General features: G+C 36.3%; 1 long non-coding RNA gene across 1 annotated transcript; it reads left to right on the top strand.

Moving 5' to 3' along the window:
- The first annotated feature begins 20,766 nt into the window (after nt 1-20,766).
- On the top strand, nt 20,767-44,242 carry LOC121494862. Its single transcript, XR_005988891.1, has 3 exons — nt 20,767-20,797; nt 22,752-22,918; nt 43,960-44,242. It is a non-coding gene; the product is annotated as an uncharacterized LOC121494862 (long non-coding RNA).
- The last annotated feature ends 27,847 nt before the right edge of the window (nt 44,243-72,089 follow it).

The raw sequence follows: 72,089 nt of genomic DNA, 5'->3' as shown, positions 1-72,089 counted from the left end.
CCTCCTCCTCCCATTCCTCTCTCCTGTGCTATAGAGATATTCTCTATTTGACAGCTATCAGCCATATGACAACACTGTTTTTCATAGCAATGTACAGACTTTGTTTCCACTGGAGAGGCCCACTAGGCACAATTTTGGACTTGTTATTAAAGGCAAACTAATGTCCCCCAAAGATTTTTCAAAACACTTCACACCAGAATGTGGTATTTTAAAGCATTCCCATTTCCCATAATTGAATGCATTCAGCATAGAAAGAAGAAGAACATTTAGCAATACAAGAATTAATAAGAATTAATACAATCTATTCTAGAGGGTCTCATAGGATATGTATGGATTTTATGCATAATTTTATAAAAGGTAGGCTGTGCTAACTATTCAGAACTCAGCTTAAAGACCACTGACCCAAGAAAGAAAGTAAAACAGGTGAGATATTTGAAAGGGAACAAAGCATCCTATTAATATTCATTTTGTATTTAAATTGAGTACAATTTTCATCATTGGGAATATGTGCCCTGTTATAGTTTCTTGGGATGCTTGATCAAGTCATTAGTAAAACTCTGTCAGATTTCTGCATAAAATAGAAATAACCCTCTCTTCAAAATAATTTCTCAAATACTGAATGCACATTGCAAATATATTATTAACAGTGCATGAGGTCTTCAAATGATTATGATTATCACATAAAAATGGCAGAAGACAGGGTCCCTATTAATTATCATGTTAATCATATAGAGAATCACTCTCTCTAATCATTTAAATTTGGATTTATCACACAGCAATATTTTAAAGTTAGAACTTTTAAAGCTTTTAAAACAGAAAATCAGTAAACATCCAATCTTGATATAACTAATGTTCATAAGTAGATTCAGAAGTCCACCTGTTTAAAATAGGACTTAGATTTAAAGGGAGCTTTCATTATAATGGTCCTTTTTCATTGACCCTGTACATCAAAATTGCTAGTTTCTGCTCGTGTGTCCTCAACATGAACATCAGTAGCACGTGCCACATGCCACAAAGCTAAGAATAAAGAAAACAATAATAGCATTTTAAAGCTAATAAAACTTTTGGTGTATTTTAGAGCAAAACAATGCTTTCTATGCTTTTTATCTCATCTCATCTTTTCACATGAACCTGTAACCCACTGTGGTTATGAGAGCTTCTTTAGGATTGAAACTATGGGGCTATGAGCCAAACCTTCCAACTTAGAACTCTGTTAAGAAGAAATAATTATGGGGGCACCTGAGTGGCTTAGAGTTAAGCAGTTAAGTGTCTGACTCTCCATCTCGGCTCAGGTCTTGATCTCATGGTTATGAGTTCAAGCCTGGCATTGGGCTCCATGCTGGGCATAGAGAGTACTAAAGAAAAGAAAAGAAAAAAGAAAGAAAGAAAAGAAAAGAAAGTAAAGAAAAGAAGAAAGGAAAGGAAAGGAAAAGAAAAGAAAAAGAAGAAAAGAAAAGAAAAGAAAAGAGAAAGAAAGAAAGAAAAGAAAAAAGAAAAGAAAAGAAAAGAAAAAAAAGAAAAGAAAAGAAAAAAAGAAAAGAAAAGAAAAGAAAAGAAAAGAAAAGAAAAGAAAAGAAAAGAAAAGAAAAGAAAAGAAAAGACGAGAAGAGATATGAACTACATGTTTCTGGGAGTGGAGGTCTGAGTAGAGACATAGGAAAAAGATTCTGTTGTTAACCATTCCCTTTCTCTTCCTTAGATCAACTAGCCTAACTTATCTTTGATGGCAAAAGGAACAGGAAAATCTGTTTACATCAGCAGGGTGCTAAAGTCACTACTGGCCCAATTGAACTTACACGGGCTATTCTTTGTGAACAACACTTAAAAGTGGAAAAAAACAAAGAAACAAATCTGCTTACAATGTATTTTAAAAGAAACAAAACAAAACAAAATAAAAAAAAGCATTGACCTGTCAGCAGGAAAAATAAGAGTTCTGTAGAATCTTACAAGTTGGGCACCTGGGTGGCTTGGCTCGGTGGTTGAGCATCTGCCTTTGGCTCCGGGCATGATCCTGGGGTCCTGGGATCGAGTCCTGCATCCGATTCCTTGCGGAGATCCTGCTGCTCCCCCTGCCTGCCTCCCTATGTCTCTGCCTCTCTCTCTGTATCTCTCATGAATAAATAAAATCTTTTTTAAAAAAAAATTAAAATAGACACTTTTTATTTTTTTATTTTTTTTAAACTTTTTTTTTTTAATTTAATTATGATAGTCACACAGAGAGAGAGAGAGGCAGAGACACAGGCAGAGGGAGAAGCAGGCTCCATGCACCGGGAGCCTGACGTGGGATTCGATCTTGGGTCTCCAGGATCGCGCCCTGGGCCAAAGGCAGGCGCCAAACCGCTGCGCCACCCAGGGATCCCAAAATAGACACTTTTTAAAAAAAGAATCCCACAAGTTGTCAAATATATGAGTTTAAATTCACATATTTGTAAAAAAAAAAATTCCCTTTTTTATTTTATTCTAACTGTACTACCATCCCCAGTATCACCCCATCCCCCTAGTTCTACAGAGATGCCTACTTCAAGGACCAAATTCTGCTTGGCAAATTGCTTCTTTACACAGAGGAACTTATAACCTGTGAAGTCTTTTGGAGTCCTGGACCACCCTTATTGCCTGAGCTTCTTGACTCTAGTTACCTTTGTTACATGTTTACAAACCTTCTTCTGCTTCTGTACAAAATTTGATACAAATCACTCATATATTTTTATCTTACAGACCAGTTCACATTTTGAAAATTTGTTGTTTGTTATTGTAGGTTTTTTTTTTTTACTTTTTCTTTATTTGATTGGTTAATTATATATTTTCATTGACTAATCTGTTTTTCATGTAAGTCTATTTCTTAAGATGGTTGTCTGTCTATTTATTTCTGAAACACCATTTGAATGTGATCATAGTAATGTATTTTAGCATCAGTTTTATTACCAATTTTTCACTCCCTAAATACATATAGAAGCAGAAGGGAGAAACCTGGAAAGAAGGAAATCAAGAACCATTCTCATTGAATCCCAAATCACTTAATCACTTTTACCTCGAGACACTCACTAACTACATGTAGTTCAGATGCAGATGACAGTAGAGGCTTCTAGCCCTTGATAGAGCAAGATTGTCTTCTATTCTCATATAGAAAGATAGAGTGTACCACACAAACACTTTTGAGAAAAGAAGAATTTTGTAGGAATTTTGTACAACTTTTCATTGTAGTTACCAAATTTAATTTTTGTTACAATTTTTCAGTTATTTCTCTTTCTGTAATACTGTTTTGAGTGTAAAGTATTAAGTTAGTATAGGCTGGGAAATTCCTGACTACTAAGTATGATATATTTATTGTTCTCAAATTAGTTGAGTGTGAGTTAATACTAATACTAATAGATATGGGATATTGACACTGGGGTTCCTATCTTCATGGCAAATTCTATAGCCTGATAGACAAAATAGTGTGGTATAAGGGTGTAAACTCATGTGTCAAACTACATATGTTTCAATACTAATTCTGTCAGTTACCAAATGTGGGATCTCACACAAGCTATTACTTTTTCTCAGTTCAAATTTCTTCATTTGTAAAATGGAAATAATAATACCTATGCCGTAAAATCGTTCAGATGATGAAATGAGATAATACATATAAATATTTAATCCTGGACATAGTAAGTCCCCAATTAATGAGGTATCCATGAGAATATACATCAAGATTTTTTTTCCTGCAGGATGTGTAATTGACGGACAGCCCCAGCTGCTGCCTTCTACAGCCATTGAGTATGCACCAATGTTGTGCTTCCAGACAGCTGCTCCAACGACTGAACCCTGCAATGCTGCTAATGAAGGCCATTCTCACAAAACATGAAGCTTCTTTAGTGGTTGAATTTGGTTTGAGTACTCTCCAACAGCCTAACTCATAATTTCCTGGAGTTGTGCTTTGGTTTGAGATGCTTCCTACCTGATCCTTCTTCCTGTCCTAACTCCTTTGTAGATCTGACCTATGATCTGAAGACCTTCCTTTTCTCCTTTCTTCTACCACTCCCTCTTCTTGATCTTTCACAGCTCCTTCTCCCAGTAAATACCTTTCACGTTTCATCCTATCTTGGCAGTAGCTTATCCCAAACTTAACCCAGCACAACTAGTTATTACTCTCCATTTTCATCACATCTGATTCTATGTGGTTTTATTTTTAGAAAAAGAAAATGTCATCTTCTCTAAGCCAAAAAACTCAACTTCCTTCTTTCTTCTTTCTATACAAATGAAAATCAGGAAATATTGGTTCTAGTGTCAGTAGTCCCATTAACTTCTTTGATCTTGAGAAAACCACTTATTTGCTGGGGGCTCCAGATTCCTCAACTACAGAAGAGGACCATATGATTTCTAATATCTTTGGAGATCTAAAATACAGCTTTTCTATGAGCTTTTATGGACTATTCGCTCAGACAATACAAAGAAGAGCCAAGTGCTATTTCTAGGTGTCAGAAGCTCACCATCTACCAACAAAGATATATCAGATATACATAAATAACTAGATTACTTTTTTATTGTGGATCTTTAAATATGAATAAATAGTCACCCAAAGACATGGCGGGCTCTATGTTTATTCCATCACCCTTTTGGGTAGCCCTGAGAAGGTTTGTAGAAAATGACAAATGCATTACTTCTCTAAGAGACAAATGCATAAATATTTGTGACATTGTGGTTATTCGTCACCTTTTTGGTTGGAAAATGATAAAAAACGGTTGTCCAAGAGAGGATAAGAAACAAGAGATAAGTTCCTTGTAATATTTTAGAGAAAATAATCCTAGAGAGCATAAAAGAACTCTGGATGTGTAGTCATTTTCCTAAGGGATATATTCTGCTAGGTAAGTTAATGAATCTCAGCTTCTATCTGCATAAACACAAGCATCACAGGAAAATCTGCCTCATGGGCAATTTTATAAACATTTCTTTCATCTGATTTTAAATTTTTGATTTTTCAAATCAATCGCTCTTTATTTCTATTTCATAAAATATCACTATTATAAATGTAAAATAGACTAAGATGAAATTTAAAAAAACAAATATAGGAAAGGGGAAATAGAGATCACCACATCTCACCATTGGGTAATTGTTCAACAGTGTAGTGTATTTTACCCCAGTGTTTTTATTCTATGGTTATATATTCTGAAACTGACACTACTAAGTATAGTTTTGAATATTTTTTCACTTTAAATTGTATCTAGACACTCTCCCTTAATCACAGTGTCATCAAAACATGTCTAATAATTGTACAATGTTTTCATTTGTATGTGTGGTATGTGTGCTAATTCCCCTATTTTTGAATAGCTAAATTATTTCCCACTTGGGCCTTTACTAGTGATACTGTGTCTCAAGTAGAAATTTGTTTTCTTGGGATGCCTGGGTGGCTCAGCAGTTGAGTGTCTGCCTTTGGCTCAGAGCATGATCCCAGAGTCCCAGGATCAAGTCCCACATCAGGCTCTCTTCATGGACCCTGCTTCTCCCTCACCTGTGTCTCTGCTTCTTTCTCTCTCTTTCTGTGTCTTTCATAAATAAATAAAATGTTAAAAAAAAAAAAAACAAAAGAAAGTTGTCTTCCTCCAAGTACAGGTACACTCACAATCCATTCTACAGAAACCAACTACTGTGGCCCCCTCTGGAAATGACACATGTTTGGGGCAGTACTGGGAAGCACACAAAAGAGAACCAGTCTATGGACTGGACAATAGTCAATGAGATTTCTGCCAGAAGCTCATTCATATTTATTTATGAATGAATGAGGGTATACTAAAGGCATTCAAAGAGGTCAGAGTCTCCTTGTAAAGGCAGAAAACAAAATATAGAGAGAAAGCTGTTAAGCTGAATCTAGCAGGAACATCCATGAAGTAGTGAGAAGAGATTCAGGCAAGAGTCAGGAGCATCAAAAAACAAAGATAAAGAACAACTTAACTGAAGTGACAATTTATAAGAAGAAAAAGCAATGGGCACATGCTACTAAGGATGGGATGAGATGATCCTCCTAGAGAAATTTCAGCATGCCCTGAATGACTCCCTCTCCCTGCCCTTTATTCCAAATTGTATGCCACTCTGACTTAAGCCTGGCTGAACATGTTTTTCTGTTTTCCTTACCTACCCGTGTAGCTTTACAACAAACTTTATACAACCTGAGGGCCAATTTGCACATTACTTATAAATTAAGAGTCTGTTATATACATCACTAAAATAAAACTTGAGTATATACTCTTGTCACATCTGTGATTATCCTTAAGATGGTTTTGGAAATACAATATATTGGTCAAAACACAAGAATATGCTTAAGGCTTTTCCATAATATCAAATTACTCTCCGGGAATAAGTTGCTAATGTGAACCGCCACAGACAGTGCATGAAAAGAAGATTCCAGCCTCCCGCATCACCACTGCATATAATTTTTAAAATATTTGTCAATTTAAAAATCTAAAATAGTGTCTCAGAATATTACCGTTAAGTTCCTTTGATCATCACATAGGCTAAACCTTTAATGTTTATTGTCTATTTGCATTTCTTTTGTTGTGAAATATTGTCTGCTATGGGTCCAGATTCAACCATTAGTTATTCTTAATAGTGATAAGATTCTTTCTCTGTGACAGAATCAACCAGATCATACTTGAAACTTCAAGTGTTTGTTCTTGAGGATTGTCATATATATGATAGATTTATTTCCCCCCTTTGCTTTTATCTGAATAGTTTTGGGGATAGAGAAAAGCATGAATAAGTCTGTTATCATGAATTTGATCCCCAAGTGAACTAATTAGTGTCTTTATGTTCTATGGCCACTTAATGCACTTATTTTCAGGTCAGTTCATTATAATGGTACCAGGGGAGGGAGTGAGGATGGTTTAATGCAAATCCTCCTTCACAGATAAAAGAAGCAAAGCGTTCCTAGTTGGTGTAAAGGTGAGAGTCCTAGAGCCCTGCTTGGTCTCCCCTACCTTTCCCTCCACATTTTACTTTATGGTGCCTCTGTAAAATCCTGAGTTCCCATGAAGCACAATATGAAAATCAATGGAGTTACAATATTAATGAAAAATACAACAATTTTATATGTGAGTATTTGAGGCTCAGAAATATAATCACTTCTTGGCCTTTTAGCTAAGATCAAGTGCAAAAATATAAAGCAAGGTAGTAATAACTGCTTAATTCCCACTATCTTATTGCTGTTCGGGTCACAGAATAATATATAAGAAAATTTTTTGTAAACTGAAAGGGAGAACCACATATACAAAGGACACTATGGTCAGAAAAAATAAAAGTAATATTCATAATGATCCCCTAATTCTGGGGCAGCCTGGATAAAAAGAAAAGGCAATGATAATCAATAACCATTATTTACACAGCCTAATATGAAATACAGCAACTTTCACATTTGACTATGTTCACTTGTTCTGTGCTCTTTTACATCATAGGAAAGAAGATCAAGCATTCTCAAAAGAATATCAATTTTCCTCTGTCATTAGAATATACCTTTATTGACTAAGTAATTTATTTAGACTGATAGAAAAGCTGTCTACCTATGCCCATTAAGCAAAATGACTCCCAAACTTAAGAGATCATGGGTTTAAAATAGGATGTGATCAAGGACTCTCTTTTAGGAAGCAGGCCAGCCCTAGGCAAAATAACAGTGTTGTCTATTCAACAACTCCCTATTCCCCTCTGTTTCTATCTCTTCTCTCCTCAAGCTCCTCTTCTCTTGTGTTTTTGAGCCCCTGCTAGCCCAGGCTCACAATCAAGGGGCCAGGCCTCAAGACACACTTCTCTCCTAAGCTCTGCACTCATATCTAAACATATTTTTTTTTCTGTGACTCCTTCTCTCGGGAATATAGGAAATAGAATTTAGCTAGTTAAACTCAACAATTGAATCATTTCTAATGAAGACCCTGACAAAAATTATCATATCATCTCATCAAGATACTATTCTTTTAATCATTCATTCAATAAGCATCTCTTGAATGCCTTTCATGTTCTAGATGACACTGATGTAACGATTACCAAGACAATAGTCTCTGCCCTCCCAGAGCATACAAACAGAGGATGCAGGCAAGTAAACAGGTGGTTTTAATATAGAATGACAAGTTTAATTTTGGAAAGTTTATGTGCTATGGCAACATATCTAAAAAACAAAATTATGTAGAATTTAAGGATCAGCAAATCATTCCAGAATAAAGTATAGCTAGGAAAGAAGGTACAGAGTGATGGTTAGGAGTTCCAAGGCATAAAGCCAGGCTAGCTGAGCTCAAATACACACCTGCCACGTATGAGTCATGTGACTTCCAACTAGGGACTCCATGTCTTTGGGCCTCATTTCCTCTCCATAAAATGAAGGTAATAGTGGCAGCACTAAACTCACAGGACTGTTGTGAAAATTTAAATGAAATGCTACACACAACAGCTTAGAAGAAAATGAAATAAAACAGTACACACAATTGGCATACGGCATATGCAGAAATACAAATTACTATCATTAAATTAAGACCATAAAAATGAGTAGGAGTCAAGTGAGCTAAGGAAAATGAGGTAAGAGAGAGACAAAGAGAACAGTATGTGTCAACGTTAGAAATAGAAAGCAAGATTTGCTGGGACACCTGGGTGGCTCTGTAGTTGAGCATCTGCCTTTGGCTCAGGTCATGATCCTGGGGTCCTGGGATAGAGTCCCACATCCAGCTCTTCACAGGGAACCTGCTTCTCCCTCTGCCTATGTCTCTGCCTCTCTCTGTGTGTCTTTCATGAATGAGTAAATAAAATCTTTTTTTAAAAGCAGTATTTGCTGACAAATTAGAGAAGGTCAGGGTAGTGATTTCTGCTTTTAGCATGTTGGAATAATGAGGACTTACCTTCTCAGTTTAGACAATTAATACTGGAAAAATACATGAAACAATATTTTCTAGTCATTAGACAGTAGGCAACACTGGACAGTGACCCTGAGAGAAGGGAAACAAATAAGGTGAAGTCAGCCCTGCAAGTGCCTCACCTCCATGCATTGTGGGATTTTCCAGATCACAGCACCTGGTGAGGCAAGCCAAATGGATTACCAGAGTTTCCCTGAATGGAGGAGGCAAAATATGGAATTCCAGGAGGCCAAGATGGCTAGAACTTGCAGAGCAGAGTATCACAGGACAGAAAGCTGCACAGACAAAACCTGTCAACCTTCACTGGGGCCTCCAGGTACTTAATGGCATATATATATATGAGCAAACTACTGAGACTGGAGAAAGAATCATCAGAGAGAAGCAGGTGAAACTGTCACCGAAGTTCATACAGGGCAAGGAAGAATTCATGTGTCCACCAGCCGGCATGGTGAGCGCTCCTCACATACAGAGAATCGTGTGCAGAATGCAGAAGGGCACTGCCTCATTAGTGACACTAAAGAAGCCCTAGACTACAAGCTGTCTTGTCCTTCCTAACAAAGTTCACAAACAAGCCTCAAAAAGATTAAACTTAGCTGCAGCCCAGAACAAAGCCCTAAATATTATAAGAATTGGAAAAAAAATCCAGCAATAACAATATAAGATTCACAATGTCTGGTGACCAATCAGAAATTAATAGGCAGATTAAAAGAAACAGAAAAATATTACTCATTAACAGGAGACAACCAGATAATAGAAACACATGAGAAATAAGATACTCTAAAATTAAACAAAGACTTTAAAAGAACTATCATAAATGTATGCCACACATTCCAGAAGGTAAAGGACAGTATAAGTATGATGAGGCCAGAAATGAAAGATATTTTTTTAAAAGTGAATTCCTAGACATGAAAAACACAATACTTAGATAAGAATATCAATGGATGAAAATAACAGCAGATTAGACACTACAGAAAACAGAAAACAATGATCTTTAAAACCTAGCAATAGAAATTACCCAGCATGAAACACACAGAGGAGAAAAGATCAAAGTAGTTCGGTGTAGGTTTGGCAGAGACATCAAGGAAAAGTAGCAATGGAGAAGAGGTAGAGAAGGAATAGAAGCCAACTCATACAGGAATGAATAAGCTCCATTAATCAGGTTATAGTTAATGTGTTAGCTAAAAGGAATATTTCAACAAACTGAATATTTTCAACAAGGGAATATTTCAATTTCACCATGTAGGTTCTGAGTAAAGGTATATTTGGGCAGAGGGATTCCTTTGTAGCCCTTCAAAAATTGCCATTTCAAAATTCCAAAATGTCCACCAAGAGTTGCAAAAATGAGTAAACTGTGGTATACTCACATACTGGAATACAGCAGAAAAAATGAAAAATCTACAACCACATATGGCAAAATGGGTGAATATACTAACATAATGTTTGACAAAGGAAGCCAAATTCAAAAGAGCACAAACTGTATAATTCTATACTGAACAAAAACAGGCAGATTAATCAATGGTGTTCAAACTGAGAATGGGCGTACGCTTGGAGGTAGTGACATGAAGCAGGTGCAGGGGGGCTTCTGGGGTCCCAGTAAAGTTATGTTGCTCAATCTAAATTGCCATTACGTGGAGAAAATTCAGTTTATGAAAACTCACTGGCTGACATTTTTATGATACATGACTCTCCTGTGTGCACATTTCTCTGCAGGAACCTGTTTTTGAAGTGTGCCACTAAGAAGGTTGACTGAGTCGTATCTGATGAGAAGCAGCTAGGAGAGGGACAGGTACAAATGGATAATTCAGTGTTTAGACTGATGTAGCAATATTGATAGAGGTGGTAGTGGTGTTTTGCTTTGTTTTGTTTTGTTTTTCCCAATCAGAATCTGCAGATTCCAGAAACCTGAGCTGGAGAATTTGCATTAGGGTTACCTCATTCAGTCCCTAATGCCACAGGTCAGGCAGTTCCCCGAGGCACTCTCTCAGCGGCTCTGGTGGGTTCTGTTTTCACTCACTCTGTTGATAAAATTCTCAGAGCCCAGGACACAAAGGAGCTTCAAGTGCATGATAACTTCAGCAAATGCTTCATCTCTTATTCCTTCTTTTCCCATTTTGCTTACAGTCAGGCATATCCTAAAGGTATGTGAACTTTCTTTTACAGAGCGTTTATTGTGTGTCATAGAGCACAGTCCCTTGATATGAGAAGAGAATAACTAACTTATTTATTAGCATTTGAAGGAAACTTTTGACAGTTATTTGAAACTTGATTGTAAATGCTACTGAATTATGACTATTTTGCCCTCTTTTTCAAACATCAGGCTTCATCCTACTAATTTTTCTTTTTAGTTAAATAGTAGCAATGTAACAACTGAAATGTCTCTTCTATTAGCAAGGATACAGTTTTTTTTTCCCTCTACATTCCCTCTCTCTCTCTCTCTCTCTCTCTCTCACTGTACTGTTGTTCTCCTCAGATGCACAGATAATTTTTACGATCATCCAATAGAACCATTAGCCAAAAATAGAAAAATAGAAACTTATCTATAAATGACTTGGGTAAGAAGATGATTAAGATGGTTAAGTAGTTAGTAGATGATAGATATAGGTAGATAATGGTGATAGATGATGATGATGATAGATAGGTGATGATTATGATGATGATGATAGATGATAGATAGATAGATAGATAGATAGATAGATAGATAGATAGAAAGTTAACCTCTATTTAACCAAGTATCTGGGCACAGACAGCAGCTCTTTAGGTATGGCCTTGTAAAGAATGCTACATTTATTGTTCTTTAGAAGAAATATTATACAACTCTTTTAAAATAAATCTTGTAACCAAATGTTCATTTTCTTTAAAATGTTAGTCTTTACCCAAACTCATACAAACATCTCTGATAAAAGTCTGATTCTGTTCACACATAACAATGTCCACAAATGAAACAAAATTGTTAGAATTCTATCACTGGCTATAACCTTTTACATAATTTGAAAGGTTTGAACAGGGCAGCCCAGGTGGCTCGGTGGTTTAATGCTGCCTTCAGCCCGAGGTGTGATCCTGGAGACCCAGGATCGAGTCCCAAGTCGGAATTCCCTGCATGGAGCCTCCTTCTCCTTCTGCCTGTGTCTCTGTCTCTCTCTGTGTCTCTCATGAATAAATAAATAAAATATATTTTTTTAAAAAGGTTCGAACATTCACCTGTGTGTGTGTGTTTGAAATTACCCATCTTAAAAGTAATAGTAAAGGACACAGTTTCACTTTGCTGTATAGTTAATTTTTTTGCAAAGGACAAGCACATAGGGAGTCACACAAGACTACATGCCTCTCCAGGTACCTATTGGCACAGGCTGTGTGAGCCACCAAAACTTTGTAAAAAAACTGTGCTCCGATCCCCTTTAAGATGTTTCTCCTAGACATGGAAGGCAGCTTCTAGACCCATAGCCCCATATCCTATAGCATGCCACACTCATCAGTCAAGGCATTTTTCTTCTGGCGCTAAGAAGCATTCCTTAGCCTACAGATCTAAGCCTACAAATATTAATCATTTCTCTGAAATCACAGTCCCCTCAACTTTTAGAGCAAGAAAAAATTAAGATGATAGGAATCTAATAAAATGCTTGATGTAAAGTAAGTATTCATTGTGTGGCTGTCAATTATTAATTAAATTAACTCATTCAGTCTCTTAATTCCACAACTGAGAATCAGGTTTATTAATTGACTTCCTGTGACTATGAGTCATTTCTACCTCTAAAGAGATTTTGCCTTCTCCATCACTTTGGTCACTTAGCATATGTCTTAAATGTGTGCTGTCAGATTTCATAATCTCATTTACTATTCCTAATAGGCTATAACCTTCCAGAGGGAGAAACTGTATCTACACACCTGTGTTATAGTCAGAACATTCATGGTTATTGTTGGTGTGTGTGTGTGTGTGTGTCTGTGTGTGTGTATGTGCTTACATGCACACACATGTATAGTCATTATAGGCAAATCTAAATTTATAGTAGGGAACATGTGAACCTCTCTCCCAAACAAAGAACCTTTTTTAGTTGGAGCCCAGAAAAATCTTCCTCAGGAGCCAGGAAGTTTAGTGATTTTTTTACCCATTCTTAAAAAAACTAGCAAGAAGCAGAAAATTACCAAGGCTGATATAAAATATGAAAATAAGGAATGTGTATTTATAAAGTTTGCATAATCCAAAATTACAGTTACTCTATGTAAGCCATGCTCTATGATTGACAAGGAAAAATGGAAGAAGGTACATTTAGCTTGATCACAAAAATATATAAAACTTTGTAATACGTTCATGCTACATTATTAGGCGTGGTAATGTCTGATTGGATATCTGGGTCCCTCCTTAATGTCCCCTATATTTTATCATATAATGTCCCCTTTTTCATAGCAAAGGTGTTGTGAGAAGCTTTCCCGACACTACAATTAAATATTTATTTGCTTTGCCCAAAACACAGTTCTGCAAAGAAATACAGCCAATAGCTCCAGAATCCTCAATTTTTCTGGACTATTACTATACCATTTGTATACAAAAAGAGAATAACAAGGATGCTGTGAGGTCTAATCTCCTCACCTGTGGTTTAGACATTTCAGATTTGGATAATATGGGAGACAAGAAAACAGTATGCACCAAGCACTCTGCTTGCTTCTTCTTTCTTTCTCAGAAATCAAAACAATAACAAGCCAAAAGGTTATTAAAAATATAAATCTTTCAAAGTACTGTGAAGTTAAAAAGAGCATTTTTGCTTTGCTCTTGGGCAAGTAGAATGCATTCCTGCTGGCACAGGGCTACCCTCAAGACTTTCCACCTGGGAATATTTGACAATCTGAGCACAATTAGAGGCTGAGAATCCATTCTTGTCCCCAGGAAGAGAGATGTTAAGCTTCCAGCTGTACTTTTGAGCATTGCACAGATCTGGAATGACAAAATTGTACACTTTGAGGAGCCTTGATCATCAAGGTGGTCTACCCCATAAGATATCTGCCAAACTGTAAACCAGTGCATGGTGTGATACTAAAAGACTGATATAAAGTCTCTTAAAAGCAGGGAGAAATTCCCAGATTTCTATTAAGAGTGCTTGACAACCTCACCCTAGGAACTTGAATGAACAATTGGCTACATCTCACTAACCTACAACTCAAGACTTAACCCAGGCAGTCCTTAATTGGATAAAAGCGATCAGATTCCCATTCTAACTGGCTGGCAAAGGAGAGGGAAAATCCTCTCTGAAGGAAGATAACGTTATCTGAAACTTTTTTAACACAATGTCCAGATGCAATAAAACCTACAGGCATAGGGGCTATCTGGCCGATAACCAAAATAATAATAGATAAGAAAACAGATCCACAAATTGATCTACTATTGGAATTTGTAAAGAACCTTTATAAATATGATTAATTTGTTCATGAAAATAGAGAAAATGATGGGCAAAAATAGACTAAAGTTATAAAATTTCTCTTAGAATTATAACCTCTGAAAAGAATCAAGTGGACATGCCAGAAGAAAAAAATGTAATATCTGATCTGAATGAAAATCTGTAACAGCAGATTAGACACAACAGAATTAGAAAACTGAGAGAATGGGCAACAGAAAACACATACTAGAACACAACAGAGTATATTAGACTTGTAGGACACACAAAGATAGTGTAACGTATGTTTAATGAGTTTAATAGGAAGAAAAGAAAAAAACCAATATTTAATAAGTAATGGTCAAGTGTTTTACAATACTGATTTTTTTTAAGATTTTATGTATTTATTCATGAGAGACATACAGAGAGAGGCAGAGACATAGGCAGAGGGAGAAGCGAGGAGCCTGATGTGGGATTTGATCCCAGGACCCTGGGATCATGACCTGAGCTGAAGGCAGACGCTCAATCACTGAGCTACACAGGTGCCCCTGCAATACTGATTTTAAAAAATCAATTTCCACCTTCAGGAAGGTCCATAAATTCCAAAAAGAATAAATTCAAAGAAAACCAAGCCTAAATAAATCCCACACTGCTGAAAACTAAGTAAAATCTTAAAAGCGGCCAGAATAAAGATATAGTATCTTCAAAGGAGCAGCAAGATTGACAACCGACTTTTCTTTTGTTTGTTTGTTTGTTTTCAAGAATGTTTTTTTAATAATAAATTTATTTTTTATTGGTGTTCAATTTGCCAACATACAGAATAACACCCAGTGCTTTTCCCGTCAGGTGCCCCCCTCAGTGCCCGTCACCCAGTCACCCCCACCCCCCGCCCTCCTCCCCTTCCACCACCCCTAGTTCGTTTCCCAGAGTTAGGAGTCTTCATGTTCTGTCTCCCTTTCTGATATTTCCTACCCATTTCTTCTCCCTTCCCTTCTATTCCTTTTCACTATTATTTATATTCCCCAAATGAATGAGACCATATAATGTTTGTCCTTCTCCGATTGACTTATTTCACTCAGCATAATACCCTCCAGTTCCATCCATGTTGAAGCAAATGGTGGGTATTTGACGTTTCTAATTGCTGAGTAATATTCCATTGTATACATAAACCACATCTTCTTTATCCATTCATCTTTCGATGGACACCGAGGCTCCTTCCACAGTTTGGCTATTGTGGACATTGCTGCTAGAAACATCGGGGTGCAGGTGTCCCGGCGTTTCATTGCATCTGTATCTTTGGGGTCAATCCCCAGCAGTGCAGGGGCAAGATGGCGGAAGAGTAGGGTCCCCAAGGACAACTGACTTTTCAGTAGAAATCAGGAAATCTAGAAGACAACTAAGGAGCATCTTTAAAAACGCTGAAAGGAAATAGTATGATGGTGTTTAGGGAAAAAGAGTTATTAAGAATATGTTTTACTCATAATAGTCTTCAATGAGATGTACACCAAATATTTTGGAAAGACATACGAAATCTATAGGTTAGTGGCTCCTAGCAGGGATATGTGGAATACCCATGGGCATAATAAATACTTTCCTAAACATAGAGTTCCCTAGACTTCTTGAGGGAAGCTAGAGAGCAAAAATCAGAAAACTTGAAAAGAGATAAAGTAATAAGATGCCAAACTCACCCTAGCCCTGAGACGGAGCTATGAGTATGGATGTTCCTTTTCCAAGATGAAGTAGACGTGATCTCTCTATAAATTATTCAGTTGTTCATAAATGGCACAGTTCTGTGTGCCAGGTCCCTCAGCTCCAAACCTTCCTTTTCGCACTCTATGCACAGTGCTAGGGCTGAGATATTGTAAACCACATTTTGGTTTTGCCAGATGGCTTTCTCTTAAGGTCTTCTCATGGGGGCCACTGAATGCAGGTTGCAAGGCTGGAGGAGGAAGAGGAGGCTCTTCAATTCTCTTTTGGATGCTGATACTGCCAGCGTTGCATCAGCAACAGGGCCCTACTCTGGCAGTGGCAGTGCTTTCCAGCTTCTGGCTTCTTCAGACTCTCCCTGGGTAAATCTTATTGTGCCCATCAGCAGGGCATAACTTCCTTAGAGGTGAGTGTCAGCTCTGCAGAACCACTTGTTCAAGCTTCTAAATTCCAATAAGCCCAACCTCTTCCCATACACACACTACAAATACACAGATGCACACATGTGCAAACACCTCTTGCTTAATTCACACAAATATTTCGGTGACAATAATTGCTCAAAGTACCTATCTAGTCACTTCAGTTTCATGTGTTTTTAAAACAAAGATTATCTATCTACATGTTTTGTTTTATTTTTTTTAGTGTATAGTCATAAACAATAATGCCTCTAATGTTAAAGGAAATGTAAAAATATCTGTTTAAGGAAAAAAATTCAAGATACAAATGTGTAATTGGTCATCATCTTTGGAAGACAGAACTGTAGGTAACCTTTTTCCCCCACATATTCTAAATTTTTAAAAATGCTATAGTATGAAAGCAGTGCCCATTTGAAACTACTTTAATTGTATTATTAATGTGATACCAATCAATCTTTGAGCAGCTTAAAATCTAATGAATTGCCTAGATATACTCACTATTTTTACTGCCTTTATCCTTATTTGCTTTCTAGGAAATAAATGCAATTTGGTTTCTCAGAAGCCTGATAAAAAGACCTGCATTTGCTACTGTGCGCCTGCATGCCCAAACTGGTAGTTTACAGCCTGTGTCCATCTGTTTGGTTCAATATTTTTATGTCATTACTTTTCAGCAATTTAGGCCTCTGTTCCTCTCATTGCCCTGACTGGTAGAAACCACAGATGTGATTGTCAGAAGCTTTTTGCCTAATCACTATTAAGATCTGATGTTAGGCTTTTCTAGCAAACTATCTCCTTTATCATTTGTGACTATAAATTACTATTAGTAATAACTATCATAATTTCTGTTATCATCTTACTAATATAGCATTAATTATAATAAAAACTGGGACTCTGGATAAAATATCCTCAAGGGGGAAAAGGAGAACAGTGAAGTCCTGACTGCTTTGGTCAGCAGCCTTCTGTTATTTCTCCTATACCAATGTTTACCCCTTCAACCCATTTAATTTATTCTTTAAAAAAGATCCAGGAGAATCACTCACATTAAGATATGCATCACTGCTACAACCCAAATCATTCTTTAAAAAAAAAAAAAACAGGGTTACAAATTTCCCCACAAATAGTTTTGCTAGAAACTTTGGAATTTGTGTGTATATTGCTTGTATTGACCTTTTATCATACTCTAGTTTTCAAAAGTCTTATACAACAATTTATAATAATTGACTAATGCATGATTAAATAAAGATATTTACGTATCATTTAGACTTTTAAGATTTTTGGGGGGGCTTTACTGTCCTGTTTCCACCATGATTTTCCCTGGTTCCTCTCCACCATGAGGTCTGGGTATAGGAAAAAGATATTATATTTTAACCTCATGGCATTGGAGGAAGGAGCTGGTTCCCTCATATATACAAAGTGGTGATCTTTGAAGGATAGCTGGTCTGATTCTGGGGCATCTTCCAGTGTGGGTTGCCATTATTTGTAGATAAGAACATTCATAGTCATGTCTCTGGGCTTTGCCATTTTCCAGTGCTAAAGATTTCCACCTTGTAGTCCATCTTGTCTTCTGTCCTAAAATAGCCTATCTCAGCCTTGTGAAAACTGGAATATGTCTAAGTAAGGCATTAATAATAATCTTTTCCTTTATGAAAAAGTTTTTCATGAATCTTTTCCTTCTTTTATCCAGCTGTAGTAAACCCACTATCCAGCTGTGTAAACCCACATTTACACAGATGTGTAAAACCCACAGATGGACATTTCCTGAAACTTTCTTCTAGCATCCAACAAAGCAAAGTTAAATTAAGAGAGAGATAATTCCTTTGTATGATCCAATTTTCTGCTCCCAGGGTGTAGGAATAAGAATAATGCTATTGACTCATTAGTAAATAAATAATCAAGCAGTTCACTTGGCTCTTTGGTGAAAAATGCTGATATAAATTATCTTTATAAAGAAGAGACAGATTAGTGAAACTGGCATTCTTTTTGCAGTTTTGACTGTCTATGGCTTCTCTTTCCTTATTCTTCCTGGTTCTTCTAGTCTTTGTTCCCACACTAGCTATCTTTCACGTTGTTTCTCCCAGCAGTTTTTCTCTCAGCTTTATAGAGACCCAATAAACTTGTGAAAATAAGAGAAAACTAGCAAGCTTTAGCAATGCTGAAGGACTATAATGAATAGTTCCAGCGAAGACTCTAAAATGGCATGATATGCCACTAAGTATAATGAAATCCCAGAAGCAAGTAGAATGGTTATATACAAACATATCCATAACCTCTCCTCTCACATTTGCAGCAGTAGAACTCCAGGGTGAGCTGAATGTGGAACACATCGGGTTAGCCCCGAAGACCTTAGTGAATTCTCCGGTGGTACAGCACCTTCAGTTGATGTGCAGTGAACTGCAGGGCAAAGATGATAGCATCTGTTTGTCTGTGGTTTTCTAAGGTGGCCCTACAAAGTGTTACTGAGGTATCCACTGCCCCCGAGCCATCAAGGCAAACAACTGACAGTTTCTGAACGTCTCAGCCCTAACAAGCTCTGGGAAGGTACTTTAAACAAAATTCACAAAAAGAAGTAGACTTAGAAGTGATTTCTGAATGTTTTCTTGGGAAAACACACAGGGCATTGGTAGGAGAGGTGTGATAATTGAAATGTGATGGATTTATAGTTTTTGCAATATGACTTATCTCTATTGTACATGGATCTGATATCTACAAGTTTATGTCCCTTGAAAGAGAGCCAAATACACAGCCAAATTAATCAGAACCTGATATTGAACTGGCAGCAAAAATATAAGTTCTGCTTCTTTCCCTTCATTCATCTCATCTATGTGTGTGTTTCAAAAATGAAGCATTAAAATTCACCCTTGTTCTAACAAGGAATGAATCAAAAGCTAATAAGTTTAGCAATTCAAACAGTCCCTGCCTTAGCCCCTGGTCTAGAGCTGTCCTCCAATAACCATTCTGAAGTAGGTAGTAGGAGATCAGTCAGACCTGAGTTTATACCCCTACTCATCAATCTACTGCATGAGGACTTCCAGTTTTGCTTTCTCATCTTGAAACTGAGGAACATATTCCCTATTTCTAAAGGCCACTGTGAGTATAAAAGCAAATAGACACACTGTCCTAGCATAGGTATTATTGGCCCTCAGTAAGAGAGATGTTATCACTTTAGCTTATGTCCTCCTCCAAGATTAAAAAAACAAGCCACTTAATTTATTCTGTAGACTTTAAAATAATTAATACCATCTCACACTTAATCCTGAGGGCACACAACAAAAGAACAGAGGAAATTGTTCAAAATATACACAATAAGTTAACATAATAAAATCGGTCTTATTGCACATAGATCTGATTTCTGCTCTACATTTCAAGAGCCCTCCCCCAGAAAAATTCTTATCAAAATTGGGTCATATCTATTCAGTGATGTTCCGTGGGTACTTAGACTACGTGGTTTTGCAGCCAAAGGGCTTTGGAACTGAATTCCTACCCATATTCTCCACAGTTAATCCCAGTGGGAAATGCAACTGCAAACTTTGCTCAGCTCAAGTTAGAGTTAAAATGAGATCCGCGTGGGAGGCAGCGCAGTTTGGAACATTCACATACAATACAGGATGCATCTTTAATGCAAGAAAAGGGCTCATTGGGAGCAGAAGGCATGAAAGCTTGAAATACCAGAACTGATGTTGGGAGCAAAGCTTCCCAGTGAAAGGAGAGCTGATTTACTTTTGCAGAAAGATACCAAGGGAAGAGTACATCCCAATTTGCCCTTGAATTGGAAAGCTCGTTGATTGCTTATACACCACTGCCAGGTCTTAAATTCATTACCAGGTAGATTTTAGATTACCTTCGGAAGAATCTCTGACACACTGTAACAATTGGATCAATCATTGTTTTATTAAACCGATATTAATTAAACATTTTCACCTTTTAGTGGGACTTGTTAGATCCTGATTAGCCATGACAGATCATTATTTTCAGCAGAACATGGTCAAGATCCAGCAACGAGCACTGAGATGTAATCAGGCACCAATGTATGCTGGAATTAATAATTATACTAAATTGGCTGTAATGAATAATTTATGGTGTAAATTCTTATGCAATTTGCTATGGTAACACACAAGAAGATATCTGCTGTATTTTAACAAAGCACAAGTTTCCAGGAATAAAATAATGAATAAAATAATAGGGAACCCACTTCAGGAGGAAAGGGCTTAGAGATGGGTAAAGTGCAAAAAACAGAAAACATGGAATGCTATTGTCATTGTCATTATTAATTAACATTCATTATTCATCCAGAGGTACAAAGGCCACAAATGAAGCATTTACAGGTTGTAGAGAATTAACTCCTTGCCCTTCAAATATTAACAGGGACACAATAAGTAGGCAAAGGCTGTTCCTTATTGTACAGGGTACTGCAGAGTGCGCTGATTACTTTGGTTTGTTGGTTGTTTTATGGGTGAGTAAAAACACACTCAAACCTTTATTTACTCTATTCTATCTTAACAGTAAACATAAAATTAAAGAGGCACTTTACAGAAGGAAAGTGTTGCTAAGCAGGTTGTCACCAAATGTGGGTTCTTTGAAGAAATTGCACCTTATACCTAGTAAGTGCCCAATTCTAATCACCGGGTACTGATTATTTCCCTGTATCTAGCCTCTTATGAATATGTTCTTTTTAATTCTAATATCAATCTGATGCACAGGGTAGATGAGGGAACTTTGACTCTAAACAGTCAGGCATGTTCAGTAAGCTAAAAAATTACCAAAACCATGATGCCAGAGCATCATAAAGTCCACAGAGTTGGCAAAGTATTTCAGTGCCTCAATAGATTGAACAATTATGCTGCATAATCAAAATTTCTATCCCTACTATTTCAAAAATCAGATTATTAAGGGGTGCCTGGGTAGTGCAGTTGGTCAAACATCAGAGTCTTGTTTTGGGCTCAGCTTGTGATCTCAAGGTTGTGAGATCAAGCCCCTTCCCCTACCTCCTTCTGCTTGAGATACTCTATCTCCCTCTGCCCCTCCCCAACTCATGCTTGTGCTCTCTCTCTCTAAAAGAAAGAAAGAAAGATTTTTTTAAAAAAAAATCAGATTATTAAAAGCCAGCTGTTCACATTTTTTGTTTCTGTCTTGAATTCTGACCTGAAAAGTTTGATATAAATATAAGGGATCACCCTTATATTTAATAAAATGGGATCAAATTATTATATGTTTGTGATCATTGTGTTTTTAAGTGCATGTTCAACTAGCTTATCTGGTAGATAATCTCTTATTACTTATTTATACATTTATTTTTAATGCTTCCTTTTGTGTTCATTGTTCAATACCTAAACCTAACCAGAAGAAAAAGAAATATTTCATTTTAGTGAGAAGAGCTCAAATCAGTGGAGTCTGCAGTTTCAGTTAATGGAATCATTCATTACTATCTTTACACAAAGGCATGCTATCATCTATCTTATATAAATAACAACAAGCACAAGCTTGTGGCCAGACAGTAGCTTGTATTTTATATGCATTGTACTATCCAATATGTGTTATACCTCTTAGAATGTGTTAACTACTATTATCCCTATTTTAATGGAAACTGGCTCTTAGAAAAATTGACAAATTTGCCCAATTTAGCACAGTGAGTGTGTGATGAAGCTGAATTTAAATTCAGGTCAATCTATCATCAGGATTCACAATGTTGATAATTATACTCCCTTTCCAAGCTAGCATCAGAAGACCCTGCCTCATCTTTACTGACTTTCTTCACACAAACAAAATCACTTCCCACTGGATGAGTAACGTCCTCAATTCAGAACTGTATTTATTTGACAGACAGTTTATATTTAATTAAGAGCAATTATTTCTGGGAGCAGTTATCACTCACTCACTTTTACCTTAATGTGAATAGGGAGGTGAAGGCAGCATTTGGTACAGTGAAGATAGAGCACAAAGAAAAAGAAAATTAAAATATTTTTGGTGGTTGATGGTGTGTGTGCATGTGTGTGTATCCTGGGATGCAGGATACAATTTATTTTTCAAACCAGAGTCAAGCTTCCTGCTTGCTTTTGCCCACATTCCGGTTTTCACCTAGGGATCAATCTAGGTTACAGGTGAGTGTGCAGACCCCAAGTACTTTTTGCCTAGTAGCTGCCCCAAGACCCTTAGCCTCTTCCCAATTGACCATTGCAACATCTGAGTTTCAATGCAATGGCCCAACCCATCATTTATTGCAGTCCAAGCACTGTTGAGCTGTCCTTGTTTTGCTAATACTCTGCCAGAGGACAGAAAAAGAAGATGAAATGATGGTGAGAACTCTCTTCCTAGAACCTCCCCTCTTTGAAGGGAAGAATCGGCTTGTGTTTTTATGTAGGGTCTCTATTTTCCAATTTCCCTCTTTTTTTCTTAAAAACTGCCCACAGAGACTCTCCGATAAGTCTCATCCGCAGTGCTGATGACGACAGTGGTGGTAATGATGATATAATCCCCTGGAATACTGGGTCCTATGAACATGAAAGCAGCAGGGCAAACCTCATCTGAATAATATAATCCTAAAGTAGATGCCACTCCTTACTTCTTACTTAATTACGTAAGTACACGTCCTCTTTCAAAATGTTTTCTCAAGCAGCCATAAGAAATCCCAGGGAAACAAACAACAGAAAATGAACCTGTTTTTCCCCTCTTCAAATATGTTTGACTTAGCAGCACTAGGACTTTCAAAGAAGATTAGTATTACCAATAAATCACTGTGCTCACAGATGCGGAGCAAGACAGAACACAGGGCTGCCGAGGCATATATTACGACAATAGATGCCTTAGCAACAGTTTTAACTGTTCTGCAACAGATTGTGCCCTAAAGCAGTAAATACCCTGCACACAGGAGGTTATTTAGCATTTGCTTTTTTTAAGTAAATAAGGAGGTAGACAGACAGACACATCCACAGAACTTCATCCCCAACATTTTATGTTGTGTTCAGATCTGTGAAAAACTGAATTGGTAAAGATTAGGTAAAAGAAAGCTCCTAAGATTGATACAAATCCAAAAGTTCTCATATTTCCCTTATAATTTAGAATATACTGAACAAAAGGCATTCTTAGCAAAACTCAAGCTGGGGCTGGGAGCACCAGAATTAACACTTGCTCAATCTGCAGAGACCTGAGAACCTGAGTCTTTCTTTTCTTTTCTTGAACTTAATCTTCCATCTATCTCATATTCTGACATTAGATGAATTCCAACTACCAAACATGCTTCTGGTATTTCTACCTAGAAGCTAAGAGAAATGTAGGTGAATTGAAACAGTAAACAGCCCCAGGTGGAACCATCGCAAACTGAAATAAAAGGCCCAAGAAACCAGGTGGTGGGATCACTCACTAACATCCTAGTAATATGTTTTTGGTACATGGTTTCTCTACATCCCTAAATGCAGACCTTGAGGAGTCCACTCCACTTCTTCCTGCCTAGTCCTTCAGGGGTGACCTGTCTCACCTAGGGCTACGACTTCAGAAGCATTTCCTTGGCATTTTGCACTTCTCACTGACTGCTCTTTACCAATCACCAAGACACCACCCCCTCAATATAAGAAGAATCAATCTCTCTCTCTCTCGCTCGCTCGCTCTCTCTCTTTCATTGTAAGATAAGCTAAAATCTATGTGCCTCAACTTTCCAAAGAAAATAGTAATGGTAGCCATGCCACAGTTTTGCTGTGATAATTAGCTGATGTAACTTGAAAGACTGATAGTTGTCTCTTATCCTTTTTCTCAGAATACTTTTCCCAAGAAAAGATGGTTTATTGTTCCATCTGAAATGCCAAGACATCTCAGCATAATCAACAGGAGTCATTCTCCTATCCATAGATTCTCCTACTCTTGCCTTTGCTTCTTCTCTGAACTAATCCTTTACTCACCATCATGGACGTAATTTCTGAAATTTGAATGTGAGCTAAAGAAAAAAGATAATTCAGCCCTGCATTCCAGGTCTCAAGCCTGGTTCTGACCCAGGTACAGGCAATGTTCCCCATAAACAGAATGGTGCACCAGAAGGCTGCTTTAGGAACCCAGTCCAAGTGATAGGTTTTCTAGGCTTTTCTCTGTATAGTTCCCTTAAGAACCTCAGCCAGTAACATGTGGTCAGAATAGGGGCAAATCCCATGTTCAGGTGACCCTCCATCTTAGCTATTTATCCAGATGACAATCTTTTCCATCTTTAATATCTGTCGTTATTTTGGTGGCCTGACAATGCATGCAGGGGGGCTTGCTTTGTAATAGGACATCAAGGGATAAAGCTCCACATGAAGAAATAAAAGCTCTGAGGTTGAGAGAGTTTAAGAAAGGGCTTCAGTGTTCAAAATTCACACCTATGGTTTTACTGAGAAGAACAGACAAGCTTATGTGGGGTTGTGGACTCTTGGAGGCAATGGTAACCTGCCTTTGCCTTCGGGAAAGAGGACATGTTTGTCTCTAAAAAGAATAAAATAAAATCAGAGGATGACAGAGAGCTGTCAGAGTTGCTAGAGACAAGAACAAATGAGGTGAAAATAAAAAAGAAATGTGGCTAGGGGTGGATAAGACGAGGTAGAGTCCATGTCACATATTCAGGAATTCTAACAGATTTTATGGGCAGGATTATTCACTCTGGTGTACTCAAGGGATGCAAAATATTTGGGATGTACCATGAACAGGTGTCACTTCAGTTCAACAAATTAATGGCAAGTGGCCAGAGGGGCCCATGGTGTTTCTTCCACAGAGAAGAGACCCTGACCACACTCCTTGAATCTCAGGACTTGTTGCTTCTAATTCATTTTGTCATACAAATGAGTAGATGAATCTGGAGCTTATTTGCTATTAATATAGGTAATTAGAAATCTCTTAAGAAAGAGAAAGAATAAAGTCTACTTTATCTTTTAAAGTCTAAAGGTCAACTCTTTAGCCATTTGCTGAATACTACGCCAAGTTTGGCTTATTAAAACTGAAAAACCAGCAAGTTTGAGGAAGGACTTGCAAAGTATTCACAGTAAAAATCATTGCCTTAAGTTGCCGTGATTTTTAATAATTGAGACTGTCATTATGTTTGACCTATAAAGAGTAACCTTGATGGTTATTTGTTATGTATTCAGTTTTGTCTGACTTAGCTTAAGCTTAAATATTAATGGAAAAAAAGAAAACCTACAAAATCCCTCAAGCTGCACTGTAGGACTCCAACGTTTTTAGCTGGTGGCAATGAATATAAACATCACTTCTGTGCTAATTTTTAAAGACAGCAACAAACACTGAAGCAAATCATTTAAAAATGCTGGATAGAACATTTGACAATTTGCATATGCAAAACATATTGCTTAGATTCTGGGAGTCTCCTTTTTAGGATAAACATATTTAAGAATGTGGGAGATAACCTATAAAATATAGGAAGGAATTTCTCGGTTGTGTTGAAGAAATGTGTGGTATTAATGGTGACTGGCTACAAAGCTGTTGAGAGCTCTCCTTATTCAGGTTACTATAGCCTGCTTGCCTTAGTGGCAATATAACACAGTGGCTAAGAGTACAGTCTGCACCGGAATTTTTCTAAGTTTAAATCTTAGTGCTATCAATTACTGTGTGACTTTGAGCAATTTAAAGTTTATATGCCTTCACTATTCAATGAGAATGAAAATAGCAGCTACATTATAGGTTTGTTGTGAAAATTAAATGGTATAAGCCTTGACAAAGTGCTTGGAATATGATAAATGTTTAATCTCTGTTAACTGTTTTTATTTGGTCATAACAAGGATAGCTGAAGAGCATCCCATTAGACATCCCTGACTCCACATATAAAGGCCTATGCTTCTGGAAATATTAAGTTTAAAATAGAAAATCTTGTTTTAAAAAATCAAGTTACTCCAAACATTTAACAAATGGTTATTAAGCAACTATTCTAAGAGTATAATAGGGAAATCTGTGATATTGGTAATATCAAGGAACTTTCAAAGCATTTGAGGATATACAGTTGACCTTTGAATGATTCAGGATAAGGGGCACTAACTCTCTGTGTCTGTGAAATCTGCGTATAGCTTTTGACTCCCTAAAAACTTAACTACTAATAGCTCGCTGTTGACTGGAAGCCTTACTGACAACACAACACATTAACACATATTTCGATGTAATCTTTATTATATAGTGTTTTATTACAATGAAGAAAGCAAGAGAAAAGAAAATGTTAAGAACATCATAAGGAAGAGGAGTGACTGGGTGGCTCAGTGGTTGAGCATCTGCCTTTGGCTCAGGTCGTGATCCAAGGGTCCTAGGGATCAAGTCCCACGTTGGGCTCCCTGCAGGGAGCCTGCTTCTCCCTTTACCTATGTCTTTGCCTCTCTCTCTGTGTCTCTTATGAATAAATAAATAAAATCTTTTTAAAAATCATAAGAGAAAATTTATTTACAGTACTATATAGTATTTATGAAAACCATCTGCATATAAGCACTCTCACAGTTCAAACCCAACTTGTTCAAAGGTCAACTCTGTACTTAAGTCATCAAACATTTATTGAGTGCCAATTAATGAAAAGCAGATATCAATTGACTTGTGGGCATTTTTCATTTAACATTTCTCCCCTCTTAACCCTTACAACTCAAGTTCTTTATGGATGCCATATCATAGTAAATAAATAAGCTAACATGTAGTTGCAAGATGCTATGATTAATGCAATAATGGGGCTCTATAAAAGGCCTAGTGGTGATAAGAAATGAGGAGTAACAACTTATTTCATTTCATTGGATTAGATAAGGCTTTTAGCAAAAAAGCAGAATCCTTGAAAGATCCAAGGAACTGCCAAGTTGATTAAAAAGCAACATGTGTAAATACCTACCATAAAACCATCATGGTTTAATGAAGTACTGGACACAAGAATATGTGGGAGCAAGGGAGGGAGAGAGGCCTAAAAAAGGAGGCTGGAGGATCTTTTGAACTCAAGTGTACATCACAGTCTGCTCAGATTATTGAGCAGCAGATAATCTTCTCATAACTGATTTTCAGAAAGATTACAAAGAGGACAACATATTCAAATTAAAATTCCAGAGCCAGAAACAACATTGGATTCATTTATGTAATTTCAAAAATTAAAAATGTGCCCAAAATGACTTATGGAAGGTCACAAGCCAAAAGAGGGCAGGTAATTCAGTTACTGACAGAACCTGACTTGATCAGGGAAAGAGAAAAAGAGTGATGAAACCAAGGAGTAACTTCATGCAGGAACTCTGACTTACTACTAAAGGATTCATTATATTTCTCATCATTTGTACCTCTTCTTTTTACCAGCCTTTTTTTGCACCAATTTCCCAATCTGCCTTTATTTTTGCCTGCACAAGTAAAGGTTAGTTGTAACAATAATAAGTTCCTATTTATTCCTATTTATCATATTCAACGATGGATCAAAGTCATCTTTCCATATTTCATTTAATACCCATAACATGCCTCATTGTACCTTTGTATTCTTGCTTTTATATAGGAGGGTACTGAAACTTACAAAGAGCTAAGTGATTTGTCTAAGCCAAATAGTTAAGGAGTGGTATAATTTGGATGAGAACTCAAGTCTTCCTGATGGCATGGCACAGCTCATGAACTACATGCTATAAATTCTCATTTAAAGATGCTAGGTTAACGTGTTCATCTTAGAAAATCCATGAAGCCTTTGTAGAGAGACCCCTATGGATAGATTAATGCCTCTGTAAGCAAATTGGATAAATAAAAGAAATCATATGAACTAATGGAATTGGGGGGCAACCTCTCACTGTGTATCCATTGTGTCTTATAACCCCTAAGTTGTGCCAACTGACCCATGATTCGATAGGTCCAGAGACAGCTGGATAAGGACTGGAAAAAATCAAAACACAATCTTCATGATGGGACATTAGATCCAGTGGAAAAAGATGTTGACATTATGGTGGTTCCATGGCCTAAACTTTTGCAGGGTTTTTTTGGTTTGATTTGGTTTTTCTTATGCTTAGTACCTCTTTTAGCAAGCCAAATTACAAAGATTTAATCATTCTTTTATGAACATAGGACTTGCCGTGCCTCTGAATAAGACCTTGCATAGATTCCACCAACTTTAAAAATATTACAAAATAAATACAATTTTGAAGAAAACAGGTATCTCTCTAATTCTTCTCATGCTTCTCCTGCTCTAATGTGTCTTGGAAGAAAAGTACTCCAGATCTGAGAACAGAGTAGGTCAGATAGACAAATGCATGGTAGAGAGGCACTTTCAATTTTGCTTCTAGAAGGAAAAATTCCTCTGTCCTTCCTCCAAATGTATTGAGTATTCGACTTCTAGCTTTAATCAGCTACAGTTGGTTATACAGACAAAACAAAATAGACAAATACGTATTAACTTTATTTTTGCAGATGATGACTGAATTTGGACATTCATGACTAGTATTTCCTTCAAATTCTGATCCTATTCTATACAGTAATGACAGGTTAACTCCTGTCTGAATGTTTTACTATGCTCTCATATTCACATATAGTCAAAACAGAAGTCATTAAGTGCCCCTTCACAAGTTACTTATTCTCCTGACTTGGCAGTTGGTTTTTTCCATTAATGGTACCACCATTCTCCAAGTCACCCAAACTCATAAACTTCAAAATCTCTTTGGACAAGTTTCAGAGTTTTTTTGCTTTTGTTTTTTTCCTTCTGTGTGGTTTCATATTTATTATAGACATCTATAGACCTTGTTTATTATCCATCTATATTTCAAACAGAATGCATGGAGCATCTGCAAACCTACTTTAAAGGAAGGAAGACTAAAAGGAATAAGAATTAAGACATGAAGCCTAGTTAGCTGCCTGATACACTATAAGCACTTGGATATATTTATTTTGAAAAAATAAGAGATGGATCCAAATTTTATTTTTATGCAAATATATTTTGTAAAATAATATTTACATGAAAATATTTTCCTTGTCTTTGCTCTTCTACCCAAAAGTTTCAGGTGCCTAACAAAGTGTTCTATACGGGTGGGCATATTTGCTGACAATATTCTGGAAGCAACTGAAATATCTTAATGATAAAGACAAAGGCATATTTTTGTCTTTCAGTTATATAAACAATTGCTTCTTTTATCCCTCTTGATGTATGTAGCATAAATTTGAACTCTAGACTCTTCCTTTTTTTGTCAGTATAGAATCTAATTATGCATTCAGTCCATACCCTCAATACCCAGCTTTCTCTTAGTAACCTTGATGGGTCATATGGTCAACCCTGGTTTTGTTTGTATACTTATCTTCAAAAAGACTAGATCTGAGAACAGATTATTTAATTGATTTTTTACTTATAATCATCTTGCCACAAAGAAAAGTTGGGTGATTAAAGAATTTATTGCAATTCTTCAATAATTTCATGATCATGTTATGTATTTGGGTGATCTAATTTGGGTGACTCTTTACACACTGGCAAAGAATAGAAATATGAAAATATCTAACTAAGAAAAGGAAAGCAATAGTAGATTGTAGCTATAGTGGAGCTTTGCAAAGATGGGGGAAAAATCTTATCTCACAGGTAGACAAAGCTGCTGGTTCATGTAAGGACAAGGAGTTTGAATCTTATCATATTTTGTTATGGCTGCAAAAAGCTTCAATGACCTCCAGAAACAGCCCTATCTTTCTGTGAAGAGCTCTTATTTCAGGGGAATTCTACTCAGAGCTTTACTACTGCTTCTCTGAGGGATCATGCTTCAGTCATTCAATTTCTTCACGCGTTAAAGTTAGTAATAACTCTTTCTTAGTCACCTGAGAGAATGCATTAGAGTATCAGTTACATGGTTTCCTTAAGTAGTTTCTTGCTCCTAGAGAAAATCCCCCACAAAGACAAGGACTTGAAATATTGAGTATAAATACCATATAAAACATCTGCTGCAGCATTTGAAACCACTCCATCAATAATTTAAAAAAGCAATGCCATCTACATAATGGGTCAACAGAATTTGAGAAACAAACAAACAAAAAGGTAAGGAGTGAAGAATGCTTTTTAATTCAATTATGTTGAAAAGTTGACTCATTTCTTCGTAACTGTCACAGGACAAAAAAGTGAAAGGCTGAGAATTACATGCAAAACTGAGAAGAATTGAATCTGAGATGTCTGATTTTGATTTGGCTAGCCCATGCTGCTGTACAAAAATAGCCCTGGGCATTAATCTGTCAGGTCCATTATTATGCCTATTTCTGAGATTTATACATGGTTTATGGTAGCAATAGACATTTATTGAGTGCTGATCACCTGCCAAGCTCAGTGCTGCACACCTTAGTAGCGATGGTCCCAACCCAGTGGGTTTTCAATCTAATAAGACAGGCAAGGCAATTAAGACACAGACTCAGAGGAAGAAAATGAGTAATGCATGCAGAGGAAACAGAACAGCTTTCCTTTCCTTTGCTACACCTTGTGTAGCCCACTGTGGTGTCTTTGTTCAAGGAAGCTAAAGAAGTACTTTATAGACCAAGAGGGTGTGAAGATGGATGTCAGCAGCATGCTCAGATCACCTGTTCACTTTGGATGTTTTGACATTGATGCGAGTAGCAGATTTTCAGATGCTTTACTGGTCCAATGCAGTTCCTTATATGAGTTATTTTCTTATCCTCTTTGTTGCCTCATATCTCATTTTATTCTCCCGCATAGCTAGCCATCATTACCATCTTTCTCCACCACAATTATTTAATGTCTCCCTTTGAAATACCTTAATGGTATCTCCTTCCCTCATTCTGGGTAATGTAGCATCTTCATCAAAAACAGTTATCAGCTTTGCGCAGTGGCCGTATCAGAGCCAATGAGGTTTATACGAAGTGCGATTATTGCTAATTGAAAAACACTTATCAAGACTCCCCACACACTTGATAATGAACTTAGTGAATTATACAGGTATTATCCCTGGCCCTCAACTCACATAAAATCTAAGACAAAAAAATACTGAGCCATTCATAGAATGTTTGTACAGTTTTAATAATTATCATTGAACAAATACATTCATTAAATATTATGCTTACAAAGGTTTAAGTAAGTTCAAAGGAGCTGTAAGTGAAAACAGAAGTATGGACATCAGATATTCTTTATAATGTGAAAATTGTGGTAATTAGGTCTCATTTTCCTTAATTATTAGGATGTATTATATTATCCTACATCATTGGTACATGAGCAGAGAAATACAAGTTGCTTTATATTAAAGTATAAACTTCAGTATGAAAACTTTCTTCACTAGCTGAAGACTGTTAGTAATATTTTCAACCCAAGTAGACCTCTCATTTAGTTCAAAAACAAAGACAACCTTTTATAAATGCATTTCAGTAGTGTTATATTTTTTTTGCATAAAACCACATTTATTCATTGTCACTCATTGTCATTCTTTTTAAATATTAAAGTATCCTTTTCCCAAATAGATTATTTTTTTTAAATTTCTCACTCAGCAAAATAAAGTGTCTGCTGTCCTATATTGTTCCTTCCCTCTATTAAAATTTTAATTCCAGAGTAGTTAACATACAGTTATATTAGTTTTGGGTGTACAATATAGTGATTCTACAATTCCAGATATTGCTTGCTGTTCTTCAAGATAACTGTATTTTTTTAAGATTTTATTTATTCATTCATGATAGACATATATATATATATAGATAGATAGAGAGAGAGAGAGAGAGAGAGGCAGAGACACAGGCAGAGGGAGAAGCTGGCTCCACGCAGGGAGCCCAATGCAGGACTCGATCCCGGGACTCCAGGATCGCGCCCTGGGCCAAAGGCAGGCGCAAAACTGCTGAGCCACCCAGGGATCCTCAAGATAACTGTGTTCTTAATCCCCTTCACCTCTTTCACCCATATCCCCACTTACTTTCCTTTTGGCAACTACCTGATAGTTCTCTATCAGTAGTTTTATTTAAAAAATAAAAGAGATCATAACTATTGGCCCATACAAAGAAGAAACACGTATCTCAAAGCGTTTCAACCAGAAGCCAGTGTAGGCAAACATAGACTTTCAGGAGAGCAACTAATAATCCATAGAGTTCCAGACCACTAAATGAGTTTCTGGGGATTACAAGTCACTTGTATTCTCTGCAATATCCCAAATATAAGATGTATCATTGTGCACTACTATAGAACTGCAAAGAAAAAGTTCTTGCCCTCAAAGGACTTATAGTTAAATTGAGAGGGAAAAAAACCCTGAACACATCAAAAAATAACCTGAAATCTAAATAAATGATGAATCAATGAGACCAATGTGTATATACAGTAACACTGATGGTATGTTGTGGTTTTGGTAGGTTCCAAAACAATCCCAACTTTGGGCTTTTCAGAGTTTTAAATTTAATTTAATTTTTGACCTCAGATGCATAAACTAGAGAATTGGTCATAAATACACTCATCATGGCCCATGCACAGGCTGCTTCTATTTAATGGATTGAGAAATTAATATTTGATAGAAAAAATCGAAGGTCTTTTGCAAGCAAGTCAAAGAGGATTTTAGGGACAAGAGTGATCCAAGGCCTATTAAAATAGCGATGGCTACTATTAGACCATATTATTCACAAGTACCCATGACAAGTTTGCACAGAGAACCAAGGTGAAGAAATATATTTAGAAGAGAGAGACGGACGGAGATACACACACACACACGCACGCACGCACGCACACACACACACATACACACAATAAATTTTGGATTACTCCGTGTAGCTAATTACAGCTCTACATTTATATCTGATGCTAAATCTCTTGTGGTGCCCTTGTCCTTAACTGCATAATGCAGGGCTCTTCTTCAGCTAGAAGTTGTTCTTCTTCAACTCACTACCCAGAAAGTGTTGTGGTCTTAACTTATAAGCATTCACTGAAGGAGAAAGCATTCTATTGTGAGAGGTAAACAACTGTGGGGCTAATGTGAAATGCACGTTTTGCTGATATTAGTTCAAGGCTGCCATGGCCTCTGGAGGCCTGTCCCACGTGGTGATAATTAACTTTTAATGTAAGCCTGGAGGGCAAAACACTTAAGAGTTATCCAGTTTTCTCCAACAGAATGAATAGGTAAATGCTAACATATGTTTATCAATAGCTGATGTACTTAGTCATTATTATAAGGGGAAAAAAAGCCTTGCTTGCCAACATGTTTGTTCTCCTATTTCTCTCAATCCAGTATTATAGAGAATTGAGTGACTAATGTTTAGAAACATGTAGCGAGGTCATTGAATCTTAGAGATTAGATGGATAACAGCAAATATGAGTCATGCCTCTTGCCACTCCCATTTCTGTGTTGATTTTTGTCTGGCATTGTTAATTCATCACAGATTTTTTTTTAATCGACTCTGGACTCTGCTTTAGAAGCCGTCTTAATAAAGCATTTAGACTAGACACTTAGGTTCAATGCAACATACTTGTTATGCCAGTATTAGACTATAAATTGAAGTACAGGAACTATGGCTTCTTTGCCTTGTTTATTGGTTTCTCCACAACTTAAACTCATCCCATTGAACGTGCTTAGTAATACTTATTGAGCAAATAAAACATAAGAGATCTAAATAAGCATTTTGCATAATGTAGATGATATCTAATAGATACATACATACATGCATACATATGTACATATGGATACATGTTGCAATTCAGGAAACTAACCTTCATATATTAAGTAATGTTTTTAACAAGTTGAAGGAATTCAGTCTTCTGTTCAATTGTTAAGAATTTTATTTTTCTAAGGCACTTTTTTGTCTCAAATAAATGTAAGTGCAAATTCTGTAAAATTAAATGAGGACAATATTTCTACCTCATTTACTGGTAAAACTCAGAACTATACAAAAATTGCCTATCATAAGGTGGAGTCACAGTTTCAGAAAAAAAAGGTTCTAACCAGTCCTCCTAAAGCTCCGAGCTCATTTTGAGAAATAGAAGCACACTGAGAGGTCTATAGGAAGTGCCTCTAGGTAGATAAGTTTCTGTGGGTCCAAAGGCAAACATCAGGTATTTGACGTGGGGCTGCAGATAGAAAGAAGAGCTGCTGGCAGAGTAGGAAAAAGAGATAAGCTACAAGCCACCAGGCACTTCTTCATCTGTCTTCCTGGAATAATAGCTATGCTTCACTTCTGCCTCCCAAATCTTGATCAAATCTTTTCATACCTGAAATCCTATTGGGAAGAAGATATAGGAAGCATAAGTCACAGTTTAACCACATTGGCAACAGAATAACCCAGCACGACCCAGCATGAGAACTGATAGGGTGCTGATATGAACTGACAATAAGGTAAGTTCTGCAAGGTCAGGTCAGACTTAGATTCTATCTTTATTTAGAATGTTGCTTTTCTTTTTTATCGTGGACTTGTAGCAATTTTGATTTTTTTAAATATTGGATTAAAATATAGTTTATTTGTATTCTTGAATTTTGTAGTGTTCCCTTAAGTTGTACACCTGAAGTGGGTGCCTCACTTGTCTCACACTGGTTCTGACCATGGCAGCTGATCATGGTTCTTTGACAGGTGGATGACTCTAACCTTTATTCTGGTGCCACTAGCACTTCAGCTAGCATTGTGATATTATATTTATCCATTATATTTTACCACAGACATCAAAGTATTAAGAGGTGCCCAAGGGAAACATATGTAATCTCTATATATTCCTATCTGCCCTGATGTGGACTAGCAACCTGATTTCCCATTCATAGATCAACCAACCATCCCATTCAGTAAAATAACCCCCTTCTTTGAATACTAGGTCACTACTATGAGGTCAGGTAGTAGTCTTAACTTCCAATTTAATGGAACCATTGCTATGTTCTCCCTTGGAATTTAAGACAACTAAACAACAACCCAAGGTTACAAGGATAGGAAGCAAAAATTTTTACTAGGGGATAATTTTTTAAAAGATTTATTTATTCATGAGAGAGAGACGGAGAAGCAAGCTCCCTGCAGGGAGCCCGATGTGGGACTCAGTGCTGGACCCCAGGATCACACCTTGAGCTGAAGGCAGGTGCTAGGCTGCTGAGCCATCCAGGTGTCCCACTAGTGGATAATTAAATGTAACAGTGAGAGAAGACATTCCTATTTTCCATCCCTATATCTCAAAGCCATAATTCCTCCCCATGAAAGAGTATCATATTGGTTACTGATTCATTTTGAAGGATATCTTCCTAGTCCTAAAATATGTTGCCATCCAGCTAGTGCTATAACAGAGCCTTAATAGAAGCTATTTCACTATTTTATAAAGCTATTTGTTTTGAGGTATTGGGAAACATGTTACCATGGCCAGTGAACTCCATGAGCAGATCTAATTGATTGTAAAATCAGTTTTTGATCAAAAGTACTATTGTACAGAGATCTAATGAATAAGTCATTCTGTCTCTCCATGAATGATGCTTTGGGCAGAAGCCTTGTGGTCAGAGATGGCAAATCCAAAAACCAGAATAAGGTCTATTCAAATAAGATCAAAGCACTGCTGGGGAGCCTGGGTGGCTCAGTCAGGTAAGCTCCCCACTCTTGATTTCAGCTCAGGTCATGATCTCAGAGTCATGAGATCAAGCTTTGCATTCAGTGTGGAATCTGCTTAAGATTGTCTCTCTTATATATATATATATATTTTTTTTAAGTGCTACCCTATCTGAGAAAAGTAGGCCAAAGTACTCCAATCACCATTCAGTAGCTGGCTATCCTACGTCCTAGGAAATTCTGTATCTATTATTTTTTTCTGACTGCAAAGACCTTTGAAGGGTAATGGCTGTTACTTCACTTCTATCTCTCAAAACTCACTAATCTCTTTGGCCACCTCTAACCTGGAGCTTCACAGGCAGGAAAATTCCAGAAAACATACACTCCATTTGACCAACTCTGCAACAGAATAATCTAGCACCTCAGAAAATATTATCTGGAAAATCATAAGGATAGTCAGGATTCAGCAAGAGAGGACATGATGATAGAATCCTCATATAAGCAAAGGTATAGAAACAAAAACACATGTTGTTTGGGAAATGACAAGTGTTAAGTTTAGTTAAAACTTAAAACATTTGAGATGGTAGGAGCAAAAGCTAAAAGGGTGATTATTGTTCAATCACAATCATAGAGAATTCTGAATCTCTGGTTAGGGTGACTGGATTTTATTTAGTAGATACAAGGGTGGCAGTAGAATTTTTGAGCAGAGTAATAAAACGATGAAAGTAGTATTTTAAGGAAGAATCCCAATATGCCATTTTAATGTACAGCATATATTGAAGAAAATCAAATCTGGAAAGGTAGACACCCTAGGTTTAGGTTATAATTTTTCAGTTTAAAGTATTAAAAATCTGAAACAGAAGGAATAGTCTAATTTTTTTCCACTTCCATTCATGGGCAAAATTATAAAACTGAAGCTTCAATGCAATGGGTATGCTGCTAGAATTATTTAATTTTGTTTGCACTTTTTTTATTGGCATTTTAAAATCACTATTTAAACTGGAAAAAAAAACCTGAAGCTTCAATCTTTTGCTTCCTACCATATATTTTCCCTGTCAGTTTCTTCACAAAGTAGAATTCTAAAACTCTCTTTCATTAAGTTATTGTCAAAAAATTATCTTTAATTCCTGCTAATGTGTAGATGGATAACATCTTAATGTCTTCAGTAGAAGTGCTTCTGCTTCTTAGAAGCTTTTTGAACCATGAACATCTTTAGGAATTTATTTTTTTTAAGATTCTATTTATTTATTCATGAGAGACACACACAGAGAGAGGCAGAGACACAGGCAGAGGGAGAAGCAGGCTCCGTGCAGGGAGCCCAAATGCAGGACTCAATCCTCAGTCTCCAGGATCACGCCCCAAGCCGAAGGCAGGCGTTCAACCACTAAGCCACCGAGGCATCCCTTCTTCTTCCTTCTTCTTCCTTCTTCTTCCTTCTTCTTCCTCCTTCTTCCTCCTTCTTTCTTCTTTCTTCTTCTTCTTCTTCTTCTTCTTCTTCTTCTTCTTCTTCTTCTTCTTCTTCTTCTTCTTCTTCTTCTTCTTCTTCTTCTTCTTCCTCTTCTTCTTTCTCCTTCTTCTTTTCTTTTCTTTTCTCTTCTTCTTCTTTCTTCTTCTTCTTCTTCTTCTTCTTCTTCTTCTTCTTCTTCTTCTTCTTCTTCTTCTTCTTCTTCTTCTTCTTCTTCTTCTTCTTCTTCTTCTTCTTCTTCTTCTTCTTCTTCTTCTTTTCATCTTTAGAAATTTAATGAAAACTAAGAGTTTTCTCTTAAAGGAAATGAACGTTTATATTGAAATACAAAATATTGCAAATAATTTTAGTAAATTCGTTCCTATATACAAATCCTTAGAAATACCATGATCTTAAGGTCAATACCCAAAATCCTCCAGAAATTCATTCGTTTGGCATTTAAGCATCACTCTGCAACTGAGGTCATTTTTTGAGAGAAGAGCTTTCAAATGCCCCTGAAATCATACTGAATAGGCACCAACTTAAATTTTCTCAGTGAGAAATTCCACAGGACACAGAAGTAGCTGAACATGAAAATAAGAGTTTTCTGTGTCCTTCCTTCTGTGCAGATTGAAAACACACTAGCACTTTTTTAAGATGTCTGCTGCAGTTACCATCAAAAAGAAATGTACACATAGGAATAAAAATGATAAGCTTTCTCTTTTTTAAGGTTTTATTTTTAAGTAATCTCTCCAGAAAACATAAAACAGTAATCTCTCCACCTAGTGTGGGATTCTAACAACCCCAAGATGAAGAATCATATGTTCTATTGACTGAGCCAGCCAGGTGCCCCTAAATGTACTCTTCATTTTCACATAAGACTCAATCCCAGCCAAGCCATAGGGCTGGGGTAGGAGGGAACTGTGAGGTAGAGCAAGGAAATCCTTCTTTGGGAAAGAGTCCAAAGATAACACCTATTGTGCTTTCTCACATATGATCATAATTCCAGAGACCCAACACTAGCAAAAAGCATGCCGTCAGCTGCTCTCAGGAGTAGGGGGAGGGGAGTAGTGATCCACCATTCCCTCTTTTGACTTGAAGCATACATTTGAGCTCTGGCTGAGCAAAGTTTGAATATAATGTTATCATGAAGCTAATGTGATAGTTACATAACTTACATAAGTTATGGAATATGTATTACTATGTAGGCCAGTTTGTCTTCTAGAACAGAACACTAACTCATTATAAACATTCAGGACCCTGCAATATAACCTATCTTGGTTTATGACAATCTCTTTTTACATTATGAGGATCAGTTGGTGAGATTTAATTGAAATGTAAAAGAACCACTTACTTGATATGGCCTCAGAAAGGAGAGTATATGGACTGAATATCTCCCTCTCCAAAATGTACATAATTGAAATCTAATCCCCAATATATGGTATTTGAAGGTGAGGTCATTAGGAGGTAATAAATCATGTGGATGGAACCCTCATGAATGAAATTAGTGCCCTTATAAGGAGAAGCCAGAGAACTAGCTCTTACTTTCTTTCCATTGTGTAAGGCTACAATGAGAAATTAGCAGCCTACTGGAAGGAAGAAAGCCTTCACCAGAACCAAATTTTGCTAAAACCTCTGTCTGGGACTTCCAGCCTCCACAACTATGAGAAACTAATTCCTGTTGTTCAGAAACCACTTTGTCTACGGTATTTTATTATAGTAGCCTCAAGTAAGACAAGGAGAAAAGAAAAACTGAAAAATCTGTATTAAATGCTAAATGTATTATTCAAGGTCAGGCTACTCAAATGATAGTCCATAGACCAGCAGCATCAGCATCATTTAGGAACTTATTAGAAATGCATAATCATGGGCCCACCCGAGGTATACTGAACTGCAAACTACATATTAATAAGAGTCATTGGTGATGCTAGAGTACACCCTGAATTGTTGCAACCAAATTAAAAACACAGTGGCTCAAACAACACAAGAATATGTGCTTCTTTCACAAAACAATCCGATGAAGGAAGCAGGCTAGGGGAAGTAAGGAGGTTCTGCAGCACACAAAACTCAGCTTCCATTTCTGGGTCTAAAGTATCTGCCGCTGTTTTTTGTCATTTTCTAACCAGGGGGAGGAGAAAAGGCAAGAGCAATGCAGGCTCATTTTCTCTTAGTAGTATGACCAGAAGTGCCACAATTTATGTCCAAACCTCACTAACATGGTTACACCCACCACAATGTAGATATGATGCTATTTTAGGTCAGGTAAGGCATGTCCCTCTAACCATAGGAATCCCTTTGTCTAAAAGAAGAAGAGGAAGGACGAAGAGGAGAGGAAGGAGAAGGAGGAGGAAGAGAAGAAGAAGGGGAAGAAGGAAGAGGAGGAGAAAAAGAAGGAGGAGAAAGAGGAGAGAAATTCGGTAACAATAGGTAGTCAGGCCCTTTGTTATCTGACTTTGACAACCCTGTGAAGAAGACAGTGTTACTCTCACTTTTCACATATATTATATTATTGCTACCTGAACCAAGACAAAACTTAATAGTTGTGGCCTTGTATGATCCTGAAGCAACATAAGACTAATAGATGACTAGTCTGATTTATACAGTTGAAGACATTTCATTGATATTATCATATCTCTTATTTCTGAGTTCTAGGATGAGGGTATCTCCCTCTTAGCTTAAAATTCTGCTTTTTAAAATATGACACATAGTTGAGAATGTCTGCATTCCCTAGTTTCAGTCACTCTCAACCCAATAGGCACCAGTATTTCCAGAAGCTGTATGATTGCCAAAGGGAAGTCCACCCTAGTGTTTGCCTTGGACTATTTCTTGATGTCTCCTAGTAAACCATTGGTTCTTAAAACATTAAGTTCAAATTCTTCATACCTAGGCTCTTGTTTGAATCATCCTTTATATCTAGACCAATCAATTGATCATATGAGCATCAAAGTCATTCTCCCCAAACTACCATGTGCTTGGCATTTACTAAATGCTTTAAATATTTGATGAAGGAATAAGTAAACTGGAACCTCAGTGGTTTTCAGTCATTAGCTTGCATCAGGATTACTGTGAAGGCATAATAAAAAGCAGTTTGTGAATTAGTAGGTCCAGGGTGGGGCATGAAATTTTGCATTTCTAACAAATTCCTAATTGATGCTGATGTCACTGGTCCAGCAACCGCATTTTGAGAACCATTATTGTAGGGTTTTTATTATTATTATTATTATTATTATTATTATTATTATTATTATAGGTTTAAATGAAATTCATCTTGTTGCCAGCAGGATCAATTAATAGATGAAACACAAAGACTGACAAAGGATGGTAGCATTGCCTAACCTTGAAAACCTAGTCTATACTCACACAAGATACTCATATTTATTTGAATATTTTGCCATATGCCTTGGATATCTCATCATTGAAATGGGGATCAAATGTAGAGAAGGTGCCTGATGGCTGGAGCACACAGAATTCACACTATATTACAGTTATCATTTTTACTATAGCTGTATATACAATAAAATTAGCAGTAAAGATAATCTGAATTATAGAATCAACAGAAGATCTTATTTCAAGGTATAATTTGTTACCCACTCTTACTGAAAGGTTCATGAGTAAATATGTTTTCTTTCAGAATTATGTTCTATATCCACAGTAATTTGTTTAACCCCACTATGTAGATATGAGTCACTAAGAGGTACAGCTCCATTATTTTATTTTAAATGCCATAAAATATCTGGTCACATATTAATTGTAAGATTCTTATTACCAAATCACTTTTAGAGCTGTGGAGCCAGATAATTGAAAAGGTAAAAACGTCTTTCTAAAAAATCAGCCCAAAGCTTCTCTTAATTGCAGTAATCCATTTTCAAACTTTTCAAGTTTAAACTTTTGAATTTAAAAAGTTCTAGCTATTGAAACGAATGTTAAAGTAAAATTTATGAACTGCTAGAATAGTTTTACATACAATTCTATTTGCAAGTTGTTTTATAATTACTTTTTATCAGAGCCTCTTAATAAAAGTTCTATAAAATAGGTGAGTAATATGTTCATAATTTTGCAAAAGTAGATGATAAGGGACCTTTCTAAGGTTATACTGCACACTGGTAGCAGCTTACAGATCAGAGTTTTCAGACCCTGACATTCTGTTCTCCCACACCGACCTTCATAGTCTTGCTACACTGTAAATTATTGATTTAAAACCACACTGCTACCTTAATGAGCCAGGAGAGTGGTATAAAACTTTATGGATTTACTGATTCTGACCTAGTTTATATTAATAATGCCTTATATTTTTATAACACTTTTTCGTGTTCAAAGACATTTTATATGATTTGCTTGTTTGAGCCTAACACCCACTCAAGGGAGTAACTACATTCCCTGAAGAGAAACTCTGCCCAAGATGAGAGATAAGACAAAAGTCCAGTTCTCATGATTCATTCTTTCCACCTTTCCGTTGGTGTCTCTAGTTTATTCTGAGAACACTATGCTGAATAACATATAGAAAAATGATCCAGTGTCAAGTCAAAGAAAAAACAGTGCTAATATTTCAAGTGTGTTACATCACCCAATTGGGTGAGTTCCTTCAGCTCTCTGAGCCTTAGTTTGCTCATTGCTAATATAGTGTATAATAATGCCTATCTCATAAGGTCAGTGGGAATACGAACAAGGTGACATATATGAATGAATAGTGCCCAGTACATAGTAAATGCTCAGTAAATTTAAACAATTATCACAATAAATGAGGAGTTGATTTCATGCATGAAGTGTCATGGGTAAAGCTCCAAATTGTACTACATTTAGCAAAGCTGTATAACATGATACATTCATATCTGAGTTGAATTTGATTACTGAACCTGGCCCTATTATCTCCTAACCTTGGGTAAGTTATTTAGCACATCTATGTGTTATTCAGCTTCCTTATCTGTAAGAGTAATATGAAGTAAGAATACATACTTCATATGGTTTTCTGAGAATAAACACTGAATAATATATGTAAGGCAACTGCCCCATTCATGCTGTATAGCATTTGCTTATTAATATATTGCTTTTCTTGTTCTGAATTGTCTGGTGGGACACTCCATCAAGAGTCTTGAGTAAACCAGAGACCAGCAAAGAAATCACTCCCTGGATAGTTCTTAAGGATATGTCCAGAAAAGGAGAAGGCTAACTGGTTCCTTCACAGTTTTTCTGAAGTTAAGTCTTATTAAAGATATTGGTTACCAGCAAATGCATGGCCATTGCCTCATCTTTTTTTTTTTTTCAGCAGCTTTAAGATATACTTCAGATACCATACAGTTTCCCTATTTGTGTGTATAATTCGATATTTTTTGTTTATTCACTGAGTCGCGCCACCATCCACAAGACCTAAATTTAGAATATTTTCATCTCACCTAAAGGAAATGTTTTACTCATTAGAATTCCCCATTCTCTTCCACACTCCCTCCTTCCCAAGTTCTAGGTAGTGACTAATCTACCTCCTGCCTCTATATATTTCCTTGTTATATAAATGTATATAACTATATTAAAGTATGCACAATAAATATGTGATATTTTGTGTCTGGCTCCTTTCACTCAATGTTTTCAAGGTTCATCCACATGAGTACTTCATTCTTTTTTTTATTATTCTCCCCCAAATCCACTGTGTAGATACTCCATATTTTCTTTACTCATTAATCAATTGATAGATATTTGAGTAGTTTGCAACTTTTAAGTATTATAAATACTTTTGCTATTACAGGTACATATATGTTTATAATTGCAATGGTATCCAGATGAAACAACCCATTTATCCTTGTAAAATATCCCTCTATCTCTAGCAACGTTTTTTATTTTATAATCAGTTTGGTCTCACATTACTATAGGCTCTCCAACTCTTATGGTTACTATTTGCATGGTGTATCTTTTTCCATGCTTTTACTCTCAACTGATTTGTATGTTTAAATTTAAAGGATGTCTCTTATAGACAGCATAACATTGGATCCTGATTTTTTTATTAGTCTTACAATCTCTTTTAATTGGATTGTTTAATTCATTTATAGTTAGTGTTATTATTTATATAGTTGGATTTACCCCTGCCATTTTGCTTTTATTCCCATGTGTCTAATGTCCAAAAAGACATCAAAATGTTTCTGTGCCTTTATTTTATTGCTTTATTTTGTGCTAAGTAAATATTTGGCAGCATAAAATTTTAGTTATTTTAATGATTATTAACTATATTTTTAGTTACTTACTTGGTGGTTGCTCTAAGGCTTAAAATATTCATATATGGGGCATTTGGGTGGCTCAGTCAGTTAGGAGTCTGACTCTTGAATTCAGCTTAGGTCATGATCTCAGGGTCCTGAAATAGGTCCCTTTTGGGGTCCTCACTCAGGAGGGAGTCAGCTAGAGAGTTTACTCTCTCTCCTCTTCCCTGCTCATGAACTCATTCTCTCTCTAAAATAAATAAATAAATCTTTAAAAGATGTTCATCTACTTATCACACTATATTTACTAGATTAATTTCAGAAAGATTTAGAAATTTTACTTCTAGTTTCTCTTCATTTTTTGTGGTATTATTGTTATACATATTGCAGCTACATCCATGAAGAATTCAAAAGCAAACATTTATTATTATCTTTTTAAAAAGCTAAAAAAAGAAAGGAAAGTAATAACATATTTATAGAATTTAATATATTATTTTTTTATTTACCCTTTCTAGTTCTCTTCATTTCTTCTTATGGATATTTTCTAACATCCTTCTCTTAAATTTTTTTTTTAATTTTATTTATTTATGATAGGCACACAGTGAGAGAGAGAGAAGCAGAGACACAGGCAGAGGGAGAAGCAGGCTCCATGCACCGGGAGCCCGACGTGGGATTCGATCCCGGGTCTCCAGGATTGCGCCCGGGGCCAAAGGCAGGCGCCAAACCGCTGCGCCACCCAGGGATCCCCGCTTCTCTTACTACAATATAGCTTTAAAACTTGCTGCTACCTGGTTTTTTTTTTTTTTTTTTTTTTTGCTATTTCAAAAATAATACATTTCTCTATATTGTAAACTTCATATTTCATTAAATTGTTTAAGTCAAATGAATAAGATGAATTTGTCTTTTATATATTATACATATTATATATATATTATATATTTGTCTTAATTTTTCCAGAGCTTCTAATTTTTTCAGGTGGATTTATACAAAGTACTGTTTGGTCATTTGCTTTCAGCCTGAAGAACTTTAATATTTCTTGTAAGATAGGTCTGCTAAAAACAAATTCTCCCAGTTTTTGTTTATTTGAGGATGTATTTATTTTGTGGGAAATGTTGCATTCATTTTTGAAACACTATTGAAAGATGACTGATAGTTCCCCACTTTCCACCCTTGGGATCTCCTATATGTCCTACCACTGCTTTTGGCCACCACTGTTTCTGATAGAAAATCAGCTGTTCTATTTTTGAGAGTCCCCTTATATATGATGAGTCGCTTTTTCTCTTTTCTAGATTTTCTCTTTCTCTTCATCTTTCAACATTGACTATGCTGGGTTTGGGTGTAAATCCCTGTGTTTATCCAGAATTGGACTGATTATTTGAATTGGAGTTCACTGAGGTTTGGATTCATGGATTAGTGTTTCTTTTAATCAAATTTTTGACATCTTCAACTATAACATTTAAAAAAATTTTTTTTCTCCTTTCTCTTTCTTCTCTCCTGGTATTCTTATGCACTTGTTGGTATATTTATGGTGCATCATATTTCTCAAAGGTCCTGTACATAGTTCTTAATTATTTCTTCTCTATGTTCTTCACATTGTATGATCTCTATTGATCTGTATTCATATTGACTGACTCTTCTCATGCTCAAATCTATTTTTATACCTCTGATGGGAATTTTTCACTTTAGTTATCAGACTTTTCAACTCCAGAATTTCCACTTTTAAATTTTTTTCTATTGATATCTTCTCAGATAAGGTATTGTCATCAAAGTTCCTATAATTTTTATAAATTGAGCTTATTTATAAGCTGCTTTGAAATCTGATCAACATCTGGTTCTCTAAAAGGCAATTTATATTGCCTTATTTTTTTTCCTCTGAATGGGTCACACTTTTCTGTTTCATTTATATCATTTTTGATGTTGTTGGAAATTAAACATTTTAGATAATACAATGTAGCTGCCATTTGTAGATACTGTTCTCCTTCCAGGGCTTGTTGATTGCTCTGATCCAAAAATGGCTCTCCTTTACTGTCTCTTTCTTGGGTCTCTCTGTTATACTTCTTGTTCCAGTCTCACTGATCACTCCTTGATTGTCTCTTTGATGGTTCCTTGTTTCCTTCCATCTCATTAAAACTTTCCCTTATGTTTTTCCTTATCTTCCCTTGGAATCTCTGACTTTTGTCTACATACACTCTGTTGGTGTTTTCATTTACTCCTGTGGTTCGAAGTTTGAAGTGTCAGTTATCCATGACTCATTTCCTTGACTCCTTTCTCTTTTAAGCGTCCACACCATCAGCTGACAAGTCCCTTTGAGTCTACCTCTCTAACATCTGTCATATATAATTATTTATCATTTTCTCTTACACCTATAAATAATACCCTGAATTGCCTCCTGCTTTTAGTATCCATCACTATTCTACATAATGTTGACATAATATTTTTCCTTAAGTACAGCTGGATTATGACACTCCCTACAATCCCTGCCCCAAAACCTAGGGGGAAAAAGAGACAGAGAGAAAGAAAAGGAAGGAAGAAAAGGAGGAAGGAAGGGATAAGTTCAGACTCTGGACTTCATGCTACCTTTACCTTGTAATCTGAAACAGATTTTTCTCTAACAATATTTCATTATGTATCAAATGATGTGTTCCACTTGCACACCTATGTATACATTGTCACCTCCATCTAGAATACTTGTTCCTTATCTCTTTCCTAGTGAAATTTTCTCTTTCATTCAAGAACTTTCTCAAAGGGATAGAGCTGCTCCTCGTTCTATAAACTGGAATTGATTTCTCTCTCTAAACTTTTATAACCCTTGTTTGTATCATTTACATATAATAAAGTAATATGAGAAAAAATGGATGTCAGTATACACACATCAGTACTTCTCTTCCTTGAGGGTGAACATTATTTTATTTATATATGATGTCTAACCAACCACATTTAACATTCATATTTATAGAAGTGTGAGTTTATTCAAGAGGATCTCAGATAATGATGATTATTACATTACCACTGAGAACTTATCCATCTGATGAATTTTATTTTCTAATATGTAATCATTTTTTTAATTGAAGTATAATTGACACATCTGATTAATTTTAACCCTTTAAGTAGTAGCCAACTTGGAAAGTTCTACATTTAATCCAGCAATGTTACCACTATTCTAGTATTTGTGAATAATCTGAAATTTAAAATATTTTTTTTATTTTACATGGGTACCTGTAACACATGCAATACCATGCAGTACCTGGCATATAGTAGGTCTGTCAATAACTGTTAAATGACTAAATAAACAAAGAAACATTTTTGATTACCTTTCTTGATATGTCGCTCAGCCAAGTATCTTTAATAACGGCAAATGTTTGTCTTTTTGATGATGGCTTCTCCTTTTTGAAAATATCCAACAATAGTGCAAGAAGTTTGGTGCATAATATTAGTAATCAAGTGGATTAAAGCAATTTTAACCACAAGAATGAGAATAATAGATTGATTTTTTTTTCCAATTCCAAAATCTTTTTAACTAATTTTCCAGGCACAGTATTTCTTTAGTCATAATTTATATTTATTCCATTAGAAACATATCTAGAAATAGTCTGTCTCTGTTGTTGCCTATTTTGTAGTTTGATCTGCTATTTCAATGATACTACTTAAAAATTTATTTCTCTGTGGAGTGCTTGGGTGGCTCAGTCAGTTAAGCTTCTTATGCTTGATTTCAGCTCAGGTCGTGATCTCAGGGTCATGGGATTGAGCCCCATGTTGGGCTTCCCATTCAGCAGGAAGTCAGCTTGAGATTCTCTCTCTCTCTTCCTCTGCCCCCCCCACCCTGCTTACATGTTCTCTCTCTCTCTCAAATAAATAAAGTCTTTTAAAAACCTACTCCTTTGTCTGTTTTTTTCAATGTTATCTGCCAATATCTGAACCAAATTAAGTAATAAGTCATATGTATTTAAATCACACCACATATGAAGTCAGGATTGGACACCATGGTTGATCAGGTTTTGTGAGTGCATGGGGTTTCCAAGTGGGAACTGTGTATATGATTCAATTGAATTTGAGACAAATACTTCTTTATATAGCTTTATGTACAACTAGGGAAGATATTATGACAAACTGCCCACTAACATGATTCATAATAGTCAGTTTTGGACAGTGTTTTTCTTCCTTGCCCCTTACCAAACAAAATAAGGACAAATGATTAAAGATGTACATGTAAAAGAAGTTGAATTCTAGATTACATAAGGAAAAGAGCAAATCCAGTGAGATTCAGAAGCAGCAGATATTTAGGATAGTTTATATATAGCCCTGTCTGCGAGAAGGGTGATGGAATAAGAATCCTCTACAATTTATAGGGATAAAATATTTCCCTTTCAATTCTTTTCAGGTTCTTTTATTCTAAAATGATAATAAGAAGCAGTAAGACCTATATATAATCTGGAGGATATCTGTTTTACCTCAAAAGTACTCAACATTTCATCTGATCATTAGCTCTGGCAAAATATATGCTATGTTATTTTTCTTTGAACCTCTGCCACAATCTTTGACATAATTCTGTAATGTAGTTGGTATCTAATTCATTTTTGCTGAAATGAACATTCTAGCTTAAAATATTGTGATTAGAAGTAAGTTTTAATTTAGATACACTAAAATATTAGATGATGGAAACTCAATGCTGCTTCTTCTCACAGTCCAACATTCCTTAAGAGTATTCCATAGAACACTTTATATTCATTCCTCAAAAAAAACAAAACAAAACAACAAAAAAAAAGATGGCTCTGCAGTCAAACAAACTATGAAATTTAAGTATCTCCCTTAGCTATTCATAGTTTTGGCCCAAAATACCATTGAAATGTCCTAAAATAAAGAGATCAGTATAAATGTTTTATCCAAGCTTTTCCAAAAAGAAAAAAAAAGAAGATTTTTTTTGATCCTGGAAACTCTTGCAAGGAATTCTTATTAACATTTCACAAACATTCTGTGGCATCTACTTTGAGAAAGGCAGCCAAGCATCCATTTCTGAAATACATAGCTATGCTATTTAATCTAGCCTTATGTAGTCTAGAAGAATCTAGAGGGGTATGAAGAATTTCTGGCTCATGATTTGCATAAGCTTGTGTTGTCAGAGTATTCTCCTTCAAGGACTCCAAATGATCGCATACTTCTGGTTTGACTGCTCAATGGAAATCACGCCACAGATGCTGTGCTGCATTAAGGCAATTCTGTCTCTCTTCCCCTACTATAGTTAAGAGGACTTGTTGGCTTTTTTCCACATTCTGCTCCCATTCACAGATGAGCATTAGAGAGAATTTGGAAATGGAAGGCCTTTATGTCTGCTGTGAACAGGGTCAATTCAGTGTGGCAGCTGTGAGCTGGTGACATAGACTTATATTGACACAACCCACTTTTTTGCTGCAGAATCACAAAGTGAAAGCACCCGGGGCTCTTCTGCCGTTTTCAATAAGATACGAATTTTTCTCTTCCTTGTATTAAGCAGAGATCTGTCATCTTGACTTGTACACTAAATGGTCCATTCTGACTGTCTTGTTTGTGTCCAATCCCAGCCAGAATCCAGAAACATGTGTTAACATTCGGCATGTTTGGGGGCTAGTTGGAAGGGCCTGAGGCAAGACTCCCTGATGCCTGCTGGAGGCTAGTCAATAATCATTAGCCCTTCAAGTGGTGGATGCCCAACATAAACTGTATTTATTTATTAAAAAAAAATCTTTACTTTAAGCCACAGGGAAAGGCATTTTAGAGAAGGCAGTTTCTCAGCAGTTACTAGATTGTAATAAAGACACAGTTATGAGGGCGGGGAGGTACAGAGGGGACTGTTCTCAACAGAAAGAATGGGAAGTCATTGAAATAAATTAATTATACTATGTATAGCAATGCCACTTAGAATATTCACAGTTATTTTTTCATAGCCAACTTTCCAAAGTTCATCCCTCGTGCCAAAAAAGGTCTCTTTGCAAAGGGGAATCACCACTACACAAAACAATACATCAAGCTCTTGTATGAACAAAGCACTCCATTGGTTAAATTAAGAAAATAGATATGATCACTGGCTTAGTGCTTTCACTCTGAAAGAGACAAACTGAAGACATTACAGTTCATAAAAGAATATATAGAAACACAAACACCTTTTTAAATATTGGTCATATCTAAGTTAAATAAAGTATCTTTTATATAGCACAACTTTATTTCAGTAGTGATATGTGCATATAGAGCTTATTAGGTGGGACATGATGTATTTATTGCTGCGTTTTACCTCTTTTAAAATCTCTCTCCAAATTCTAATGCTGATACTCATACTACACCATCTATGAGACAGGGAAGCCCATCAAATGAGCTTTGGAGCACACATGCATTCATTAATCCTTTAATTAAACAAAAACCATGATTCTCTATTTTGAACCCAGGCTCTGTGCTAGGAAAATTCTTCCTAACATAGAGACTACCACTTTCAGCCAAAAAAGATAACTAACAATGCAGCTATAGGAGTAATTTTCGCAAAGAGTAGATAAATATTAAGAATCTCAAATCTAAGCCCATTAATTTGTTGACTTTTATGTAATTCCTGCATAATACAGGCATCAGTTTTAAACCCAAGAATATGAGTTATTATGCATTTCTCCTGACCTACTTTTTAGGCCCTTACTCAGATATCATTTCCACTTGAAGCTTTGCCTAAAACATATTCCCTGAAGAACTGACTTTCTCCTTGGACTTTCATTGAAAAGAAGTTAACTAGAAGGAAATAAGGCAAAGGTTAAATAAAAGTATCCGGGGGGGAGGCTCCAAAGACTCAGTATGAGGGTAGAGAGTCAGAACTGCACTGGGCTGAAGGCAGGGAGGAGCCAAGCACCGTGCAAAATAAAGAACCTTGGAGGAGAGCCATAATCTCTAATCCAATCATGTTACTTGAAGCCTCAATATGAGAGGCAGAAATACAGAAGAGAAATACTAAACAAGGCAGAACAAGGATTATCTGAACAAGGGAATGAGACCTAAAGAAAGGGAGTGGATAGATGACAAATAGACTGAGTCTTTTGTGTGAAGCTCTCAGTTCCTTCTGGTGGTGGCATTAGATCATTATGAATACTGAACTGGTAAAAATAAGGAAGACGTCATCAAAAATACAGGTAAATTATAGGTATGGAAGGCATTAAAGGCAGATGTGAATATTACTTCCGATTTCCACTAATTTTTATTTATGCTACTTTAGGCAAATTGCCTAACTTCTCTCAGAGTCTTAAGGTTCTTTATCTGGAAAATGATAATCTACCTTACCTCACTGCCTATGATATGATTAAATAACAATGTAGATAACATGCAAAACACGGTGATTAGGATATATTAGTATGCAGTAAATGGTTAGCTAGTGTTGTTAATGTTTTGAATTTCATACTAATAATATTGTAGGAGAGCTTTTATTTCCTACAGACATCAGTGGCCAAGTGAGAAGGAAATAAGTATTCTAAAGCCTATAGTCAAGTCAGACCTAAGAATAGCTTTGGATTTTGGAATTCATTCACTTGCATTTTCTTTTCTCCCCTTAGCTGTGAAAATATATAATGACCCTCAGGGTCAATATAGTATGGAGACACACATATGTGGAAAAACATAAAACTAATCAGATAGCACATTGTGCAGTATAGAAGAGGTGGGCCTGTATCCTAAGGCCATAATACTAAAATAAGAAACTATCCAAAATCTACAAGTCCACAATATTTGGGGGCCATTTCATACAATCTCCACTGTATTTAAATGACTGTTGCTAGACTCTTATACTTAAACCTGACATATGAAGGTAAAATTATTAAAATTAAAATCCTCTGTGCTCCATTTGACTCACTTCAACTCTAGCTCATCTATGGACAGAAATTCCATTTTTTCTTGAATGTCATTATAGAAAAGATATTCTAGTTATTTTTTGAACAACGTGTTCATTATAATCAGTCATGACTTAGAGTTATTTGTCTTCCTTCCCTTAGTAGAGTGGTTTGCATAGAATAAACCACAATTTTCACTGGATGAGTTAATAAATAGGAGTGTGTAGATAGCAGGATCCATCTCTTATTCTTTTTTATATCATCCTTCATATGGAGTCTGACATATAAAAAAGTGTGAAACCTATGAATTTGAATCACATAATTATTGAATTGTTGCTGATTTTTCTTTCTGGCACCTAACTTTTGTTTGATTTCAAGATTCCTATAATGAAGTCCCATATTTTCACCACTACACTTGAGTTCCTCCTCCAAACATATCTGGATCTAGCATGGTCTTTCTTATTTTGGTGACAAATTCCAAGTATATCAGAAAAGTATAATTAAAATCTCTCCTTTCATAAACTGTTACATAATTTGCAAACCAATCAGTGTTTCTAAGTTTGAATGAACAGCTCTTCTGCCATCCTAAAAAGTAACTCCTTATCCTTTAGCTCTTTATAAACACACCACAAATGCACACACACACACACACACACACACACACACACACAGCATACTGCCTGAACTATGGAGCAAGAAGTCATAACCTGAAATCGACCTTGGCCAATTAGAGTGCTGTTAATATAGATGTGTTTTGTTGATCCACTCTCTCAAGGAGTTTTTTAGGAAAAACTAAATTGCAGCACATTTATAATTCAGCATTATTTTCTCAGATTAGAATTGTTTACCCCATGTGTCAGAATGGGATTTCTAACAGAATAGAAAACGCAATCAAACATTTTCTCATGGACACCATACGGAAGCCCTGCTGGAAACAAACCCAACTGAAAGTTATAGCATCAGATTCAGAAAAATCCCTTCCCAAAACTATTTCCAGAAGCCAGGAAGTGGAGAGAAAACTGTTAAAGAAAAATACTTTATCGGGGTGCCTGCGTGGCTCGGTCAGTTGACATCCAGCTGTTGGTTTCGGCTCAGGTCACGATCTCAGGGTCATGGGTCGGAGTCCCATGTGGGGCTCTGCACTCAATGAGGAGTCTGCTTGAGATTCCCTCTTTTCCTCACCTTCTGTCCCTTGTCTCTCTCTGTCCCACATTCTCTCTTTCTCTCAAATAAATAAATAAATCCTAAAAAAACACATTTTGCAATCATGTCAAAACATAAAGCAATGATTCTACTTAGAGGGGCTCTCTTAGTTTGTAATAGCAATTCCAATTCTATTATGCTAAATAAATTAGAATTTACTGGGGACCAATAAAACTAGAGTCACAAAAGCTAGGTTTATGTTTAAGTAGTGCCTGGGGCCCCTGAAGAGTGTGAGGAGAGGCATTGAGGGAAAGAGGCAATGAGTGCCTTCAATATAACAGTATGTATGTCTCATGGACAAGGATTAGAAGAAGGTGTGTATGAGTAGAATTTCTGTTCAAACCATGCAGGTCTATGAGGCTTCTGCAGAGCTTTCAATATCTACAGGTAGACTAGAACAGATTATGTTCACATTTTCTAACCTTTCCTCAGGGCATTATCATTCTACTGCCTTTGCTTGCTCCGGACTTCAATTTTTTTTTTTTCCTTTCTCTGTCACTTCTTGCCTCTTCAGCTCTATATCCAAGCAGTTTTTCTCACCAAGATCTAGACAATCTGTCCCAGATGGAACACCCGCTAAAATGCCCCCTAGCTCAGCCCTCTCCTCCTCTCTGTCTTATGGACTGCATTGCCGGGTAGAAAGAGATAAATCACCAATGGAGCAGAACTGCTCATTTGCCACCCACGGTGGGAGTTCAGTGTTACTTTTTTGTTTTCTCATCTTACAGTCATTTGTGGAAACTTCCTTTGTGTGGATCGTTTTCTACTTTACTTTGATGTGGGTCAGAACCCCAAATTAAGTGGCCAAATATCCCAAATACTCCTTCCTCCAAACATTTCTACAGAACCCAAATCAGACAATAGTACAAATGAGGATGAACAAAAGTAAAGATGGTAATACCTTTATTCTTATCTGAAGTTATCTAGTCAATACATAATCATTTATCTCACCTTTGTTACTTTTGCTGCTCTGGTTTCTTCATCACAACATCATCACAATATCAAGAAAGGACTTTTCATCCTGACTTTCAGTGTGAAGCCCGAGAATCACATTGTAACTCACATGTGTAAACTGCCTCAGTATTTCCAAGAATCTTTATATAAATTATTGCCTCATTAAAGATTAGAATTCAGTAGGGACAATCTATTCCAACTTGTCATTTTTCTTCATATTTTGCAATAAAGCAGAAGATGGCAAATGTTTTTTGTACACATCAAATAAATATTTTAGGTTTTGCATGACATCCTGTCTCTGTTGTAGGCTAAAAGTAGCCACAGACAATACATAAACAAATGCAAGTGAAGTATTACAATAAAAATTTACAAAAACAGGTGGAGGGCTAGACTTGGTCAATGGTCTATTGTTTGCCAACCCATGCTATAAAGGATTTGCTTACTAATCTCTAAATATATCTTGTATTTTCCCATCTTTTCACACTTGTAAATGGCTGTTGCTTAGCCTATTATGTACCTTTGCACAAACTAGAAAAAGGAAAAATGTGCCTCCTCTGAGATATCAATTTTGATAGAGACCAGCCCTTTGGGAGAATGAATTAAAACAAGTTTTTAAGCTCCTTCAGGGTTATGGTCACATCTAGGTATCCCACTATAAGGCACTTTAAAAAATAATTAATATTGCTGATTTAATAAAGAAGAAAATTATAGCTTCAGAAATACCTTATGTGTTTTGAACTTAAAACATTAGAACATTAAGGGCACCTAGGTAGCTCAGTCTCCTGAGCGTCTCCTTTGGCTCAGGTCATGATCCTGGGGTCCTGGGATCAAGTCCTGCATCAGGCTTCCTTCAGGGAGCCTGCTTCTCCCTCTGCCAGTGTCTCAGCCTCTTTCTCTCTCTGTCCTTCATGAATAAATAAATAAAATCATTTTTTAAAAATTAGAGCGTTAATCCTTATGCATCTAAATTATTTTCTAGCTTTATGTTTACAATGGAATAAAAATAAAAATGATTGTAGCAATTCACAGTCCCTAAATAGTAGAGAGACCAAAGTAGTATTTTTTTTTAATTTGCAGCATCTGAAATTTTCCTTTGTTTAGAGATTCCTCCTCCAAAAGGATACTGGTGAAAGACAAAGCTTGTCTCCAATATAAAACACCAACAAACCAGAACTATTTTTTCAAGGCTTTCCTGCAGTTGGCATGAAAATGTGACTATACCTCATCAATCACAGGAATTCACCTTGGACTTTGGACCTGGAGCCTTGTGACAGGAGCGGGGAGGCATTGGAGAACCAATCTTGAGGTCACAACAGTTATACCTAGGGTTCAGAGGTGGTCACTAAGCCTACAGAGTAGGTAGTAGCCTCCTCAGACAAGACCTCACCTATGATTTTATCTGTGATTAGATTCTGTTAGTTTCAGGGATCCCTGGGTGGCTCAGTGGTTTAGCACCTGCCTTTGGCCCAGGGCGGGATCCTGAAGTCCCAGGATCGAGTCCTGCCTCGGGCTCCCTGCATGGAGCCTGCTTCTCCCTCCACCTGTGTCTCTACCTCTCTCTCTATCATGAATAAATAAATAAAATCTTTAAAAAAATTTAGTTTCTCTTGTTTTGCTCATTATGTGAGCATTGTTTTCCAGCCTTCTGGATACTTTACAAACTCCTTAATAATTTTCCAATACATGCCTTTTTTCTGATTAAATCACCCAGATGCTTACAATTAAGGATGTTGGTTGATACAGCCTTTTCCTCCACATTCTCACCAATAGATGTGATAGCTCTTATAATTTTACCAATGTGATAAAGAAAAAAAAAATTATATATATATATATATATATATATATATATATATATATATATAATCATTATGGGGATAATTTTTAGTTTCCAGACTGACTCCTAGAGCAATTAAAAGTGTTTCTTTATCAATTCTTAGGCATTTACATTTCTTAGGACTGTACCTATTTATTATCTCTACCCAATAAACTTTACCATACTCTTTAATATCAGATTTCTTATTTTTCCTTACCTATTTTCAGGATATTATTTATAATGTGGATAATACTCTGTTAAATTGTTTTAATTCTGGAATTTTTTTGATGCATTGTATGAAGAGACACTCAAAGGAGAGGTGGGGGTTATTATCATTACATAGTTGACTAATTATATCAACAACATTCTTAGACTTTTTGTCCTTTCTCTACTTCTTTATAAAATTGAGCAGGTTTCTGTTTTTTGCTTTAACAATTCTAAGTCTCAAAGTGTTTATCTAACAGAATACTAATTTACCATATAATTTAATAATTCTCTAATTATGACATTTATCTCTATTCAGTGTGATCATTATACACAATGCATAACTGGGAAAATAAGAAAGAATGAGAGATACTTTTAAAGTAGTAAGGGTAGCAGTTTAGATCTGAATACATCTTATTTATTATTTCAGCTGACAAGGCACAAAGTCCTGATAATAGAAAGTTAATTATACTAGAACTTAGTCAATGAAAGAATCTGGAAACAACAGAAACAATAAGACCCTGAAAATCTACATGAAGGATTTTGCATGTAAGGATGCAAGGATGGAAGTCGTAAAGACTACTGAGTTTTCTTGTCTGGAAGGCTGCAGAGAGAAACTTAACCAAAGGTCTCACATGAAATAAGTGAACAAAATTCAAATGTTGCCTAGTAAATTATCAACGATTAAGAAAAATATAAAGTCTAATACTAATATACACAAGCTACTGGTTGAGAGATTATGGGCCCAAACTAAAAACCATAAAACATTGTTGATTCAGTTAAAATTCTGGAAATGCCCAACTAGGGTGTGATTGATTCCCAGAGTAAAGCAGACAAAAGTGATAGTTATGCCAATAGACTCCAACAGACACTGTCAGGAAGTTGGTGGTAGTTCAGATAACTTCACACTTTGCATCTGTTGATAAATTTTACCTTATGAGTCACTATCATTTCATCATATTGGCCCTTCAGAATTCACCTATCCAGAAAGTCTTACATGTGAGAAGCAGCTTCTAAGCTTTGACATACCCACCTATGACCACTCACTATGACTGTTTGACTTAAAATTGTAATCTTGGAAGGTCAATGATTTGTTTTCCTATCTCTTGAGATGCTAAACAAAAGATACCAAAAATACAAACTTTAACCTTTTTATATATTGTGTTTTTTAATATTGTAGCATAATTTGGGGATGACATTCTCAGCATAAGAGCAGTTACATGGGAAAATACTTCCTCTCTAGCTTTATTTTGTAATGGGCTGGGGTAGAAGTTGAGGACATATACTAAGTAAATATGACTTAGTATTGACAGATTTTTATTTTTTTATTGACAGCTGAGATAACTAAAGGTGATAGCAGTGATTTAAGCAGAAATAAATCATTATTTATCTAAGCATAAGTAAACAGTGATCTAAGCATAAGGAAACACTGAAGCAAAGAATTACCTCAGACATTCTGTGAAGATAAACTATATTCTTAATTTGGTGGGGAAAAGTAAAGAAAAGATATATAATTCTAAGTTTTCAGTAGAAACATGGTCTTTACTGTAATATTCCAGTACTAAGAAATAAGCTTACTACATGATGAATAATTACTGTCTCAAGAAACAGTTTCCAAAGGCAATTCAAAAATATGCCTAAATAGATAAAATTACAAATATATTCAAGACAAAAATAATAAACGTAAGAAAATATTTTCACAACTTTTAATTAGAGCAGAATGAAACTTGGCAGCTTCATCTGGGACACTTCAGAAAAGGAGGTCAGTGCCCTAGGATGAACCCAGTCCCTGACTGACAGGTCAGAGTGTTTTTGCTTAATTAAACCCATGGAGGGAAGCCCTCTTTGGGTTTATGTGAGGGATATAGAAGAAATATAAGAATGCCTTTCCTTACTATACTTGTATGATTGTATGAAAGGCTGCTTTAGATACATTGCATTCAAGACATCTCCATTTCCACACCCCCAGGCACATACTTATACTAGGGGCCAGATATGGAGAGAATCTGGCAGAAGGCATTGCTTGAGTCTGTTCCCGTTACCCTGATAATTTGCTTTTTTGCAATACTCGTAAACCGTCAGTTTTAGCTTTGAGAGGACACAGCCCACCCACTGAGGCAAAGTGTTCTTTTCTTGACTAAGCATATGCCTGAATCTTGGAGAGAATGTAAGAAGAGGTGAAAAAGGCTCCACAGTTAAGAAAATAAAGAATTATTTAATGTTGAAAGACAAAATTTAGCCTTTTGAATACTAAAAGCTAAAACTTGTATCTACGTGATACCCAAAGAAGAATGCCACATGGCTATTTCACTTTTCCATCAATTCTGTCCATTCATTCATTTATGTGTGTATGCAGTTAATTTTTCTGTCCACCTACTGAATTTCAGGCATATATCGGTCTTTGGTGATTAAGTGGAAAAGAAAGACAAAGTCCCTGTTCACATGGATCTTACAAGTGTGAAAGGACTGCCATTGAAAAACCATTGAAAAAAAAATCTCACGTAAGTTTCACATTAGAATACATTAGACCCTATGTATAGACATTCAATCTTTGGAATCCAGTCATTTGGGTCCATTTGATGTGAGACTTAAGGTGCAAATGTTAGTATTTGTTGTTGATGATGAAGTCATCTGGGCTGTCAGAGGATAAGAGCCAGAAAGAAAAGGCCTAGCTTTCCTCTGACTTGAACTCTCACCTTCCTGGGTAAAGGAAACATAAAATGGGTACTGGGTAGCCCTGTCTGCTTGGCCACTTGATTTATCCTTTGCCCTGTATTGTCAGATTAAATCTATTACCCATGATCACTAAACATACATGACTGCTACAACCAACCTTCCAAAAGTCACATTCCTGCTAAGTCACCCTTACTGGAGCTCTCGGATGCTGACATTTTCTAATCAAGAAGATGTATGGAAAGCAAGCAGACAAATAAAATGAAAAAGTAATTACAGATCCATCAAAGGGCACACAAATAGGTTAACAGCTAGGAAAGCAAAGGGAAGTAGTTACTTTAATTAGAGTAAGCAAAATGGTCTCTCACAAAAGGTGACATTGAAACTAACAAGGATAAAAAGCCTGACAGAAAAGCTAGTGAGATCTTTCCATTTAGAGGAAACAGCTGGTGAGAAATACCTAAAGCAATGAAGAGTGCATTGGTCCTAGGAATAGAAAGCAGGCTAGCATAGCAAGAACAAGGGAATTAAGAGAAGATGGTATAACAAGATGTTGAAACATTAGGCAGAAACCAGATCAATTGAAGCCTTGCAGGCTGTGCTGACATCAATCAGATGAGGCTTTGTGTTTATCTGCCAGGTTCCTGTTTATAGCTATTCAGATGTAAAACAATAGACTGAAGTTCCAAACAATAAAATGAATGAAACTAACCAATGACTCAGCAAAAATTAACATGTGTACTAAATATTTAAATGGCAGCCACGCCACTGATAATTACTCTCCTGAAATCCGCTCTCTTTATGACACAGATGTGAGAATCCTATGAGGCTTTTCATTGAAAAAAACTACAGGTTCATGTTAAGGACTTAATTCAATTGTAAATGAGCATAGTTAAATAATGTTAGTTTTCTATCAAATTCATTAATGTTTTTCTGGAACATGATAGACACTTGGATAAAAATTAAATTGTATTTCCAATCTTAGCAATAGCATACTACATTTGGCTTCTGGACATTTATCATTCTTCATGGAATTATCTTTAAAATGGAACCCATAGGTGGAAGATGGTGTTCTCTCTGGAAACCAGCTATCAAACTTGAATATTTTTCTGTTGGATTACTAAAACAAAAAGAAACTGGAGTGAAATACAAGAGTCAGCATTTGTTGGGATAGAAACAATTAAAATGTGCCTATCAGCTAAAGGCTGTCACATAAAGTTTGCAAGACAATTGGAAGATGGCTTACTACCCAAATTTGCAAGACAACTGGAAGATGGCTTACTATCCAGATTACCTATACTTGGGACCTAAAGTAAGGTGAATACAAAGATTCTCAAATAGTTAAGAATGAGGAAATGTTGGTTTGGATCCTTCAATGGAAACTAGGCGACTATACATTGAATTAAATTTGGGAGCCCTTATTATTATCCTGTGAGAAGAGTTCTGGTTTCATAGGATCTCAAATAGCATTCATGTGGTAAACTTATTAGATTCATGTTTAAGAATTTACCACCTTCCTGATTATCTGTAACCCATCCTTCAGCAGCTACTGACTGTTCTAGCTCACTCTCCTTGCAATCAGTTAGTTGATGGTCAGGGAATGAAGATTAATATTAATATTTGCCTGAATTATTGGCAAATAATTCAGAAGTATATCTCCTGTTAAAATACTAAATATCCCTCAACCATTATGAAATATACATAATTTTTGGATTATCTCAAACCAAAACTTGTTGCAGATCTTGACTTACCACAGGATCTTCTTATCTAAAAATAGCTTCTCAAAAATAATTTATTATCTTTTTTTTGTTTTCATTTTCTTGGGCCACTGGACCTTTTGAGATTCAGGTGAAGCATTCATAGTTAGGATATAAGCATTTTTACCTGAATCCCCTTAAAGGTATCAATAAATACATTCTTGTTGACTTTCTTGTACTCTTGTATTTCATTCCAGGTAGTTGTTGGTTTTTATTGGGGGGAGAGGGTGGCGGGGGGTATATGTGCATTACGACACATTGGACTAAAAATTTATTGAGTAAAATTGCCTATAGACTAAGATATCTGAGAACTTAGAAGTTGTTGGACCCAGAAAAAAAAATCCAATTAGTTTATTTAGAGATCATGTTAAAGGCAAAAATAAAAAGATAAAGGTCTCTCGAATTCCAAAGAAAATTATATTTCCCAAACAGAAAGTCTGTTAGATCCAACTCAACTTAAAAACCTACAGTTATCTTTCATCCATGCAGGATGAACTATCCAATATTATAGTTTTTGTTATGACCCTAAAGTGAGATTGTGGCCTTCTAGGTCACTCTCATGATTTTGAAAAAAAGTCTTCAAATGGTTTCAGTGTAAAACTGGAAAGCAAATACCTGCTGACAATACTTCATTGAGTTATTTGGCATTTCAAAAAGAAGTAACAGTCATTGTCTTTCACTTTATTCAGTTTTTGTTTAGATTTTGGCTTAAATTTAGTATTTATTGGAGGCAGTGTAATAGTCTCAGAAAAAAATCTTTAGGACTACTTAATCTCTCAATTTACTATATGCTGTATATATGCTTCCATACTACTATACAATTTAATGGAATAAGTGGCTTGTTCTTAGGCAGTTTGCAAAAAGGGGTATAAACAGACTCTGCATCTGGCATGAAGAATGCTCCTGTACCATACTTCCTTTTTAAAAGATTTCATATTATTAATATTGAAAGAGAAAACTTAAAAATATAATTAAACTCCAAATGTAGAATTCTTAGATTTCTGTTATAATGAAGAATGCAATATCACATAATTTAAGAAGGGGGGGCAAGAGATATTACAAAGATTAAGATGTTCAGATCTGCTCTAAGATTGCCCCATTGCTCTTAAATGAACTTGGGAATAGATCAGGATGAAAGGGAAGATGCATATGCAGTAGAAGCAAGCCATCTAGCTTCCCAACACAGGCCAAGGCCAGGTGCATTGTCTCAGTCATTGGGAAGAAGCATGGCTTTCCTTTTCCCCTGTGTTAGACAAAATACAGCATTTCAACCTGAATCACATAGTGAAATGTCCTGCTATGGTATGATAAAAGATACCCACATTAGGAGAGAAGAATCTCAAATAAGAAAAAAATGATGTTTCTCATTTAATAATTTTGGTGCATTGAAAAACAATGCAAACTTTACTTGAATATTTATTGAATATCTACCAGATTCTCTCCCTCCAAGGAAATTTCTCTAGCTTTCTTTTCTTCTGTTATATTTTCAGCACTTGGAAAAAGATCTACCTCATATTAGATGCTCAATATATTTGGTTATTTATGATGAGAGAGAAAATAACAGAGATTTACAGTATAATATTCTTGATACACAATGTGAATCCTAAGTCAAAAGCTACTCCTTGATTTCAAGTTGGCTACCACCTCTCACAATTAAAATAGTGTATTAGCAGTTAAGAGATCAGGGCTCTAAAATCTGGGACCCTTGGGATGCCTGGGTGGCTCAGTGGTTGAGTGTCTGCCTTTGGCCCAAGGCATGATCCCAGGATCCAGTATCGAGTCCCACATCAGGCTCCTTGCAGGGAGCCTGCTTCTCCCTCAGCCTATGTTTCTGCCTCTCTCTCTCTCTCCCTCTCTCTCTCTCTCTCTCTCTTTCTCGCTGTGTCTCTCATGAATAAATAAAAATCTTTGAAACTGGGACCCTAAAATCAGGGATCTAAAATACACAAGTCATTGCTGACTTAACAACTTACTAATTTTATAAAACTGGGTGAGATACTTGACCTTATAAATCCAGTTTTAAATTGAAACCAATGATTTCACAATGATTCTGATGATACAACAAGGTAATGCAAATTACCTAAGTAACGTACCTCACTCATCTTAAGGGTTTGGTGAGCGGTCATCTATTGAAACAAACAAATGAATAAGCAAATATTATTCAACAGGAAAATCATGTCTATTCTGTGCTTTCTACTTCATTCATTTGAACCTGCAATTTTCACATCCAAAGAGAGTTGGCTTTTTTTTTTTTAAGTCTTAACGTATAAAAAGTTTATTCCCATACACATGAGGCAATCAGCAAATGGTACACAATCAACATATAAAGATAGTTGGATATCTTATACAAAGCCAAATACTTTATTCATAATTGAGGGAACAGGATCATTACCAACAATTAAGATATAAAGTCAATCCGTTTGATTAAACATGGCTTTAATTTCATGCTAGCTTATGATATGGTCTATCATACAGGCAGACTACAAGACTTTCTAATTATTTTATGACTTTTGAATTGTTTCTTTATTCTATAAGAAGTGAGTGTGAATTCTTCAACTCTCATTAGGTGATGCCTACAATAAATTAAGCTAAGTGACTTCCAAAAATCAATATTATTTCTTTTCATGTGATGAGTCAGTAGACGTGAGACCACAGCTACAGTTCTGCTCCATGATGACGACTTAGTTGCTGAACCTGCTGAACTGGGGTCGCCTGCGCAAGAAGTGCCCGTTTTTTTATTTTTTATTTTTTTTTTTTTTTTTTTTTTTTTTTTTTTTAAAGATTTTATTTATTTATTCATGAGAGACAGAGAGAGAGAGAGAGAGAGAGAGAGAGAGAGGCAGAGGCACAGGCAGAGGGAGAAACAGGCTCCATGCAGGGAGCCTGATGTGGGACTGGATCCCGGGTCCCCAGGATCAGGTCCTGGGCTGAAGGCGGAGCTAAACCGCTGAGCCACCCGGGCTACCCACACATGTAATATTTAATGTCTGAACGTTTATGCCAAAGAAAGTAAAGACAAAAGAAATATGAAACTAATGGAAACAATACCAAATTATCACTGCTAAAAACTAACAAATGACAAATACCCTGAGAAAACGTCATGCAACATTTATATATGGTTAAATAAGATTTAATTAGCAAAAGTTTTACGAAATTTTATTTGAAATGAGGTAACCACAGAAAGCAGAAGCAGGGGTGCCTGAGTGGCTCATTCGGTTTAGCATCTAACTCTTGATTTCAGCTCAGGTCATTATCTCAAGGCCCTGAGATCAAGCCCTGCATTAGGATACTGGAGTGGGTCCTTCTGTATCAGAGCAACTCCTCTTTTGCGAGCCATGCTTTTATACTCAAGGTAAGCTAGTCAGAAGAATTTACACACACACAAATGTGTGCACTGCTGTGTGTAAAGGAATGTTTATAAATTCTGGGCCCTTTTGGTCCCTGCAATATGGCCAGAATCTGTAGGTGGCAATAATGATTGCAGTGCCCAGATATCACCCAACAATATCTCTATCTCTGGTTATTCCAGTAATTTAGAAAGGCCTTTTCCCTGTACCAGGTGTTTTTCAGTCTAGGCTTCTAGGCTAAAGCAGCAACCCTTTAGTGTGATGTGTCCTTTCTTGTGTCAGAGAGAGAGAATCAAAAGAGCCCGGAGAAAACTGCAGATGCCTGTTACATCCTCTTCTCAGAAATGACGATTGAGTGAAACGTATCACCTACATATCTACCACATGGCCAAGTACAAAGTCAATGAGGCATGGACCTATATTCTTGCTTACACATGTTACATGACAGTGGGTAGAAATATATAATCACTTTTTATCAGAGGAGAGAATGATGGAAAAGTCCTAAGTGCTTCATAGAAATTGGGATTCTAATGAAGTTTCCCCATCTATAAACATAATTTGAATGAAATACAAACCAAGGACAGATCTTCAGGAAGGCAGGTAAAATATTTGAAAACATTTTTTGAATGACTGTAAATAGTAAGGACTTTCTCTGTCCATGTTACTTGAAAGTGTATTTGACAGAATAATAAATCTGTAAATCTCCAAGATTTCTTAATGGGACCAGATGAAGAGAGCATTAAACACACGAGGATGAAACCATAGGGCATCACCGATTCATTTTGTCTGATAAGATCTTCCCTTTATAAATAAAGAAAAACAGTTTTAGAAAAGAAGATGAAAACCAATCAAACATAAAACCATATTCAAAACCAATCAAAGAAGCTAATCTCCCAGGAAGGACAGTGGATTGATACGCTAGGAAGATGAATCAAACAACATCCAAAGCCGAGAACCAACCCTGAGATTTAACAATCAATGAATCACTGGACACCTAATCAGCCTGCCTCCTTAGAACATCATGATCTAAAGGCAAATCGATAGTAGTCGATCATATTATGATCTTGTTAAAATGGTGAATGATGAGTGAAGACCAGGCAGTTTTAAACTTTCTACAATATTGCTTTGGGCAATAAAATGTAGAGAATCCAAGGAGAAAATCATGAGGTTGGAAACAAGGAAATATGGCCAATTTCTGACAGTTAACATGCCTGAAATAGATGGGATATCTGACTTGAAGGACTGTGCTGTGAACTATAGGTTACTTTTGTGCCTGGAAGACCTGGAGGCCAGAGATGCCCCAAAGGAGCATTCCAGAGTTTCTTGTGTTGGAGGAATGTCTTATAATCTTTCCTTGAAAAGTCTCAACAGGCTAACAACAAGAAAGCCGATCTAGAGATGATTGAGTACCTCAAGCCCCTAATTTCCAGCAACTAGTGATCTGGAGGAAAGCAGTTCACCATTCCACCTCATGGCAGTTGATGGGAAACAGGGAAACATGGAAGCTTCTTTAAGTAGCACTTTTGCTTCTTTAAGTTAGGTAGTAGGGCGAGAGGTGATGGATAGACAGGTCATAGATAGATAGAGCTTTGCACACCCTTTATGTTTTCATTCTAACTCAGTAATTCTCAGCCAGGAGCAATTTTACCCTCCAGGGAATGTTTGGCAGTGTCTGGAGACATTTTTTTTTAAATTTTCACAGCTGCATAGATGTTACTTGTATCTGGTAAGTAGAAGCCAAAGTTATTGCTAAACATCTTATGGTGAACAATATCATCTCCTACAACAAATAATAATTTAGCTCAAAATGTAAATAAGGCTGAGATTAAGAAACTCTAGTCCACCTGAAGCTTGAAACTCCTCTGAGGATACTACTCACTCTGAGACCCTCTCAAGTTCTGGTTCTACCTGAAGGCCTCTCCATTTGTTATTCCCTCTATATAAAAAGTTCTTACCATTGTCTTCCTCATCACCTGCTGCTCACATCCTTCATGTTGGAATCAGATATTACCTTCTCAAGTGAAGCCTTCTCTCAAACTCCCTCCCCCTCCAGTGCTTGCTTTGTTTATCAATATTTGCCATGTCATCTTATCTATTTTGTTTGTTTCTTGTCTATCTTCCCATATTAGAATATAAACTGTGTCTTTCTTACTCTCCCACTGATCTATGAGTAGTACTTATAATAATGCCAGGCACATACAAGAAATTCATAGATGCTTATCAGTCCATCATGTATAGATATCTTTACCAGAATGTAAAAGTCTTAGGTGGGTATGCCAAACTCTAATAGAAGTGTCCAGGAAGACAGAACAAGAATACAATGGTAAATTAACAAGCCTAATCTAATCAACTGCTTGATTTTATCATTACTGTGAAACATAAAAGAAGATGCCCAAAGAGGAAAAAAAAATGTGATCATGTGGCTATAGTAATTCAATACTGAGTGAGGGAAAGGGGACAGGGAAGGAGGGAAAAAGAGAAGAATGCTGTGTATAGCAGCTCTGAATATAGTCATTTGAGAGATATGTATACTCTGCTGTGGGGTATGAATGACTCACCAGACACCATCACAGTGGGATTGGGAATTTATGAGTTTTCACCTCCTTTTGCTCAGATTCTATTTTTACCAAAGAAGTAAACTTCTGTTCACTAACTCAGCTTTCTAGTTACTCTAATATTGGAAAAAGATGTTTTAAAGGGTAGACAAAAATGGTTTGGTCCCAAAAAGGTGACGCAGCAGTCAGAAAGACCTAGGAAAGGTGCATATTCTAATAAGCCACAGTTCCCACTCCTGTGCATGCTAGTATCTACTGTATGAAAAGACCATAAGATTTAGAAGCAAGTGTCCAAAATGTATCAGTGTATTTTTGTGTTTGTTTTTTGATTAGCTTGATGACAAAGGTAATTTATACCTCAGTCTTTCAACCTTAGTTAACATGGGTAAGTTTTCTGAATCTGACCAGCTATGGAAATCCTGATAAAGAGTGAAGTTTTAAAACTTTAAGGATGATGGAGATGTCACCAAAGTGGCTTTGTCTTTTGAAACTCAACCAAAGACAGCCAGTCATTTGGCTTGTCCTGTATAATAAAAATTACCAGCACTCACCAATATCTCTTTTCCTTCCTTCTGGCTACACCGAAGATGACACTTCTCAGTCCTCTTGAAGTTAGGTGAGGGGGGGGTCACATGACTAGTTCTGGCCAATGGTAGTGAGTGAAACCTCTTATATGTGTCCCTTAGAAACTGAAATAGAAGAGCAGTATGAAACCTTCACCTACTCTCTCTCTTCCCCCTCCACAATGACTGCTGAAGCCACAGGTTGAACTGTTGTTACTTCCATCAATATGTCTCCTGAATGTGTAAATGGAATAGAATGCCTTCGTGAGATATAATGGGCATGAGTAAAAAAATGTCCTTGGTTAAGCCACTAAGGTTTTCCCAATTAGACATATGTTGTCTATAAAACTTGCCTTGCCAAAATATAGTAGGATAAACGAAATATTTGGAACTAGTGCTTAGGGGAGGCTGAAGCAATTGTGTCCCCTCCCTACTAGGAAGAGAAGGAGAGTAGAGAATGACTCTGTGGGGGAAAGGGGGCATGCCTACATGACACGTGAGTGATTATAATGTGATTAGATGGATTATACATGAATGGATAACGGCAGATCTAAAGTGTGGCAGGGCAGGACTTACCATACACATGCACACATGTATGCTCTAACATAAAAACCCTGAATCAAATGCATCCAGTGTTTCTAGTACTTCAATAATTCTTTATTCTAGAGTACTGCATTCCTTGAATTATAAACTTGCAGGAGATTAACTGTAGCAGTCTCTTTGAGGAATATATTATTGGCTTCATAGAATAGGAGTAACCCTTACTTCTAGCACAATATATGCTCAACTAAATCCTCTCTAGAAAGTCAGAGAAGGCATTCAAGGAGACAGCTCATGACTAAAAATTACAACACATCATATGCAACTCATTGTCCCTGAATGAGTACATGGGGTTGTTCCCTAGGACCAGACACTTGCTTAGGGGTACCCTCACCATCATATATAGGGCTAAAAATTGCAATACTCACAAATCTCCACAATGAAGCATGATGCATGGCATAGGATTTCATCAGGATCCACTAATAAGAACTTTTTTTGAGAGAGAACGAGAGAGCATGAGCATGAGTTGGGGGGCAGGGCACGGCAGAGGGAGAGAGAGAGAGTCTTAAGCAGGCTTTCAGCTCAGTCTCACAACCCTGAGATCATGACTGAGCTGAAGTCAAAGGTCAGACCCTCAACCGACTGAGCCACCCAAGCACCCCAAGAGATTTTGTCCATAAATAATCAGACTTGGGGCACCTGGGTTGCTCAGTGGTTGAGCGTCTGCCTTTGGCTCAGGTCATGATCCCAGGATCCTGGGATCAAGTCCTACATCAGGCTCCCTAGAGGGAGCCTGCTTCTCTCTCTGCCTCTCTCTATGTTTCTCATGAATAAATAAAATCTTTTAAAAATGATAATAATCAGCCTAACCAGAAACAAAATTTAACCTCTGCTTTTTGTGGGTTAATATAATTTTAGGAGTGAATGTGAAGTAAAGTAAAATACTACTTAATTTTGCAAGTTAGAGAAGGAAGAAAGCAGAGAGTGAAATAGTATTGTGACAGCTCCTTTAGAGTGTAAATGTTATACTCTCTCTCTCTTTCTCTCTCTCTCTTCTCCATCACCCTATGTGCTCCTATGAACACAGCATATGCCTTTACATGAATCATGGCCAATGGATAAAATCTTCCAACTAGAGTTTAGCAATTTATAATTACTTTTCTAATATTCAATTGTATCACTCAAAGAACAAATCTTCCCTTGTTCTCCACGGAATAAAAAAACTGTTGTCTACAAGGAATTATAATTGATATGGTAACACTTGTTTTTGTAACTCCTAGTATTTTGTAGGATTTTTCAAAAGAAATAAAGATGATAATAATTTTTGCTAAAAATTTCAGAGGCAAAGAAAATTTGATCCAAGTCAATGAACATTTAAGTGATAAACGTTTGTCTAAATAAAATCTACTCTTAAAAAGTTCATTCTTAAAAAGTCTTCAAGTTGATTAACTATCTATAAATTAACATTTTCCTTTTTTCTGCCTTTTCCTCAATTTATTTTACTCTTATCCTCTGACCTCAATCCCTATATAATCTACTCTTATCTAAATTTTGATCATGTTCAGCTGTGATTATGTAATTCCAAAAACAACTCAAAAACAGCTTAAGAGGTGTACATCATTTGCTTTTGCAAAAGACACACAGACTTTTACTAAGTTTCAGATTCAGGGAGTTACTCAAATACAAACCAGATGTTTGCCATAATATAAATAATAATTTACTATTTATTAATCATTCATTGACTTCATGCCGAGGTCTTTAATTCATTAAGCTCTAATCATTACAAAAACCCTACAAGTTGGTTGCTCTGACTCCTACTTTGTAAATTAGGAAAATAAGGCTAATTTGTTTGCCCATTTATTAGCCACCAAAACTTTTAATTTGGCACATGTAATTAAAAATTATATTTTTAATTATTCAATTTTCATTTGTCTATTTGCTATACATTTATCTTTTTAATTTTTTATTACTTGCTATATATTTAAACTCAACTTGCCTGGTCCACAGAAAAAGTTATATTTTTGTGAAGAGTTATTTTTTTGAAACAATTTTTTAAAGATAGCTACAAGAAAAAGTGAAATAGTTGGCTAAGTGAATTACCAGTGGAATCTACTTATAATTGGATATTTTATCTTTTGCCTTCATTTCCTCTCCCTGCCAGTATCCCACACTCCTAGATAATTTAGAACTGTTGATACAGATGAATATCTGCGTGTCTTAGTATGTCCCCTCTTTTTTGATGTCTCTAGTCTTCCCTATAAATCAACCCTATTAAACTCTGGAATCTTTTAAGAAAGGGACTATGCCTAATCATCTTTATTTTCTCAATGACAACCAACATGCCTCCGCACTTAGTAGATGATCCCTAAGGGTTTGTTCACTTAGTTAAGATAATTCATCATTTTAAACTTTTTTTGTATTGTAGATACTTTCTCCAAGAGGGTTTCAACAACTGACTTCCCTCTTTGCCACCTAAGGTATGAGCAATATGAAAGACAAGTACACCATTATTATAATCAAGGACTAGATGGAAGATATTCTTTAATATGAAATCCTAGAAATCTCACAACTAAATCCCAGAATTAGGCAGAATTGTTCATGCTAGACACAGGCAAGATTAGGCACAAGCTGACTTCACACTCCAGCTCCCAAATCTAGGGGACAGAAATACTAGGGAACAGAGAGAAAGAGAGAAACCAAAGGTGCAGCTGAGCCACACAAGCCCAGCTATTGCTCCCAATACTACTAGCCAAACAATCCCCTTCACCTCCCCAAAGATGAAATAAAGAGTGATTTGGAGAAATACTTGTAGTTATGGAGCTCCCTTACAGAAAAGAAACTCATCAGGAATGGAGAAGTGTTCCCAAATGATATTATATGGCTTTCATCAGGACCTCAAAATTGTGAGTTAGCTTGGAAGTTAAGTGAAAGATTGCGGGATCTACTTTATTTGCTAATTTTGAGAGAAGAGTTCCCCAAAGGGAAAAAAAAAGGTTATACACAGAAAAATAGCAGCATTTAATAGAAAGGACAGCTACCAACTATAAAACAGCAGGAAGGCCATTTCCCAGTCTGCATTCAAGGACACACACACACACCCCTGGACCAAAATTGGCTGTGTGTAGGAGGTGGAGAGAAATCAAAATGATGAAGTCCTCACCACTGCCTCCTTTGGGGGACTATAGGAGTTCCCTGGAAAAGTTGCCAAAACAACTGAGTGAGTCTAGCTGGCTTGCGTCAGTTTGGTAGAATTGTGAGAGCTCAGGCAGGGGTTTCACAACAATCCCTAAAATCAGGGCACCAAATCTGTGGGAACAGAAAAATTTGGGAGCTGACATTAGCTTTATATGGTTATTTGAAGTGCATAATTAGAGAAAGACAAGTTTTAAAGATAACATACTGTTATTCATGGATTCTAAGTCAGCAGTTCAGTATCATAATTTGAAATTTATATAGGGCTGTTTCAGTAGCTGCTTCACAACCGTAGTCTTACTGTAAAGCAGTAAAATTTAAATAAAGAATCTATCAGAAGCTACATTATAATAACTAGTATTTGTTTATTGTGACTACTAACCGAACATTGAATCTTTAATGCCTTATTTTGAGAATTTGAATGAACTTAGAAAATAAAAACAGACCACAAAGAAGGAAAGAAGCAAGGGAAGGGAAGGGAAGAGAGAAAGAAGGAAGAAAGGGAGAAAAAGGAAACAATGGAGAGAGAGTCAAGGAACAGAGACTCTGGTACTGGTTGCCTCATCAACCACCAGTGTAACCCTGGCAGATATCCATTTCTGTAGATAACACGGTAAGGAATTAAAGCAGAAGGACTCTCAGAAATAAATTACTGACATATTATCATCTTATAGAAGATGCCCCTGAGATCTCAGAGGAAAGAAAGTATGTTCTCATGACATGCAATAAATCAACGCAGAGCTAAGATCAAATCCACATATCCTCACTCCTGGTTTAGTTCTTTTCTTCTAAACATCTCTGTGGTTCCTTTGAGCTCTAAAATTCTGTGATTATAGTCACTTCCTTTTTGATACTTTTCATGCCTAAAATATGGTTGGTTAAAGTATATCTTCTTACTCCTCCTTACCACTCCACTTTACAGATGTGAAAGCAGAAGCTCTGACGGTAAGAATTATTTACTACATACTAAGAAGTACAGTTTCATTCTGAGAAAGAAGATATACAATTCATAATGCTCTCTGCTCAGCACATGTCCCCAAGAGAGCTAAAATTCCTCTTAGAATAATTTACAGAGCAAGCTCACCTTGAACTGAAATCTGTATGCATTTACCCACCCTCCTATCTGTACGCTTCTTCTCAACATGGACCAAAAAGATAATCAGGAGACCATCTCTCAAAGATGCCAGCAAGATTCTCTTTTAAAGAGAAAAGGAAAGGCTCTAAGAAAGTTTTACAAATGTTCAGGTTCCCAATGTCTGACCTCATCATTCCTGACAAATAAATATTAGCAAGTGCCGAGAATATCCTTCAGCACAATTCCAGAGAGTCCCTTAAACTTATTATCTTTATTTTATAATATCTGTATTTTTTAATTCCTTTTCAAAGCTAGGACAATTCCAGTGTGGGTTTATCCTTATTGTAAAGAACTTCCAAATTGAACCACTACATTCCTGCACTGAGGTTGGAAACTAAGCCCATGCTTCCACCTCCAGGAGTGTTTATGACAACTAGCCATTCTCTGCACTGGAGGGAAGCAGAGTTCTCCCTGAATTAATTGAACCTTATATACCCCTACTAGTTCATTGGTTCTAATGAATCTATATCTGTACTTAAAAGGGTCTTTTTCAGTAACAATGGCTAAGTACCATAAACATCATTTTCTTCTGGTTCTTGAGTATAACACCTGAGACCAGGGTTAGGAAGTGTCTGGGCACCAACATGGGCTATTTCACATTTCCAATACCCTTATTTTTTTTTCTAATGCACAGTAATGTCCCCTTCACTCTCCACCTGTGCGGGATTGCCCTGCCTCTTCTAATCTTAGATACAGACTCCAAGGTTATCCTCTGGCACGCAGCTTCTTAAACGCAGGAAGCTGAATTATCTAGTATGCCTTCCCGCATCCCCTGTGGGGTCAGGGTTCCCCTTTCCCCTCTCAGTTCAGTTCTCCTTGTCATCTTTGTAACACTTAGCAAAAGATAACAGATTAAGCCAAGTGCAGAGATAATGAAATATAAATTAGTAGGTTTTCTAGCCTTTATCCACAGCCCTGTCAGAGTGTATTATCTGATAGATGGAGTTCAGAGCAAGTCAGTT

The sequence above is a fragment of the Vulpes lagopus genome, chromosome 1, assembly GCF_018345385.1.
Source record: "Vulpes lagopus strain Blue_001 chromosome 1, ASM1834538v1, whole genome shotgun sequence".
Lineage (NCBI taxonomy): Eukaryota > Metazoa > Chordata > Mammalia > Carnivora > Canidae > Vulpes > Vulpes lagopus.
The sequence above is the reverse complement of the archived record's forward strand: the minus strand, read 5'-3'. Positions and strand labels throughout refer to the sequence as shown.